We start from the raw sequence: 72,089 nt of genomic DNA, 5'->3' as shown, positions 1-72,089 counted from the left end.
AAAATACATGTTAAAAAGATGCAAATGACCTCAGAGTAAGGCAAAGGTCAGATTAAATTGTGCAGTAAACTGTCATTTCAAAATTGTTTCTTTTCTAATACCTCTAATGACAAAAGTAACAGCACCCCTTACTTCACAAGTGAGTGCATTACATTCCAGTGAGGGTTAATGTAGAGTGCAAACTACAAAATATTGCATAGTTACAGAATGTATTGTGTGGCAGAAGTTGTAAACTTCTGAATATCAGTGCTAGATTGTGGGAAGTCTTGGACTTTTTGCCCTTTTGTTGGCCCTGTAGGGTAATGGATTGGCCACTGTGTTTAACAGAATGTGGGGGAAAATCGACCACTAGTGTGATCTAGAAGAGCATCTGCTCTTGTTCAGGCAGAGGTTTGCCCTTCTGCACATGAAGCAAAATTCTTGGGTAAACCCTGGGGAACTCATTCCTACAGAAACATTGAAAAAGGCCCAACACCAAATTATCTGCTATGCAGATAGTTTCAATTTTTAACTCAGGGTTAATGTCACATAAGATGGAATAAGATGGAAGCAACTCATAATTTAAAAAGGGATTCGATGTAATTGCTGTTGTGTTACTAAAGCATATCATGCTATCTTTATTCATTTATTAATGTTAGATTATTTATAGTTCACCTTTCTCACTGAGACTCAAGGCAGATTTCACAGTGTAAGTCAATATAGGCTGTTTCCACATGTCCTTAAAAGGATGGCCCACTTACCGAATGCTGGTGGCTTTTCTCCTTCACTCTACATATCTCCAATTTCAAAGCAATATCAGGCTGCTTAGCTTCCACTTTTTCGGTGCCTTTTTATGAGAACACAAGTTCCCATACTTTACTGTGTCCCTAAAAAGGCACCGAAAAACAGAAGCCAAACAGCCTGCTACCACTTTGAAATCGGAGACGTATGGAGTGAAGGAGAAAAGCTGCCAGCGTTCAGTGAGTGGGCTGTCCCTTTAAGGATGTATGGAAACGACCACAATCAACAAGATATGGAACATCAAATAAACAATGCCATAGGATTCGGGTTGCAGGAATCTGTAACCAAGCCGATACCTGAACAGAGCTGAAACAAAGCATAAGCGTTAACCATGTTAAAAGATACAAAAATTACATCGTGGGCTCATACTTACAGCAACAGACAGTAGGAACTATAATATAGTCCACAGTCCCTAATTTTTTAGGAAATCATATTTCTGAACCATTATGGTATTGTACAGTCCTATTACTTGTATAAAAAATCCCTCCTGAATAATTCAGTTTTGCTATGAAACGCACCACTCGGTTGAACGTCATTTTCATCATTCCACGGAAGTAGATATATCATTGATGGGATAATGTTTTGTTCAGAATAGTGATGGCTATGGCACAGGAAGACGCTGTAATTAATTCAAGCACAGACGTATGAGGAATAAAGAAATGTGTCATGTCAAAGAATGGTTTGGTTGTGGTGATTGATGTGGGAATACGCCTCATTAGTTTCCCTTTTTACTCACTGTAGGCAGCTTGGCGGAATGTTGGATAAGTGACAGTTGAAAAGTCCATTGGACAGCAGTCAGAGAGTCAAGCTGCAAGACCAGGATGCCTACATTTCCCATCAAAACTTGAGGGAAGCTGACTAGTGTCCAACCTGTGTCAGGTGTCACTTGTGGTCCCGCTCTTAAAGAATGCGAACATCTTGAATTGTAGACTTAGTAACAGCTGTTGTTGTGGAAAGTGCCATCAAGTCATAGCTGACCTATGGCAAACCCTGGTGGGTTTTTCAAGGCAAGAGACTAATAGAGATGGTTTGCCATTGCCTGTCTCTGCAACCATGGCCCTTTTTGGAGGTCTCCTATCCAATTACTAACCAAGGCTGACCCTGCCTAGCTTCCAATATCTGATACTGGGCTTGTCTGGGCTATCCAGATCAGGGCAACATCCATTAGGATGGATCAAAAAATGAACAATTCTTTCTGTGAACAAGTCTATCACTTGTGATTTTTAACCATTTTTTTTAACTTCAGGAAAGTGGGCTGAAAAATAAAGTTTAGCGTATTTTCTCTAGTAAGGGGTAATTTCAGATTTTCTTATGGAGCAGAATTCTGCTATTTGCTGATAAATGGGTGGCCCTTTAGCCGAAGTGGGGCAAAAACTTATCTACACAATGGCAGTCATTAGTGGATTGATGTGCTGAATCCAACCCAATATACTGAAAATATCTTTGGTATGGTTTATTCGATGAAAAGCAGCCTAAATAACCTTGACTAGCTCCAGGTCATTAGATCTTGGAAGCTAAGCAGAGTCAGACATGGTTTGCACCAAGGGTCATTTAGTAGAAAAAGAGCTGGAAGAATTAATTAACACAACTCAATAGCATAACTCATTAGCATATACCACGCCCCTTGCCATCTCCGGAAGTGTGTCATTAGCATGGCTGATTTGATTATGCCACACCCCCTGACATCACCTATCCTGGCTGTTTTGGACCCAATCCTGGCCATTCAGGGCCAAAATTGGGCCCAAAATGGCAAAAAGGGGCTGAAAATGGTCAGGATCAGGCCACTGCTGAGTGGGAGAGTGATCCACCACCCATCAGAGACCTGATCTGGGCCATTTTGGTCCCAATCCAGGCTGAAACAGGCCCAAAATGGCCAAAAGTCAGGTGGGTGGGGCCACCTGACATGTGACCTCTTTGGGGAACTGCCGGAACTCCGTTCCTGCGCATTCCGCTTCAAAATGAGCCCTGGTTAGCACTTAGATGGGAGATCACCATGGAAGTTTAAGGTCGCTACACAGGCAAACCACCTCTGCTTATCTCTTGTCTTGAAAATCCTTTGAGTGATCACCATAATTCAATCGTTACTTACATAAATGTTTAATGAAAGCGTGCCCTTATGATGCTTCAGCTCTATGCTCAACATCATCCACAGGGCAAGAACTCTTTGGTTCTAATCCTTTTTGTGCCTCAGGTGAGCTGGTCCTTTTCAAGCTCTTGCTCTTGCTTTGTAAAAAGGAGAAGGAAAACAATACTTGCAATGTGGGTATAATCTCTTGACCTCCTAGGCTCAACTGGAAGGAAGGAAGGCTTCTTCCATCCTCATTAACTTAGAAGATGGCCTTGACTTGGTTAATCTGGTCATATGGATCCATGTCATGGTGACCTCAAGACTAGACTACTGTAATGCAGTCTACATAGGCTTGCCCTTGAAGTCAAGTGGAAAACTTCATTTGGTACAAAATTCAGCAGCTCTGTTATTATCAGAAGCTATAGATCCAGAGGAGTTAGCCATGTCAGTCTGTAGTTGCAAAATATTAAAGAGTCCAGTAGCACCTTTAAGAATAACCACCTTTATTGTAGCATAAGCTGTTGAGAACCACAGCTCTCTTCCTCAGATGCAGTTGGACTCTTTACCATCAGAAGCTAGGCAGAGTATACATATAGACCCATTCTGCAGTTACGTCGTTGACTACCTGTCAGTTCTTGGATCCACATATCTGCAGAGCTACCTCTCCTGCTGTGCTCTGCCAGATCTCACCCTGCAATTGAACTGCCTGAACTGCCTGAACTGCCTGAACTGCCTGCATACCCATATTCTCTGTTGTGGCCTATTTGAAGAGATCAGGAGAGCTCCCACGTTTCTGTCATTCTCTGCAACCATGGTCTACGTAAACTACGTAAACTACATAGAATTTGTTAAAGAGGAAATAGGAAATAGGAAATAGGAAATAGGGCTACAGTATAACTGAATGGTTCAGGGAGAGCTTTATAAATGGAACAGTACTGTAGTCTTTGCCTCTATGTGTATTTTCTATTTATTGTATTTGTACGTTTTATCCTGCTTTTTTATATTTTATCCTGCTCTTACGGCATTGTTTTCTAGGTTTGTAACAGCATTGCACTTTGACATATTATGTACAATACTTGTTTACATTTTTGCATTGCATATTCGAATTCTCATGCTATTTGACTGCATTAACGTACACTGTGAAATTAGGGTCCCCATATTCCCACTGGCCAGGCAAGCACGATCTTGTCAGATTTCAGAAGCTAAGCAGGGTCAGCCTTGGTTAGTAATTGGATGGGAGACCTCCCGTAAAGACTAGGGTTGCAGGGGCAGGCAATGGCAAACCACCTCAGTTAGTCTCTTGCTTTAAAACCCCCACCAAGGTTTGCAATAAGTCTTGACTGCATTCTCCATTACATATTCCCAGTAGTAGTGGGCAATCTGCCACTATTAGCCCCCACTGTCCGCTATCAGCAGTTGGCCAATGGGGCGGAAATGGTGATGCTATATGATTTTGCCTCTATAGAGTTTCTATGTTTATATTATAGAGCCAATGGAGGCCAATATGGAGCTCCTCTCACCTTAAAGGCAGCTGTGCCTCTTCCCCACCATTCACAGTTGGCACCAAAAGGATTAGGAGGAAGGTTACTCCTCAGCCCAGCTCAAGTGATCCATTTTGAATCCCAGTGAAAAATGATGATAAATAAATTAAATAAAAATCTGCATTCCATATGATCAGATGTTTTTCTGATACAATAGCAAGCAACGTAAGAGGTGATATATTGTGCTGTTTGCTCAGTTGTATCTCTTTGTCCATCCTCCTGGTCATCTAGGGGATGTAAGGCAAGCAAAAGCACATTCTCCAATACCAAGCATTAGCTGTCTGACTGTATTCTGACTCCTACATTCTGTATAGTATTATCCTGAATTGTAATTTGCAATTGGAACCAGACGTCCCAGACATCCTGGCAGGTTCTGTTCATAAAGCCATTAGTGACAGACAGGTCCTGCCCGTCTGAGGCACACTGGTGAGCAGGGGAAGGATAATGCATGAGAAGACGAGGAATGACACGGAAGAGAGGATCATCCCAGTGCATGATTGTAGCAGCATTAGAAGGAAAGGTGCGGTATGCATAGCAAAATGTGCACAATGCCAAATTAGTATTGAAATGTGTCAGAAGTTCAGGCTGCTGGTTTGCCCCTGAATTTGGGTGTCCTCCAATGTCCTTTGTTAGGAGTCTTTAGGGCCTCAGATGGCCAAGGAGGATCTCTCTGCTAGACTGTGGAGAGACCCTGCATGGCAGATAAAGGATATGGAGTGTGTTTCCATATCCTTTAACTGCCATGCTGGGTATCTCCACAGTCTAGCAGAGAGACCTTCCTTGGGCATCTGATGACTCTTCTTTTCAAAAAGTCCAAGTTCTAGGAAAGTCCTGGGAGTGTGAATATTCCCACAATATTTAAGATGAGGGGTTGGCATTAGAGGTGGACACGAACAGGGAAATTTCAAACTGCGTGGTTCATGATTCATCATGTTTCATGAACCACGAACTATGGAATTTCATGAACTTTCTTCAGTTTGTGATCCGGTTTGTTTGGTTCACGGAAATGTCACTTCTGGTCATGAAAATGTCACTTGCAGGGTAGCAGACGGTCTGCAGAAAGCCCCTCCCCTCGTTGCCTAGGAAACTGATTGATCGGCGCCAGGCTTTCTGTGGTAATGAACCAAAAAAATGAACCAAACAAACTGGCCTAAGGTTCATGGCAGTTTGTCAGAAATGGGCTCTGACAAACTACCGGTTCACAAACCATGAACTGGCCTGGTTCATGCCAAACTTTGGTTCATATTTTGGTTTATGCCCACCTCTAGTTGGCATTATCTCTTGCTGCCAAACTCTTTTGGCTATCCTCTGGGATTTCTGGCAACATGCCCGTATATTAGATGTGGCACCTTAAAGGACCACATGGCTTTACTAGCACTGGTGGCATTTTGAGCCCACCAGCTTCTCCTTAGGGCACATTGGAGAAGGAACCATGTAGCTGGGCCCATTGTGTGGTAGGTATTTGTCTTCCCATCCACAGGCCTTGATAAGTAAGAGGGCAGGTTCCTCAACCCCAAACACAAGGGTTAGGGAAAGGAAATGAAACAGAGCACTTGGGCAGATCACATAATTAGAAGGATTAAGCAGAAGGTGGACCTCCCCAACTCTGACATATTCTTCCATAACACCTATATTTCTGGCCAAAAGCAATAAACAATTACATTACTAATTCTATATGTCAAGAATAAAACCAGTCTGCTCTAAAAGTTGGATAAATTATTGACTATATACTGAATATATATATTGGCTATAGTTGTGACTATAACTAAGTTATGCCCCCACAATTGACCCCAAATACCAATTCTTCTAGGGCTAGAGCAACCGTACTTTATTTCCAAGCTAATATAGGTTTACACAATTCTCTTGGAGGCTAAAGAATCCAGCAGAAAAGAAAAAATACAACTCTCTGTAAAATCCATTAAAATGATTTTAGATTAGACTTTTTTTTACTAAGTATATCTATATTAAAATCCCCATTGGCATATTTTTGACATGCTGTAATCATTTCAGACCTTGCACCAGAAATGCTGTCTTTAACATCTGGAGTGGTCCCACCTAAACCTCCCCTTCGGTGACTCTGTTAAGAGTATTTGTAGCTCTCTTGAGGAAACATATAAAAGATTTCTCAGAGCTGAATGATAGTGGAGAGAAAAACACAGCTAGGCTTTTTGATACTCTCAAGGCATTCATGAGATGGCGCTCACGATGGACAGAGGGAGTTCACAGATATGAAAAACATATAAAAAAGGAGGTTTACCCCCTTTTTCATATCTATCTTTGTACCCTGGTAGTCTGGAGAGAATGCCAGAAATGACCAATTATGACCCTTAAAACATTTGGAAGTTGAAGTGAGGAGATTGACTCCTTCACTTGTGGCAGCCAGTTTTGTCAATGGCACTCCCTCTTGTGGCAGCCATTTTGGAAATGTGCCCATCACCCTCTGTCAAAATTCTAAAGATGAAATAAACAAAGTAGAGCTCTACACATGAAGGACAATCAGGGAATGTACACCACCACCAAAACAATGTGGAAATACTCTTTGCCACAACTATGCAATCACAATTTCCCCTTCATCAAACACATTCCAAAAATGAGTCACAACTCAAGAGAATAATCAAAATATACCATCTATTGCGGTTAATTTAACATAACTAGACAAATTCCCTCTATAGTGGTCATAAATATATACAATACATATGTCTTATTGAAATAAGCTGTGCACTCTTTCCCTGCTAGTGTGCACTAAACCTCAGTCATACGATGATTCCAAGTTCATCAAGAAAACCATAATAGGTCTCTCAAGTAAATGTCCAAAACAATAATCTGAGATGTTTTCCTCATAAGTAATCAATGAGTAATTTCTTTTCAGGTATTGAAGAAGGCACTGTAGAACGCCACAGAGGCATCCTTCGCCCAACAATCAGGGCCGGCGTCTGTAGCCTGTTGTTTCGTCCTATAACGTCTTCCGGGGCGATGACTCCAATACAATACTGTGTGTCTTCTGCTCTGATTCTAGTAAACCATATCTTGCATTGGTGCAGTAACAGCTGGGGAATGTCTAAAGATGCCTGCAGACTCAAACAGTTTGGGAACCTGTGGTTGAGAGGTTCCTTGGGCAGTTTAGGGATCACGCTCTGTCTACACAGAACACTTGCATGGTTAATGACTCGAGTCAAGGAAGCCATAAAAAGCAAAAAAGGCTTCTTTTAAAAAGTGAAATGTCTGCCCCAGTGAAGTAAATAGAATGGAGCACAGAGTCTGGCAAAAGAAGAATAAGATAATATTTAGGTGTGCAAAAAGAGAATTTGAGGAGAGAGTTGCTAAAATACTTCAAGAGAAAGAATTAAAAAATAAACCTATCCAGAGCAGGAAAAGAGTCAGAGAAGCAGGTGGGCCTTTGGATGACCAAAGAATAAAAGGATTGCTAAAGGGAGATGAGGAGATGGCAGAGAAGCTCAATGAATTCTTTGTGTCTGTGTTCATAGGACATGTATCCAGACCACACCCATAATTTTCAGGAAGGGAAGCTGAAGAACTGAGTCAAACTGAGATGGTGAGAGTTGAAGTTTTAGACCTTTCGGGGAAACTAAAAACCAATACGTCTCCAGGTCCTGGTGGCATATACATGAGAGTTCTTAAGGAACTCAAATGTGAGATTATTGATCTACTAACCCATACATGTAACTTATCTCTAAAAGCAGCCAGCTACTTTACCAGAAGACTGGAGAATAGCAAATGTTACACTGATTTTTTAAAAGGGGTCCAGAAGGGAAACAAGAAATTACAGGACTGATAAAGCTAACATTTGTTCAAGGCAAATTAATACAAACTCTAATCAAACATAGAATTAACAAAACCTGCGGAGGAAAAATCAACACAGATTCTGCAAAGGCAAGTCCTTCCTTGCCAATCATTTGGAGTCCTTTGAGAATGTGAACAAGAGAAGGACGGCCCAGTAGAAATTATTTGCTTGGACTTGCAAAAGACTTTTGACAAGATTCCACGCCAAAGACTCCTGGGTAAGCTTAGTAGTCATGGGATAAGAGGATGGGTCCTCTTATGGATTAAAAATTGGTTAGACAACAGGAAGCAAAGAATAGGAATAAAAGGACAGTTCTTGCAATAGAGGGTGATACGCAGTGGAATCCCATAGGGATCAGTATTAGAATAGGGGGATGTGTTTATAAACACAAAGCTGAGGGCCTTGGGAATATTTAGTTTGGAGAAGAGGAGATTGAGGGGGGACATGATCGCTCTCTTTAAATATTTGAAAGGCGTCATTTGGCGGAGGGCAAGGAGCTGTTCCAGTTGGCAGCAGAGGATAGAACTCGAAGCAACAGGCTTAAATTACATGCAGAAAGGTACCAGATGGATATAGGAAAAACTTTTCCCCAGTCAGAGTAGTTACTGATTATAGTAAAACTTCCCACCTTTGGGTCCGTTGACATTCTGGCGCGAAAACTCCAAAGTGTTACATGGGAACTGATTAGTTTAGACTACATAGAGTACAGAATGAAATCATCCCAGTCTCTGAGAAGATACATTGCTCGCTGCCCACAGCTTGCATCCAAGGACACTTGCTACAAAAGTGAAAGTAAATATTTTCAACAGATAATAGAGAGCCCCCACTGGCGATCCAGTACATTTCATGTTAGCAGTTTACACACTCTCAGATGATATAACAAAATACAACTTTAGCAAACAGTTATGACCAGCACAAAATGCAAAACACAATATTGGCAGGTATGCTGTCATACATGACAAGTTCAAAGGTGGAAACAGCTGCCTAGGGAGGTGGTGAGCTCCCCTTTATGGGCAGTTTTCAAGAAGAGGCTGGATGAATATTTGTCAGGGATGCTTTAGGCACTTGCTGCATTGGGCAGGGGGTTGGACTAGAAGGTCTGTATGGCCCCTTCCAACTCTGTGATTCTGTGATTTGGAATAGGGGGTGAACAATGTAGTGGCCAAGTTTGCAAATGTCACAAAACTATTCAGGATGGTGAGGAGCTCCAGGAGCATCTCCACAAATTAGGTGAGTTGGCAAATGAAGGTCAGCATAGGATAGTGTAAGGTGATGCACATTGGAGCAGAAAATCCCAACTTCAAGTATATGCTAATGAGGTCTGAACTTGCAGAGAGTTGGGAAGAGATTCTATGATTCTGTGATTAAGACTATTTAATTGACTAGTATCTTGAGATGTGTTGGGATAAGGAGAGGTCATCAGACTGTACATTCGGATTGGCTGATTCAGGGGGCTTGAGTCGGGGCTCTCTCATTGCTGGTCATAAACGCCTGAATTTTAATGGTATGCAACGGAAGGGCAGAAACTTGGTGGGCATAAACTCTCAACTAGACATGGGCATGAACCAAAAAATTTAACGAATCAGCAGTTCATGGTTCGGTGCCGACGATGATCCCAAAGTCGCGAACCTCAATGAACATTTTCTGTTGCCGAAATGGTTTGTGGTTCGTGGTTCATGGGTGCCAGAATGGCCCCCATTGCACTTAGAGAGCCCATATTCACAGGAATTGTGTAGCAGACTCTCCTCTAGCCAGCAGCCAAGTTTGGTCAAGATTGCAATAAGGATCTTGGAGTTATACCCTCTCCAATCTGAGGCCCACAGGAAACTCCCACAAAAATCCAAGCTCTGTCTCTCCCCAAAGGCTAGCAAGCAGTAAGCAACAGCTCTGTCACACTCCACTGCTCGCTGAAAGTGAAACCCAGCCTGGGAGCCCAGTGCTTTTTATAAGCTGAGGTCCCATTGAGCAATGCAGGAGGTCTGTGGTTGGCCATCAGAGCTGCCTCTCAGGGTTTGCAGGGATGAGATTGGAGTGCCCATGGCTACAGAATACCACCCTCCCCCTCCCTCCCCCAGGTGTCTTCTCCCAACTTGTAACCGCTTTTCAGCTCCATGGTTGGAAGGAAGACCTGCCAATCAAGGTAAGCTGGGCTTCCATTCGGATTTCCAGGGCGACAGAAGGAGCGCAGACAGAGTTCAGGCATTCCTCCAGCTCCGTTTCCTGGGGAATTGATTGATGGCACATGACTGTCTGGCTTCCCGGACTTTGGCCAAATGCACTGAACCAGGCTTCTTCCAAACACTGGTTCGTTTGTTGAGAACAATCACAAACTGCCGTATCGTGATCTCGTGATCACCAATTTCATGGGTTTTTGAAGTTCATAATGCAGTTTGTGCTCATATTGCCCTTTTCCAAGGAGAACTCTGGTCTCACAGTGCAGAACTCTAACACACACACCACCCAACCAAAACACCCAGTTTGAAACCCGTGGACATCACTAACTAACATTGTTATTGGGAATAGAATTTCTTTTTCCCAAATTCATCTTTTGGAAAAGATTGATCCTTGATTACTCTTTTTCTGTTCTCCAGAGGAAGAATTTATTTTTCATTCCCATTTGGTTTCTTTTTGTAGTTTTCTGTAACACCTCTATGCCCCCTTTTGTAGCTCCAGCCCTTGAAGAATTCTGTTGATGATGATGTTACACACCACCAGAGGGTAGGAAGGCTTGGGAAGAGATTGCCTGCCTCTGAGCATCTGCAGAATGAAATTCTGTAGAACCTTCCTTCATGACCCTCCTTTCTCCCCATTTCTCTTGTGTTTGAAACAGGATTGACTGGAAACAGATTACCAATTCCTAACAAAGGGAAAAGAAACGGATTGTTGGATTTCAGGGAGAAATTGAATAGAGAGGAATTAAGAGCATTTCTCTTAAAATTCTCATCAACCCTTGTAGAAATCAGGAACTTATTTTGTTTTCGCCACCACGCCATCTCAATCTTAAACGGAGCTGTACCAATACTCTTTCACCAATGAAATCTCTGCCAGCTTCTAGACAGAAATGATTCCCCTTTTTAATGTTTTGTTCTGATCTTTTAACTTAAATATGTTCTCAATCACATGAGATTTATATCTCATACAGATTAAAAATGTGTAAGAAAAGAAGTGAGAAGCACAATAAAAGGGAAAAAAGGCCATTTCCACATGCTGATAAAGAGACGGTCTACTCACGGAGCTCTGATGTGTTTTTTCCCCACTCACTCTGTACGTGTCTGATTTCAAAGCAGAAGCAGGCAATTTGGTTTCCATTTGTTCAGCATCTTTCCTGAGAATGGGATTTCCCACTCTTTCCTGTGCTGGCTAAAAGACGCCAAACAAACGAAAGTCAAACTGCCTGCTTCCACTTTGAAATCGGAGATGTATGGAGTGAGTGAAAGAAAAAAAAAAACGATAGAGCTCAGTGAGTGGGACATCTCTTTAACAGCATGCGGAAATGGCCAAAGTAACAACTTTTGAGTGAAATGTGAATTGTCACATGGGAATTTGAATGGTCTATTGCTCTAACTAAGCAAAATAATTCCCATTTTGATAAAATTTGTGTGTCCTCATGATTCATTTGTTCTGGTGTGACTTCTGTCTGTGAAGGCAATTCATAACAGAACATAATTCAACAATGGAATTGGCTGCCTAAGGATGTGGTGGGTTCCCCCTCATTGGCAGGAGCGGTGGGACGAATACTTGTCAGGGATGCTTTAGGCCTTGCAGACCATCTAGTCCAACCCCCTAAGCAATGCACAAACAGCCCTTTCCAACTCTTTGAGTTTTTGATGAAGAGAGGGCTTTATTTATTTATTTACAAGATATATAATTCCACAGTTTTGAGTTTTAGGTGCCAAATCAAAAACGCTTCTTAATTTACCACACACAAAATAGAAGTTTCAACCAAAAAAGATATAGCTCGCTATAAGGAAGACCAATTTCTATAGGACAAAATGAATATGCATTGGTAAACCTGAACTTGATATCTAAGGGCCAAACTACAAGTGATGCCTGACACTAGTTGGACACTTGTCAGCTTCCCTCAAGTTTTGATGGGAAATGTAGGCATCCTGGTCTTGCAGCTTGGCTCTCTGACTGCAGTCCAATGGACTTTTCAACTGTCACTTGTCCAACATTCCGCCAAGCTGCCTACATTTCCTATCAAAACCTGAGGGAAGCTGACAAGTGTCCAACTAGCGTCAGGAGTCACTTGTAGTTTGGCCCTGAAACTCTAATGTACCTGAAGCTTGTGAGTCCCGTCTATGAGGGCAATAAATAACAGTAAATGAGAGAAACAAGAAACTGAGGCTATGATGAAGGGATGGCTTTATTTTTGCAAGAGAAGAAAAGTAGAATTCCAGAGTTAGAAATGTCAGGTGCCAAATCGAACACATTGCTTAATTTACTGCACGCAAAACAGAAGGGTTCAGTGAAAATATAGCTCATTTTAAAGAAGAGCAATTCCTAGAGGACAAAACAAACATGCATTGATAAGAGTTGAACATGATATCTCAACCTCTTCATTCTTCTGTGGATTGCATTTTCTGGGCTCAGCATCAATAGGAAGAGTGGTAGTCACTCTGGCTTCTCTGTTGTGACTGCTGAGAATAGGTGCTTGCTCCCTTGGCAAAGGAAGTGTAGGACACGTTGCTGATGGCCTGGCGGGATGGAGCACAAGGGTTGCATTGCTCAATGCACAGAGGTTGGTCAGAGCAGTACATGGATGGTCCTGGGATGGTCAGCATGAAGGGTGGTGGCTGGATAGCCACAGTCATGGGAGGGCAGGTTGAGTAGCACTGGCTGCGTGGACAGGACATCTTTCTGCAGTTGGTGTTTGGACCTAAAGGAACACATCAGGTTGGGGGATAAATTTTGCGAAGGTCAACAAAATAGGTGTCTAGGAATACCCTGGGCTGCAGTGAGTGGGATAAGGTGGAGAAGTCATGTATGCTCCATTGACTGAAATTCACAGAACTTTTTAGCAGAATCCAAGCAAGTAACATTTATTTCCAAGAGACCTTAGGCTTGGCCAATTATTGCTCTTCAATATATAAAAAATCCAGTTATGGGTTGCCATTTTACCAACTTTCTCACTTCAGAGGAGGAATGAGGTGTGATTGGCTGGGCTGGAGAGCCTCCAATATATTGTAGGGCTCATTGGGCCACTTGAAAGTGACAATCTCCAATCCACACCCAGGCTTTGCCATGTTCTTTTTATCTGTCCACTCTTCCATAGGAGACATCATGGGCCTAGCCAGTTGCCTTTGTGGCTGAAGTTTTGGCTTTGGTAGGATATCATTTTTGTTTGTTTGTGTGGGGAGTGGTATAAATGGACCTGGGTAGGCTATAACTAAGGATGGTAGGAACAGGGTGGGTTGCTTAATACATCAGGGGTGAATTTGCAAGCATTATGAGATACCCTTGAATGAAGGCCTGGTAAGGAAATAGCCCATCATTCCCTGAATGGTGGGGTGGGGTGGGGTGGGAATGTCCCTGAGTCTGATCAGCTTCAATCAAACTGTTAATCGTGTAAGCTGAATGTAAGGGGAGGGGAGTAAGGACTTGGCATCTCACAGCACAGTTCATCAAGTGGGTAGGGATATGCAGGGCTGATTACTGTTGTTGCCAGTTTGGACAGAAGGGTAGAGTTGCTCAAATTGTTGGGAACTGTTAGGCTCTCAAGCTACAAAAATAAATGCTAATATTTTTTTATTGCAATGAAATCCTGCCCTCAAGTCATAGTTGGCTTATGGCTACCCCTGGTTTGGTTTTCATGGCAAGAGACTATCAACGGTGGTTTGCCATTTCCTGCCACTGCAACTCAGGTCTTAGTTGGAGGCATCCCATCCAATTACTAACCAAGCTTGACCTTGCTTAGCTTCTGAGATCTGACGAGATCAAGCTCTCCTGGGCTATCCAAGTCAGGGGACAATACCTTTTATTAGGGCCAACAAAAATGACACAAAGTGGTGTGTTTTGCGTCACTTTGCTGACCTTAATAAGTGGTCTTACATGGATTTTGTTTTGTTGGGGATTTTTGTAAGTCAATATGACTGCATCCCAACATTAAATAGTTCAGTTATATGGATGGGGATCAGTCAATCAATATGATAATTTAACACAACGATTTGACATTTTGTGTCTTATTGACACAATGAAATCTATTCATCTACTCTAAGCTACTAGAAACATTTCTCTTCCATCTCTGCCTGCTTTCCATTCAGCAATGTTTGCTCTGGAGTCTGCCAACTTCTGCTTGCCTAATGCCACTCATCTTCTGTATTCTGTAACCAAAGTTCCCTCGTTCCTGCAAACGATCCAAATCCTCGTGACTATTTCCCAGCACTTGAGTCACTTTGTAACAGAGACAGATTGCCCGTTTAACTCACGGGAAAATTTCCAGTGGGCTGCTACCCCAATGAACTGCTGTGTTGGCCAGAAGCAGGCAGATCCAAGCCCCAGAATTTCTGCCAGTGCCTCGGGACCACTTTGCTTACACTGATAATCAGGCACAGCAATTGGTGTTGGCAGACTAATTGTTTCCTCTTGCACTGTTTCCAGTTGGAGGGAGGATGCAGTGGGTGAAATAATGTCCACTGTTCGCCCCATTGAGAAGAGAGCTCTCTGCAGCACTGGCTCATAGCATCATAAAGGCCACTCAGCTTGGCTTGCTCCAGGGCCGTTTTCACTTCTCAGTTCACTCCTGATCAGTATGGCAAAAACTAGATTCCACCCCCATTTGAAAAGCCTACCAAGAGCACAAATCACAACTGACTTTGTTTCTACATCCACATTCTGAAGTGAAAGAAGCAAAATTCAATGCTAGGAACTTCTGCTTTGGCTAAATGGCGAGCCAAATTATCAATATTAATTAGCAAACAGCAGTATTGGGGGGGGGGGGAGAATCAATATGAATCCCCAAGTCTTTGCACACCAACAAGACAAATCTATCTCAGCAAAACTTACCTAGCTCTCCAACGAAAAGAACTCGAGAGTGTCTGTATCAGGAGCTGCTGGTGTAGCGGCTCTGTGCTCTGAAGGCTTTTATACAGTTCTGTAAGTCATTTGAGAGTATGATGTGTTTTGTTCTCATCAGTCTTCAAATTAATTGCTGATTTTTTTTTTTGCTTCATGTAACACCCAAACTGCAACTGGTTATTTCACTATTAGTAACACTTCGTCCTAGTTTGGTCATGTTTTACACCACAGGTGGGTTCCTTTTTAAGAATATGCTAGGGGAAGTCTTTAGGAGTGCCCAAATTTAGAATTATTTCCAAAGCTCAGTGATCAGTGCTGACCTATGGTGACCCTTGGTGGAGTTTTCATGGCAAGAGACTAACAGAGGTGGTTTGCCATTGCCTGCCTCTGCAACCCTGGTCTTAGTTGGAGGCATCCCGTCCAATTACGAACCAAAGCTGACCTTGGTCTTTATTGGAGGTCTCTCATCCAGTTACTAATCAAGGCTGACCCTGCTTAGCTTCTGAGGGCCAAGCTACAAGTGACAAATGACACTTGAATGGCAAGTGGATTAAGTGGAGGGCAAGTGAACAGGGAGAAATACACTTGCCCTTCAAGTGTCATTCGTCACTTGTAGCTTGGCCCTCAGATCTGATGAGATCAGGCTCAACTGGGGTATTCAGGTCAGGGCATTTCTAAATCTTTCCGGAATGGAATTACAGGAAGATTTCAAGGTAACGTCTCAGTCCTCTGAGAACCCTCCCCCCAAAATAATGGATAGACTTCTCATATTTCATCACCAAGGGGTGCCACACTTCTCTATCTATCTTGAGAAATATTAGCTATATATACAGGCTTCATGCTGATTGTATTCCCCCTATTTGTATTTTAATAAGCGGTCACAATGACTTTGAAGTTTCTCATAACCCCTCTCATTCTTCTTAACACAGTTTCTTAGCATCTTTTTCCCGTGTTGTGTCCCAGCTTCTTGCATTGGATTGAGGGTATATGTCAGAGTCTGGACTGTAATGATATTAATTGTGTTGGTTCATTTCCAGCATATGATGGACTGAATGGGCCACAAATAGTATGATATAACTCTCCTTGGCCAAGATCAGTCCCTATTTTCTGGTAAGTCATGTTGTGTTTAGAATTTCAGACCAAGTTTCGAATCTACACTCTGTTGTTATGAGAATAAAATGGACTGGTGTCCTGGTGTGCTTGGATTAAGGGCTAGAAAAGAAAGATTCTCCAGGGCCGATTCTGCACACGTTGAATAATGCACATTCAATGCACTTTATCAATCATTTGAGGTGGATTTTTTGTTCCGCACACAAAAAAAATCCATTCCAAATGATCTATAAAGAGGATTGGAAGTGCATTATCCAATGTGTGCGGAATCACTGCAGGTCTGTATGAAAAGACTGGTTTAAATTAATTAAGCATAAGCAAAATTAATCTCTGAGTGGATCAAAGGGCAAATTCTATTTTGAGTAAAGCTTTCATTTCAAAATGGTTTTTTGTGTGTATAAAATCTGTGGTGATAAATATAGTAATATACTTTGCTTGTGAAAGTAGTGCAGTACATTTCAGCAACGGGTGATATAGAGTGTAAACCACAGATTATTACACAATAAATGAATAGATTGCATAGCATGTGAAGAAGCAGTTTAATAACTTGGCCGGAGTGTTAGAAACATTCCATAACAGTTTCCTAATTTTCTGTGACAGAGGAGAAGTTTCAATGGCCCAGCTGTGTTTTCTGACAGTCTTTCTCTCTTAGAGCCAAGCTACAAGTGATGAATGACACTTGAATGGCAAGTGAACAGACTCATGTGTATTCCTCCCTGTTCCTCCCTATTCCTCCTCCTTGATCACTATGTGGTCAAGTGGAGTGCAAGTGAATGGCAAGTGAACAGGGAGGAATACACGTGAGTCTGTTCACTTGCCATTCAAGTGCCATTCATCACTTGTAGCTTGGCTCTTACAGCAAACCCAGGTCTCTTTACAGTTCCAGTGTGTGTGGTAGCAAAATAGTAAATAGTCCAGTAGCACCTTAAAGACTACCCAACTGTATTGTACCATAAGCTTTCGAGAATCACAGTTCTCTTCATCAGATGCATGGAGGGTGTGAAGAAACTGGCCATATATATGTAAGTGGTGAGGGGAGGGGGGGCAAATCAGTTGCAAAAGTCATGAAAGAGGTGGAATGCACCATCCAGACTGGGTATGACCCCTCCCCTCCATAGCTGAATCTGAATAGAATTCCTGAAAGGCAGTTACTTCTGATAATGAGATAACCATTCATAGTCTCTATTCAATCCAAGTCTGACTGAGTCAAATTTACATATGAATTCCGTTTGAAATGTTTCTGTTGAACTATGGTGATCTTTAAGTCCTTGATGGAATGGAGTGTGGGCAGTGAAATCCAGCAATCACCTTTCTTCACCCCATCCTGGTATGGTGTGATGATGTCACTTCTGAGAGTGATGTCATTGTTCAGGGTCCAAGAGCTCTCCCAAGCTTCACACCAAGCAGATTTGGGCCTCAAATTGGCACATTTGGGACCCCAATTGGCCTGGTGCAAAGCATCATGGCACTCTTGGACCCTGGTTATTGTTGTTACTCTTGGGAGTGTGTCATTGTACCTCATTGGGAGCATTCCCAGGATGGCAATTACTCCACTTTTCCCCCTGCCAGATGGGTGAGTAGTGGCAGGAGGCAGAGGGAGGGAGCAGGGGATCCCCCACCCCCACTGGGGGACCTGGCAGCTCTACCTACAGATGGCTTTAATAGTGATTAGAGAGATTCATCAGGGATTGATCCATTAATGACTGCCAGGTAAATAAATGGAACTTCCATATGTAGAATCATAGAGTCGTAGGGTTGGAAGGGACCTCCAGCATCATCTAGTCCAAACCCCTACACAAAACAGGAAATTCACAACTACTTTCCCTTCTCTCTCCCACACACCCAGTGACCATTGCTCCATGCCCAGGAGATGGCAAAACACTGTCAGGATCCCTAGCCAAACTGGTCTGGGGAAAATTGCTACCTGACCTCAAGGTGGCGATTGCCATTACTCTGGACAAGTAAGAAGGGGCCACATGAACTAAGAACTGATGTAAACCTTCCTGCCCTCCCTCTCATGACCTGCCTGGAGACTATAATACTATGTATAACATTACTAAGATGCAACAGAGGAGAAGGCCTTGATTGCTTCGCCCAGTATTTTACCCTAAAGGGATATAAATTTTATTAAATAAATCATAAGCTCTCAAACGGCCCTGTAATAATGTTAACTGGGTAAACTCTCCGCCACACAGTCATGTTCCGTTTTTATCTCTGATTTAGAAACAGTGGACCAGACTGGAAGTTACTCATGATATAAAAAAAAGGCTTTGCTGTAATTGCAGGCTTAATCAGAATGGTCATATTTTGGAGAGGGGGGGAAAAGTGTTCAGAAGCACATTACGTCCTATGCCATGAAATACCATTCCATTAAATATATTCTCTCTCTCTCTCTCTCTCTCTCTCTCTCTCTCTGTGTGTGTGTTTTATATATTTTATTAAGAGAGAAAACTAGAAATAAAGGAGAATAATAGCAATAAACAGTAAACAATACATACAAATGCAATATGTATAAGAATTGTTTGGTCAGTGGTGATTCCCCCCCCCCTTTTTTTTTATTCACTCAGAGCGGGACCACAAGTGACGCCTGACACAGGTTGGACACTTGTCAGCTTCCCTCAAGTTTTGATGGGAAATGTAGGCATCCTGGTCTCGCAGCTTGACTCTCTGACTGCTGTCCAATGGACTTTTCAACTGTCACTTGTCCAACATTCCGCCAAGCTGCCTACATTTCCCGCCAAAACTTGAGGGAAGCTGGCAAGTGTCCAACCTGTGTCAGGCATCACTTGTGGTCCCGCTCTCAGTTAAAAGCTGTAAGCTTTTTGAAATGCAGGCTTAGCTATTGTAGTTAGCAGGGATCCAAAAGGGATCGGGCTATCACTTCCATAAGCTGTGAAAAATGGTGCATATCTTAAGGATGGGTGCTGGAAAATAGTGTTTGCTCCATAAGGGGTTATTTTAGAGCTTCTTGTTTTCCTACATTTATTGTCATGTTGTCTTAGCCAGTTACATAAAATGGCATTGTTTTTTTCTCCCAGTTCTTCAATCCTAGCCCTACTACATTACTGTATTATTTTCTTTTACCAGGAATTTTTGCTGTTAGATTCAAATGTGGTTACCATATTTTGTCATCTGCTTGCTGATGGACTGAATAGTTTTTATCATATTTGTAATGTGCCTTTAATCTCAATAAGAATGGATGACTATAAATGGCAACAACAAGAAATCTTTGGATAGGTTTATTCCTTGAAAGTGCACTGTGTTATGCTACAGCCAGAGGCTCAGCATCAGTTGTGTTCCCCGAACCTCAGTGATCCCTCTGTCATGCCCAAGGTTTTGATTGTTTTAAATGTTTTAATTGTTGTTTTTAATAACAACAACAACATTCGATTTATATATCACCCTTCAGGACAACTTAACACCCACTCAGAGCTGTTTACAAAGTATGCCATTATTATCCCCACAACAAAACACCCTGTGAGGTGGGTGGGGCTGAGAGAGCCCCACAGAACTGTGACTAGCCCAAGGTCACCCAGCTGGCTTCACGTGGAGGAGTGAGGAATCAAACCCAGCTCTCCAGATTAGAGTCCTGCACTCTTAACCACTACACCAAACTGCCTCTCTTTTATGTCGTTGTATGTTTTCAAAGCTCTGGTTTTAACTGTTCTAATGATGTCTTTGAGTTAATTGTAATAATTCCATAATGCAATTTTGTATGTATGCTAATTTGTTAGCTGTCTTGGTGCCCCCCACCCCCGCCCAACTGCTCCCGCCCCTAGGGACAGAATTTGTGCTGCAGTAGAAATTCGGAGGCAAGAAAGTCATGCTCTGCAGGTGGGGCTCATTCTGCCATGGGCATACTCCACTGGATCCAAGTCATTGAGCTGTTTGTTCAATTGTATCTGTCTTTCGGTCCTCCAGAGGATGCAAGACAGAAAGACACACACACTCATACACCAAGCATTAGCAATCTAACTGTATTCTGACTCCTACATTCTGTATATCATTGTCACGAAGTGTGGCAATTGGAACCATATGTCCCAGACGTCCTGGCAGATTCTTGTCACAGACAGGTCCTGCCCATCTGAGGCACTTTGGTGAGTATGTGAAGGATGATGCATGAGTGGACAATAAACGGTGAGGAAGGGAGGATCAGCCCAGTACAGGAATGTAGCAGCATTAGAAGGAAAGGTGCGGTATACATAGCAAAATGTGCACAATACCAAAACACTTCCAAGAAATGTTGCACACGAAGTGCTTGTTGTGCTTAGACTGGAGTAATTGGAGTAGACTGGAGTGCTTAGGATTGCACTATAGACATATCTGATATTGCCATGGGCATAATGCCAATGCTTTCTAGATTTGGCAAATAACTTAAACCGGTACCACTGCATGGGAGGCATTTCAACAAAATATGCAACGAATGGCCAATTGCTACATCATATCTCCAATAATTTTTAGACGAGGAATTCATTTTAGAAACATGTACCAAACTTGTGTATGTTATGTGCCATCAAATAATTTCTGGTTATGGAGATCAACGGTGTGTACCAAGAAAAAAAATCATTACACTTTTGTATCTGAGGTTGTTCGGGGATTATGTTCATGTAGGAGATTGATGGTTCAGGATTCAGATGTGTGTGGCTTGTTTGGGTTCTTGTGCATTGGCACCATCACGTTCAATGGGGAATCTATTGGACAGTCTGGGGCAGATGTTAATAAAGATAATGACACCAAACTTACTCAAAAATAGTCCTCCCTCTAATTTAAAGACCCCCCCTAAGATTCAAGTAGATTGAACAAAGGGGTTTAGTTTTACAGACCCCTGAAGTAGGTGCCTCTCTGCCCAGCCACACACCTCTCTACTGATCTCTAAAATGGCAGTGAAGCAGCAGCCTATCAAGAGAGCTCCAGCCAGCCACCGGCACTGAAGACCGTCTCTGCATTCATTTCATTTCCCTACTCTTACAGGTACTATGTATATCTTCAGTTCAGAAACTTTGTAATGCACACACCTATAGCAACAGCAACAGCAACTTCTGATTTACATACTGCTCTTCAGGACAACTTACAAAGTATGTTATTATTATCCACCCAACAATCACTCTTTGAGGTGGGTAGGGCTGAGAAAGGTCCAAGAGAGCTGTGACTGACCCAAGGTCACCCAGCTGGCTTCAGGCAGAGGAGTGGGAGAATCAAACCCAATTCTCTAGATTAGCGTCCTGCTGCTCTTAACCACTACACCAAACTGGATATCCCTAAAGGTGACCCTATGAAGTAGCACCCTCCAAAACATCCAACCATTGACACCCTTTCTCAGATCTTGCAAAGTAATACCACCCATTGATTAGCATAGTTACATTCTCTCATATACCATATTTAATTTTTTTTTTTTTAAAAAAAATGATGTTGCTCATTCAGCTTGACAGGGATGGCATCACAAAGCCAGTTCTGAGTGTGAGTGCTATTTCCTGCCCTCCTTTTAAATGGGCAAACAGGTTTTTTGCCTATCCTATAAGAAATGCCAGTGAAAGTGTTGGCCAAAGGAACTTCCCTTTTGGCTCGGCCCTACGATGACTTACCCAGTTCAAAGTTCAACATGTTTGGAGCTTTAAGCAGAACAAAGGAAGGAGAAAATCTTAGGCATCTTCCTCAGTATACACCACACACAAACATTATTCCTTTACGTGAGAGTCCTTATGAGAGATGGACACGAACAGAAAAAAAATGAACATGATGTTCATTGTTCGTTACCATCCATGAACAGGGACTCATGAACAACCATGAACACAGCCCAGTTCATGAACATGTTCGTGGTTGGCTGTTCGTGGGGGCCAGCAGGCTCTCCTCCAGGCATCATTCAAGTCAAGATCCCTACCACACCACTCCCAGAAACCTGACCTGGGCAGGCACCAGGAAAGGTACCAATAATAAATAATAGCTTAGCCCAGAGCCTGGCAGCAGCCCTTGAAGTTGAAGGGGTAGATTCCTATCCCACCACACACAAAGAAAATTCAAGCTCCAATGCACTCTCTCTATCAAAATGCCAACAGCAGCTGTGTCTCTCCCTCTCCACTGTCTGCAAAGTCAGAGCTGGGAGCCCCCCTCCCCCATAGTCTTTGCTCCCTTGTAACAAATTTGGAGCTCCACACTTGAAAGAAAGACTTGCCTATCAAGCTAAATTGGGCTTAGATTGGGGTTTCCAAGGCAACAGCAGGTGTTCAGACAGAGTTCAGACAATCCCTGCCTAAGTTGCCAAGGGAATTGATTGCAGGTGACAAACTGTCTGGCGTGATGAACAGCAACGAATGAGGCTTGCAACGACCACCTGTTTGTTTAGAATGGGGCCTCATAAACAGCTTGTTCGCAAACAGCAGATTGGGCTGTTTGTGGCTTTTTTTTGTTCGTATTGCTGTTCATGCCCATCTCTAGTCCTTATCCTTCCATGTCTGAAACAGCTACAGGGACTTCCTATGAAACATGGAACTCATCCCTATAACTGAAGAACCGTATTGTATTGTGACATTATAGCCTCCATTTTGTTTCACTATCATGTAATTTTGTGCATGTTCAATGTCTACACCAGATGTTTCTAGAGCTGAAACCTTCAGGGGATGAGGTAGTCTATCTGAATGCACAAATTAAACACAAAGTAAAATGGGATTTAGGTATTTCAGTCATGAACGACTGAACTCTGTTCAATATAAAAGTTTAAAGTTCAATATAAAAGTTTAAAGTTCATATTGTGGGATCACCAACCCTGATTTACAAGGGGCAATCTGCTCTTTCTTAAGTGCTCCAAGAGGAAGCACTGATATTGTCAAAGTATGAGGTTTTACACTTCAGAACACATGTTTTCCCCATTCACTGTTAACATTTCAAAGGAGTTTTGATGTATAAACGTAAAACAAATATATTCCTTTAATACTCTCAGGAAAACAGGGTATCTTGTCCAATTGGAAAGGCTTTACCCATCCATTTGTCAACCACTGGTGTTATTAAAGGTGTCAGATAGGGGATTCTGGCACCCATGGCTAGCTCCACATGTGTGTACATGCGGCGCGCGCGCGCGCACGCCCTGGACTGTGTGATGATGTCATCACATTATCACATTATGACATCATCACATGACAAAGCCAGGCCCATTGACCGGTGGGTAGCTGAGGCGGCGCATGGAGGCTGTCCGTGCTCCACACGCTGCCCCAGCTGCCTGCTGTGCCTGATGCATGGCTGCTGTGCCTGGCCGGGGGTGTGTGGCGGTGGCGGTGGTGCAGGGCTGGCTGGCTTGAAGCAGCTGCGGGGCAGGCATGCCATCTCCGTGGCATGTGCCCCCGCTCCTGGCACCCCCTACGGCACCCTCTACGGCGCCCCAGCACCCACAGCGGCCGCCTCACCGCCTCAATGGTGGCACCGGCCCTGTTTCAATCACCCATACTGGAAGCTATCAGACTTCTTGATGCTATCTTACTGGAGGGGGATGTAAATCAAAGCTGCCCCCACAACTCCTTCCAATTTCCCACTGCAAATTACATTGTGGTTCACACCAATTATGACCTGAATTAAACTCTCTGACCCAATTGGCATTGAGCCATGTATAAGATGTCCATGTTATTTAACCACATTTACATGAAGCATGTAACTAAACATGTGTAACTTAACCCCCTAAAGGAACTATAGTTGAAGTGCTTTTTCCATAAAGAAGTCGGAGGTTCTTTTCTCCTAAGGAAGTGCTTGCCTCACCAAGATTATTTCTCCTCTGGAATCTTTTTCTTTGTCCTAGATTTCTCTTTCTTACAACATGGCTTCACTTTTGTTCCATTGCAAACTTTTTAGACTACATCAGCTAATTTCTTGCCTTGCTTGTTACTAAGCCACTCGTTTCTCTCCATCCTCTTTTCCTCTGTCTGGTTTCTCCACATCTTCAAGATCATCTTTTGCACGCTAAGCTCCAATTTCTCTTGCCACCCCAGCCGGAAGGAAGAGACAGACACAGGCTTGGAATTAAAGGGCCGTTTATTAAATGACCATAACATAAACAAGGCAAGGGCCAACTAAGCGGTACAGGTCAAGCCCTGGGGTCAACTCCGGACCTCCGCCTTGACCTGTCTGGGCGAGCCCCACGCCCCCGGGTGTAGGCCATCCTTTGAATGGCTGCAACCCGGGCTGCCAGGCCATGGATCCCCATTGAAGCACCTATTACGCCCCAGCCGCAAAGCATGAGGGTAGGCCTTGTATTGAGGATCCCCGCAGGTTTCTGCCAGCGTACGGTAGCCGCAACCAGGCATACCGCCCTTAATGGCAGCCCTGTCCCCACTCACGGGGAAGTGCCACAGGGTGCTCACCAGCCCGCACCCTATTCCCAAAATCTCCTGCCAATGACAGAACAAACCCCTACGGCACCACCGCAAATACCTCACACACTGCCATTAGTGCAAGGTAGGCGAAAAAACCTTCCTTTCCCGTGGCCAATCTGGGAAAAAAGGTAAAAATTCCTACCCGGCTCTGGAACAGCAGCCAGCTAGTCCTGCACTAAAACAGGGAGAGGTGGGTGGGCTGAGCTCTTGCAAAGCTGTGGCCAGGGGAAGACGGAGCCGCCGAAAAACGGCCCTTGGCTCCGCCCCCTGGCCAATGCCCGGATGCCCGGGAAGGAAGGGAGCCTGCCTCCTTTCCTCCGGGCGGGGAGGCAAACGGAGACTCCCTGTCGAGGCTGTGAGCAGCCGCAGGGTGAGTCTTCTTCTCAGTATAACTAATTTCCTACTTTTCTCCAAACTTTAGATTTCTCATCTAACTCTTAATCTATTTTTCTATGGTGACCTTAGCTGCTACTTTAAGTCATTTTATCTATTTGAATCTTTGTGTGTGTTCGCTTCTTTCAAAGTGTCTGAAGCAATTTCCCTATCTCGAACCAGGAATGCTAAACTTTCCTTGCTGTTCTATGTTTTTAATGACAGGGATTGTTCAAATGAAGCTTATACCTTGGAAATATTGTTGGTCTTTAAGATGCTACGAAGCTCCAATCTTGACAAGCATATTAAGAACATCTCAAAACTGAATTATTCAAAAGGTTTTTTTACTCAGATAGGGCTGTGTTGTAGGGTGGTGGTCTCAAAGAGATACTTCATTAACTTGTAGAGACCGTAGACTTTTGTTGCTTTAAGTATGTGCTCCTATGTACTAATAAATAATAACAGACTGCTTCGATCAGCAGACAAATGTTTACTGGTGGTCCCTGGCCCTAAGGAAGCCCGTCTCACTTGAACCAGGGCCAGGGCCTTTTCAGCCCTGGCCCTAGCCTGGTGGGACGCTCTGTCAATGGACATCCAGGCCCAGCGGGACATATTATCGTTCCACTGGGGAGCTGTTCTGCCAGGCGTTCTGACAGAGCTGTTCTGCCAGGCGTTCGGTGGTTGAAGAGGGCGGTGCCATGTTGGCCTCCCACTTTTGGGGTGGGGATGGGGTTCTCCCTACCATTGCACCTTAATGTATTTGGTTAATTTGTTTTATTATTGTTTATTGTACGTTGATTTTAAATTTATTGTTTCTTGTTTTTATTGATTTTACCTGTTGTTCACTGCCCAGAGCCCTTGAGGATGGGTGGTTTATAAATTGAAATAACAATAACAACAACAACAACAACAACTGTACTTATATACTACTCTTCTAGACAGATTAGTGCCTTACCCAGAGCAATGAACAATTTAGTGTTATTATTATCCCCACAATACACCTGGGGAGAGGGGGCTGAGAGGAGTAGCTTACCCAAGGCCACCTACTGAGGTAATGGCAATAGTGGGTTTCGAACCGGTAGAGTGCTGATTCACAGCTGAACCACTTAATCATTGTACCTACTGCTTTAAGTACTGGGTAGTTCTATGTTGTCTAATGTCAGAGCTTATGCTCTGTTTCAGCATTTCTTCTACTCTGTATTGGTTTTTTGCTAACATTATGTCTTTGTAAACTTGCATCATTTACCCTATTGCATTGGGTATTGAAATGTCCTTGATATTGACTGTACTAAGCTCACACTGGCTGCTTCCACACACTTTCAATACTCTTTAGTGAACATTTGAAACTGATTTTTCATGTGTGGAACAAAAAATCCACTTCAAAAGGATTGTGAAAGTGCATTATTCAACGTGTGTGGAAATGGCCACTATGTAATCTGCCTGGAGTGTCAGTGAGAAAGGAGGACTGTAAATAACAAAATAAAATAATATTTAACCTTGTAAGAATGACAGCAAGTTTATCGCCACATCTTAATTTTTTTAAGCAAAATGATTTTTATTCCTGGCATATATACTTGGTATTGCATGTATTTATAGCTCTTAGCCAGAGTATTAATCAGAAGGATTAGTTTAGGGCAGGACGGTTTCCCCTTCTGTTGTAATCCTTCCAGCTGCGATCAGGTAACTGTTCTGCTTCACTTCATGTGCTAATCCTTACAGCATTTTTAAAAGCATTTTGTCATTATGCACATTTTGCTATGCATGCTACTCTCTTCCTTCTAACGCTACTGAAGTCCTGAGCTGCCGCTGCCTCTGCAATGTGAAGAGGCTTAGCAGAGCCTCCTACAACTGCTCCTCCCTTCCTCACCTTTTGCTCTCCACCCATGCATCATACTTTCCATGCTTACCTGTGCGTCTCCGATGGGCAGGAACCGTCTCTTTTTATGGGTTTGTGAACAGAAGATGCCAGGCGGTCTGGAATGTCTGGTGACAGAGTTAAGGAATCAGTCAGGTTGCTACTGCTTGGTGCTGGAGAGTGCATGTTGCATTCTCAGGATTTCCAAGAGTACCAACAGACAGAAACAACTGAGCAAGCGCCATGCTGTATTTCCTCTATGTTGCTTAGCGTGGAAGAATATCTTTCATGAGATAGAGGAAGAATCTGAATGTATAGAATGGAAATGATGTTGAACCTGCTCATGAAGCAACTCAACACATTTTTCATGAATAAATACCAATACCAAATCTATGATAGGACGTTAGGAAGGTCTTTCATTCATAGGGTCACCATAGGCTGGAGGTGACTTGACGGCACATAACACACACACGTTGGGTTTGATCCCAAAAATCTCATGCACTAGCAAAGGTGTTTTCAAGGGGGTGTATGCTAAGGAAAAAATCATTATCATTTTGGATCTGGGATTCAGGAGGGGGAGCGTTTACCATGAATCATTGTTTTGGGGGGTTCAAATCCATATTTATTTTTCAGGTCCCAGATTTTCAGAACCATTATTTTCAATGGGGACAGTTGTTTAGGAAGATAATGACACCCAAATTGCATAGCGTTCTCCCTCTCACCTAAAGCCCTCCCCTACAGTAGATACCTTTCAGTACACTCCACTGAGTCCTATCAGGGGAAAATGTCTCTGGCCACTGGATCATTTACAAAACCCCTGTCTTACAATTCCAGTTACTCCCCTTTCCTATCTCCCCCGAAGTATTAACTGATCCATCCATCTTAGTATCCTCCACAAACTTGACAGGCTCATTCTGTACTCCTTCATCTAAGTCATTTATAAACATGTTAAGCAGCAGTGGGCCCAAATCAGAACCTTGAGGTGCCCCACTTCTTACCACCCTCCAGGCTGATGGAGAACCATGAACTATCACCCTTTAGGTATGGTCTACCAACTAGATCTTAAGCCACCTAACAGGAAAGTGTATGTGTGTGTGTGTGATTGCACGTAATGAACCAATGAGACACATGTCTTCACAATGGGTATCCACTGCAGGGGTACCTTAATTAATAATTAGTACTACACAGTGATTTTTTCCCTTTAAAAAGAGGCGCCAGTTTTCATTATGTTCTAGGGTTTCTGGGTCCCTTTACCCTCCCAGTGGGAGGGGGGATTTAGCACTCACTTTTTTGATGTCTTTGCATGTGTGTGGCTGCCAGGGTGGTGTGATGACATCACTTCCATGTAGTGACATCAATAGCAAGGGGCCAGGAGTAGATGTGGGCATGACCAGAAAAAAACCCAACATAGTGTTTGTTGTTCGTTGCCATCCATGAACAACGAACAATGAACACTGATGAACATGATCCTGTCATGAATATGTTAGTTGTTCATTGTTCATGGGGGCCAGCAGGCTCTCCTCCAGCCATCCAGATCCCTACTGCACCACTCCCAGAAGCCCTACCTGAGCAGGCAACAGGAAATGTACCAATAATAAATAATAGCTTGGCCCCAGAACCTGGCAGCAGCCCTGGAACTTGAAGGGGTAGTTCCCTAGTGCACCACTCCCAGAAACCCTACCTGAGCAGGCAGCAGGAAAGGTACCAATAATAAATAATAGCTTGGCCCCAGAACCTGGAAGCAGCCCTGGAACTTGAAGGGGTAGATCCCTATCCCACCACACAACAAAAATTCAAGCTCCAATGCACTCACCCTGCCTCTCTAACAGCAGCTGTCTCTCCCTGAAAGTCAGAGCTGGGAGCCCCCCTCCCCCCTGGTCTTTTCCTCTTGTAACAAATTTTAAGCTCCATTCCACACTTGGAAGGAAAACCTGCCTATCAAGCTAAATTGGTCTTAGATTGGGGTTTCCAGGGTAACAGCAAGAGTTCAGAGAGAGTTCAGACAATCCCTACCTGAGTTGCCATGGGAATTGATTGCAGGTGCCATACTGTCTGGCTTGACAAACAGCAACAAACAGCAACGAATGAGGCTTGCAATGACCACCTCTTCATTTACAATGGGGCCTCACAAACAGCTTGTTCATGAACAGCAGTTTGGGCTGTTTGTGGATTTTTTTTAGTTTGTATTGCTGTTCATGCCCATCTCTAGCCAGGAGTGTTCCCATACTTTGCAATGGGACAATTTGGACCCTAAATATACCACCAGAAAAAAGCCCTGGTACTGCAAGCAGGAACCTGCAAGGCCTATCTTTTTTCTGCCTCCTTCTGTCCTTCTCACCCACCAGCCAACCTACCCAGGTTCCCTCCTTCCCTACCCTGGCAGCCTCTACCCAGGAAAAGTATGGCCCCATAGTGCAGTACAGGTTGCCAGACTGGGCTCAGTTACACAGAGGGGAACATACAAGGACTTGTGAAGGGTACTTCATTTTCTCCCATATTCCCCCTCCACACATGATTTCCTCTTTTCCTACTACTGGCAACCCACATAAGCTCACCTTTCCGTGCTTCATTCTCACCTTCTCATGCATCGATCTACCTTTTATCTGTCCCCATCTTAAGCTTAATTTATTCATTATTTACTTCATTTATACCCCACCTTTATCCATGATGAGGGCCCAAAGTACCTTGTATCATTCTCATCTACCACTATTTAACCTCAGAACAAACCCCATGAGGAGGGGCAGACTGGGAATAAAAAACTTAGGAAAGAGCCCCTCGTCCAACCTGCCCTGTCCTCACCCCCAAGGGAGGGAGGAAGAGAGGGTCTGCCTGACCCTGACCCACCCTCCCAAAGGGTGGGTATAAAGAAAGAGGCAGCCTGCATAACCATTTAACTGAGTACTATTTTTTTTTTGCCTCAAATGGGGCTTGGATGAGCCGAGCACAGCCTTCCCCACCTCAATCCATGCAGGAATTGGATGGGCCACCTTCCACACCTTGCATAAGTATCAGTTATGCTGACCGTATGTATGTATGTATGTATGTATGTATGTATGTATGTATGTATGTATGTATTTCAACCTTTCCTGCCTTACAAGGTTTTTGTGAGGATAAAGATGGAGACAGCATGGTGTAGTGGTTAGGATGTTGAATTGGGTTGTCTTCCACCTCCGCCACAGAATTTGGGACCAATCACACACTTTTAGCTTGTCATGAGACAAAATTGTCATGAGAATAAAATTGAGAATGATATAAACTGCTAGGGGAAAGGCAGCCGTGAGAAGCAGATTGGAAAATATCCCTTCTTTTATATAACTGGGGTGGAGAAGAGTTAGTTTCTTCCCATAGCTATCACAGACAGTATTGTGTAGAAGTTAGAATACGTGCCTTCTTTGAGATCTAATCCAATCTTCCTCTTCAGAAAAGAAGAATTGATTGGAAATGGACTCAAATTCCTGAAAAGAGGAATAGGAACTGATGACTGAATTTCAGGGAGAAATTCAGCAAAGAATTAAGCGAATTCCACTTAAAACCTCAATCTTAAGAGCAGTTAGTAACTCTGCAGTTTACAGCATTTAACTGAATGAGTAAAAAAGAAAAATTATTAGGTGTATTCCACATAAATCACTGCTGGCCAAACCATTATTTTAAATGATATATTTCTTGACTCCTCATATGTCTGTGCTTGAATTAATTGCAATTTCTTCTCATACTGTTGGGTACTCGTTCCCAGACTGAGCAACCTATTTTCCCTACCAAATCTATTTCCACTTTAATGGAGTGATGAAGACAATGGTTAGTGAAGTAACATTTCACAGCACAAAAGTGGACATGATGTGCTTTATTTCCCCCCAAAATGTGACCGTTCTGTACAAGATAGCAATTACACTAAATCCCTGTTTAGGCCATGAGTAACTTTCCACCTATTCCGGCAGCACTACCAAGGTTGCATTACATCAAAGATATTGATACTGTTTGTTGTGCAGGGGTGTTTTGGAGCTTACTGTGAAGATGAGCATGATCGGTCTGTCCCATGTGCAAACAACTGAACTAGATCTGCTCCCAGAACTTTTTTCCTATCACAAATATAAAACCACTGGACTACCTCTTCAAGACAGATGTAGTATATTTTTCTTGCCTCCTGTTTGACTTCCCTTCCTTGTTTCAGGCCGGCGTATCCCCAGTGGAGATACCCCAAGATACTCTGGCCTTTAGATCTCTGGGCCTTCAGGTACTTTATTCAAAGGGAGAAACATTTATTACCTGAGTTCTCTGGGGAAAAAATATCAATAAAGCATCAGAGCTCTTCACATCTTTTTGCCACAAACTCAGAATTTCAGGATCATAAACACATCTCTTCACATTACCTTCCCAAACATGTTTCCCAGATGATGCAACCATAAATAACAACAACAACAACATTCAATTTATATACCACCCTTCAGGACAACTTAATGCCCACTCAGAGCAGTTTACATAGTATGCCATTATTATCCCCACAACTAAACACCCTGTGAGGTGGGTGGGGCTGAGGGCCAAGCTACAAGTGACGAATGACACTTGAACAGCAAGTGGATTGAGTGGAGGGCAAGTGAACAGGGAGAAATACACTTGCTGTTCAAGTGTCATTCGTCACTTGTAGCTTGGCCCTAAGAGAGCTCTGATAGAGCTGTGACTGACCCAAGGTCATCCAGCTGGCTTCAAGCGAAGGAGTGGAGAATCAAATCCGGTTCTCCAGATTAGAGTCTAGAAAGACCTCTACACCAAACTAAAGCCAGAAAGGATTATTTGCCCGTCTCCTGGCTATCACTAGATGTGTCAAGAACGACGCCTTGTCTAAACCAATCATTTCCCATCAAAAACATCATTTGGTGAATTGATTAAGAGTGGCAGGACTCTAATCTGGAGAACCGGATTTGATTCTCCACTCCTCCACTTGAAGCCAGCTGGATGACCTTGGGTCAGTCACAGCTCTATCAGAGCTCTCTCAGCTCCACCCACCTCACAGGGTGTTTAGTTGTGGGGATAATAACGGCATACTTTGTAAACCACTCTGAGTGGGCATTAAGTTGTCCTGAAGGGTGGTATATAAATCGAATGTTGTTGTTGTTACCATCTCTCATTGGGTTGGTTACTCTGAGGTAGCTATGTGAAAGGAACACAGGATGGACTAAAAGTAACTTTAATTAAAACAATACATTAGGTTTGTGTTAAAATGAATAGTTTTCATTGGATTGCTTTACGAACTTTGTTGCTGAAATCACCAGTAAATGCCTTGGTCTTGTTCTATTTCACTACCACTTCCCCCCTTCCTTATTCTGTATATTTGATAGAGCAGGGTTTTTTTTCTGGGAAAAGAGGTGGTGGAACTCAGTGGTGGAACTCAGGACTGCACAATGACATCACTTTGGGTCAGCTGGAACAAGTGGGGTGTTTTTTAAAGTTTAAATTGCCCTAGTTGAAAATGGTCACATGGCCAGTGGCCATTTTCTAGAGGTGCTGGAACTCCATTCCATCACGTTCCAGCTGAAAAAAAGCCCTGGGTTAGAGTAATAAAGTTACTTGCCAGTTGAGTACTTGTCTCCTTTCCATCTTTCCTTCCTGAGGAAATTTATCTCACCAGGATGGGCACTGTATATACAAGAGACTCAAATGTCCTCTTTTTACCTAAGGAACTCATGTTCTAAGAGTGTACTGAGTCTACTCTTTACCTGACAGTTCTGATACAAGGACCTATGTGGATATAGTAGAAATGCTGAGACTTTTTTCCAATGCTGCCTCCTAGCACTGGAGTTAAGACATCAACAGCTTCAATATAGGAAATCTCTCTTTATTCACGATTGATGGATCTCTCGTCCCTGAACCTGTTAAAGACGACCAGATAGTTACACTGAGAGAGTGAGAGAGAGAGAGAGTCAGAAAAAATGGTATGCATTGAAACTTCTGTGCCTTTCATTTTTTCACAGATGAAAACAAGGTCACTGTTATGAACGGGTTCTAAAATGCTCAACGCAACTTCTCCACCTGCTATACAATGTAATCATTTAATGTTCTGTATTCTGTGGTTTACCCTCAACATTAACTCTCCCTGGAATGTACTGCACTCCTTTCTGAAGCAAGGTGTGCTATTATATTCACCGTAAGAGGTTTTTTTAATGACACAAACTATTTGAACCGAATACTTACTTCACAACAGAACCTGCCCTTTTCCTCACTCAGAAATGACTTTTATCCATTCCACTAATTTAAAACTGCCTTTCTCCTCGTGGACTTGTTTCCTACAGACCTGGGTAAACTACCCACCTGTCACTTTTATATCAAGCACTTTCTCGAAGAATTTCATAGCTACACACACTGTTCATTCCTCTCCATTTAATTCTCTATGGGGAAGGAAAGGTTGCGAGAATGACTGCCCAGAGTAACATAATGAGCTTCCTGGGAGAGTGTACAGGGCCGGTGCCAGTTTCTGGTGCCTGAGGCTGGGGGGCAGCTTCAGGGCTGTTGCCGCCCCATGTGCATGCATGAAACGTGAAGCGCAAAGTGCATGCGCACCCAGACTGTGTGATGATGTCATTGCGTATGATGTCATCACTCAGGATGCTGCTGCGAGCCGCCCCTATTTGTGCAGAAGGCAGCTGGGACGGCATGTGGGTGGCCTCTCAGCCCTCCCGCTCAGTTGCCCCAGGCTGCCCCACCTTCCCGCTTTGTCTGGCCCAGAGCTGTGTGCATGTGATGGTGGCAGCAGAACGGGACAACTGAGCGGGAGGTCTGGGAGGCTGCCCGCTCAGACTGCCCCGTGCTGCCGCCGCCAGCATACACTCCTGGCCAGGTGCAGCAGCTGTGGGCCAGGCACAGCAGGGGGCCGGGGCAGCATGCGGGTGGCTTCCCAGCCCTCCTGCTCAGCTGCCGGTGCTGCTGCTGCCAGCTCCGCGGTGCACCCCCAGCACCCCCTGTGGCGCCTCAGCACTCGAGGCGGCTGCCGGACCCAACTCCATGGACACGCTGGCCCTGAGAGTGTATATCTGAGCCCTGGTCCAAAATTCTAACTACAGTATGATTTAGGGTTGCCAGGTCACCTGGGGTCGAAACTGGGGGACTAGGGTGGGCGGCATGCCATGGATATCTTACCTCTGGCAAGCTCCTGCATTGTGATAGGAATAACAATTCCCAGCATGACATAGAAGTGATGGGTGCCAATTCAGTAAACATTGGATTGTTGGAGGATGAGAGAGGGGGAATGAGAAACCTAAAACTCATTGTGACCCCCTTTTTAAATATCTATTGGGAAAACAGACTTCTTTAGAGAGAGACAATCAGCATAAATGTTTCTCTTAGTGTAAATCTAGTTATGGTATCGATACATGGTTAGAGAAATGTTATAACACTCAGTGACCAGTTTGAAAAGCATACTTCTTCTTCTCCTTCTGCTGCTACTTCATCTATTTTGTTGTCTTCATTGTGATCTTTATTTTCTTCATTGTCCTCTTCTTTTTCTTCTTCTTTCTTTGAAATTCCTCGGATGCGTGAAAAGGAAGCTCTAATTCTACTTCAAAGTTCAGTTCAGCCCAGGTTTGGAAAAAGTTCTAAGAGTGGAAACCCCAATACACTTTCCACAAAAGACATCCCAAGGAAAGGAAACCCCCTGTGGGGTGAAACATGAGCAATCACAGACAAAGAGTTACTAACAGTGAAATCATGGTTTGCAAAATGGGTGTTATGTGAGACAAAATAATATTTTTAATTATATAGGAGACTTATGAAAACAAAACACATCATACGACCTAAAGAACTGTATAAAAGCCTGCAGGTCACAACCACTATACCAGCAGCTCCTCCTGATACAGAAGCTCTTCCTTTGAGTTCTTTCCATTGGAGAACCAGGTAAGGTTTACTGAGTTAGATTTTGACTTGCTGGTTTGCAAAGACTTGGAAATTGTTCTTGACTATCATTCCACAGAAATATTGTTGCTGATTTTTGAAAAAAACTATTAGGCTTACCAAGTTCTCAGCACCAGCATTTATTTCATTCGCTTGAGAATGTAGGTCTAGAAGAAAAGCTAAGCAATTTTTGTGCCCTTCTTATGTGTTTCAAATGTGGATGAAATCTAGTTTCTGCCCTACTGAGTGCTATGAATTGGCTAAAGTGATGTGGAATATCCATGAAGTTAACATGCTAACCTCTCTGGGGGAAGGTTTAGTTACAGAATATAGATGACAAGTGCCATAAAGCTATCAGAGAGAGGTGAACTGTCTAGGCACAAGAATCATTATGTTCTGTTGCATGGAAATAGGCAGAGATACAAGAGATTAGCTTCAGGTAGTTTAAGACAGGTGAGGCGGATGGGATGGATTGTGCCGGACCAACCCCGAATGAGGACAGAAGACAACAAATCATTGATTAAATTAATTTATTGAATGGCTGATGCACATTAATATAAAAGCTTATAAGTGTGGGCTGTAGATCAAAAGCTCAGTAGCTCCCAACAATTTGGACATCATTGCCCTGTCTCCAAACCTAGCTAGTGTATTATTGCTTGTACTTGAACTGCAGAGAGAGGTGCCAGGCCACCTCTCAGTTGCCATGCTCCAAAAAAAAACTAAGGGCTTATTTTATGCTGATCATCTCCAAAGACTTTCCCATCCCACCCCACCCCACAACTGCATGCATGACAGGCTAATTCAGGACCAAGTTTTCATCTTAGGTTGGCTCAGAATGCTTATCAATTCACCCTACCTATATTAACCAACTACTCTATTCCTGTCACCCTAACCGGTTTCAACATAAGGACTATTTAATTCTCTTTCCTGGCAAACAACATGAATTAAGAGGGGAAAAAACACTTTCAAAAGCTGTCAGAAAATCCAAAAGTTCTTGCTCAGATGCCAGAAGAGTTGCTCAGTGTCCACTATGGGAGAGCAAGCAAGCAGGCAGTCAGGGACAATTGTGTGGGAGAAGATTTCTAGAGCTTTCTAGAAGACTAGGAGTGACCTTCCTCTTTTTGGTGCTTTCCCGCCAAAAACATCACATGACCAGGAGAATGAACACTATTCCCTCAGTTCTCTCTCCATGCTGCTGCCCAAGACCCCAGAAACTAAGGTTCCAGAGAGTTCACAGCGGGGTATGAGGGAGGGATGTGTGCCTGCACAGAAGACCACTCAATTAATAATTACAAGTGCAACCCTGTTTTTATCTTTGTGGCTTCTGGACAGTCCCACATTGGGAGATTGGCAAGCTCACTGAAGAAGGCAGTTGTGAGGATCTTAAAGTAAGACTATAGGACCACTTTCCCAACAGATGCTTAGTGTCTCATGGACATTCACCAAGAGATGCTTTTAAAGAACCAGGGAGTTCTCTAAAATGTTGACATTTTTATCAGTGGCCCAGTGAGCCCTACCATACCTTGGAGAACCTCCAGCCCAGTCAACCATGTCTCATGCCTCCTTTGAGGTGAAGGACACAGCAAAACAGCCATTGATCCAACAATCATAATTCAAAATTTTACATTTTGAATAGGAATAGGTAGTCAGGTTAAGATCTCTTGAAAATGCATCTTTTCCCAAAGCATTGTTCCTGGCTTAGATCCTGCCAAACAATACTCCTGCTAGAAGGGTTTCATTCAATGAAAGATGACTTCCTTACCTCCCTTCCTCTGCTGCAGCCCAGTTCTTTGAGATTCTTATCCAGTTTGATGTAGTGGTTAAGGGTGTGGGACTCTAATCTGGAGAGCCGGGTTTGATTCTCCACTCCTCCACTTGAAGCCAGCTGGGTGACCACGGGCCTTTCTGGAGCTCTCTCAGCCCTACACACCTCATAGGGTGTTTTGTTGTGGGGATAATAATGACATACTTTGTAAACCACTCTAAGTGGGCATTAAGTTGTCCTGAAGGGCGGTATATAAATCAAATGTTGTTGTTGTTGTTATATTGACTTTTTTGAACTCTGTCTCCTACCCTGCTATGTTCCTTCAGGTCCAACCACCAGCAGAAGAAAGATGTCTTTTCTGCAGAACCAGTGCTCCTCCACCTGCCCTCCCATGACCGTTTCTATTCAGCCACCACCTTTCATGGTGACCGTCCCAGGGCCCTCCATGTACTGCTCTGACCGCCCCCTGTGCATTGAGCAGTACAACCCTTGTGCTCCATACTGCCCAGCAATCAGCAATGTGTCCTACTCTTCCATTTCCAAAGGAGCAAGCAGCTATTATCAGCAGTCTCCGCAAAAAGGCCAACGTGACTGCCGCTCTTGCCAGTGATGCGGAGACCAGGAGAAGCAATCCACAGGAAGAAGAAGAGTTTTAGCAATCAAGTTCAGTTCTAGAAATACATGCTCAATATTTCCCATGGGAATTGGTCCTCCATGTACCAAGCTTTATAAAGATGGAAGAGGTTTTTTTGGTTGAACCTTCTGTTTAATATATCTTAAAATACGCAATGTATTTGATTTGGTACCCAAAACTACATACTATGGAGTTGTGCTTCCTTTCTCTTGGAAAAAAAAAATAAAGCCCCATTTGCATCAAATTTTCAGGACTCCTGGTTATGTCATTTCCTGTTATCACTTGTCTTCCTGGGCAAATGTGGAGAACACATTTAATTCTGCCACTTAATTAGAGAAATGGACCATGCTTGAAGTTCATTTCTGTCACACAGCTGATATAGACATAGGGTTTCCAATCTCCAGGTAGTGGCTGGAGATCTTCTGGAATTACAATTGATCTCCAAGTGATAGCGATCTGTTCCCCTGGAGAAAATGGCTGCTTTGGAAGGTGGACTCTATGGCATTATTCATAGCTGAGGTCTCCCCTCCCCAAGATTCCACACACACACAATTTCCAGGAATTTCTCAACCTGGAGCTGGCAACCATAGGACACAGAGTTTATATTGACAGATGCAGCTTCCATTAACATGGCAATGGTGTGATGAGGGGGGGGGTTGATTTCTGCAGGGATGGGGGGATTTCCATAGATTTCAAGCTCAGAGTTCTGCGTTGGGTAAAACAGTGGTTAGCATTATGGTCAAGTATTTGGGAAACCTGAGATAAAAGCCTACACCACTCTGGAGCTCGCTATCAGTGCAACCCTAAGCAGAGTTACTCCAGTCTAAGTTCATTGAAATCAATGGGTTTAGTCTGACATAACATGGCTTAGGATTGTACTATAACTTGTTTAATTGCACTTGCCCAGCCTAACTGGGGTTGTTGAGAAGATAAAACAGGGAAAAAAGAGCCAGGCACATCAACCTGAGCACTGTGGAGGAAGGTTAGGGTAAAAACATATTGGATAGACAGATTGCATCTAATAAAGAGAGCTGTGGCTCTTCAAAGCTTATGCGACAACAAAGTTGGTGAGTCTTAAAGGTGCTTCTAGACTTTTTACAGATTCCAGAGAAACTGTTAAAAGCCACTTTTTATCAAATTATGTTGTAATCAAATGGTAGGTTTGCATGTGTAGTTGGGATTCAGGGGGTGTTATAATAATATTTTAAGAGCATAAGAAGAGCCCTGCCAGATCAGACCAGTAGTCCAACCAGTCTAGCATCCTCTCTCACATAGCAGCCAGCCAGTTATTCTGGAGGATGGCCAACAAAAGGGCATAGAGGCTGAGGCCTTCCTGTGACGTCGCCTCCTGGCCCCATTTTTCAGAAGGTGACTGCCTCTGAATGTGGAGGTTCCCTTTAACCACTGATACACCTCCATGACTCTGCCTAATTCCCTTTTAACCTTCCCTCCATCCTCTGTCAATGAATTCCACAGCTCATTCCCCCCCAAGTAAAGAAGTATTTGTTTTTATCATTCCTGAATCTATTGCCCATTAGCTTCCCAATGCCTACTACCTTGAACAACATGTGTTATCACCGTGATTTTTTACTCACAACAAAGACAGTAGTGCATTTAATATTAAATAACAGTTTCTTGAATTTATCAATGTTGAACTTAAAAAAGGAGAAGAGAGAGCTCCTTAAAAAAGGAGGATAGCTGAAATGCTAATGTGCAGCTTGAAAAGCATCATAATACTCCTCTGGATGCCTGTAGAGGTCAAGGATTTGATAATGGCTCTAATTAAAGGTGTTCAGGCCTGCATTACATCCCAAAATGAACTTGCTGTATACTCTTCTTGTGGTTCCCATTCACTCATTGTTGTAGGGATTAGTGCTGCTGCAGCCTGTAATTAAATATTAACATTTTTTAGTTTTGTTCAGCAGCCCTTTTGTGTTTTTCAGTGCAAGTCTTGTGAAGTGGAAGATTAGAGCAGATAGGATTCACTGCTCACTCTACTCTCCGTAAGACACATGCTGGCATGAGCATGAACTGCTATCTGTCCAATGACAATGTATCCTAGAGGCATTCGTATAATTCGGCCCTCCTGGCACGCAGTACAAGCTGCTTGGGCGGGGGGCCGCCTTTGCCGGCCCGGAGAATATCAGGCAGCCCGCCTTTTCTTCATCCGGGCATCTGGGGGGCGGAGCCAGGTCGGCGTTCCTAGCTCCACTCTCCCTGCCCTCTCAGTCGTCGTTCTGAGCTCGGCCCTCCCACCGCTCCCTAGAGGCAGTGCAGGATTAGCCGGTTGCCGTTTATTGGGGCCAGGTAGGAATTTTTTCTTCTCCCCTAATTGGCCATGTGGGGAGTTGTTTTTTGCCTACCTTGCACTGTGGGGGATTAATTTTAGAGGTGGTGGGCTTGTAAATAGTTTGGCCACTGGTAGGATAGGATCAAGGGTGCGGGCCGGTGACCCCCTTTGGCACATTCCCACTAGGTGGGAAGTGGGGTCTGTCTTGAGCAGTTGGTGAGGCTGTAGGGCTGCCAGCTGTGAGGGCAGACTGCCTGGTGGGGACCCTGGACAAGGCCACCCCCAGGCTCCATGGCTGTGGGGGTTGGAGCTTTTCAGGTAGAACCACTTGCCTGGCTGCCGGGTCCCAGCCATCCATAGGATGGAACACCCCCACAGCAGTGGGGGTTCGCCCAGACAGGTCAAGGCAGAGGTCCTTTGGGACTCCAGGGCTTGACCTGTACCGCAGTTAGATCCCTTGCCGCAATGACAGGTTTATTGTTATGGTTAAATTAATAAAGTGGCCCTTATTTTATACCCAAACCTTGTGTCTGCCTGTTATTTCGACTGGGTGGGCAAAGGTTATGCCTATAGTTGAATCTACTAAGCAAAAATTTTTCACCCTACTTTGAACTTTAAAGATCTGCAGAGATGGCAAAAACTAAACATTTCATGGTTAGGAAGAATTGCAGCTATTAAAATGAATATTCTGATCCCAATTCACATTGAACAAAAGATTTTCAACAAGTGGCAAAAAGTAATAAATGATTTTATATGGAAAGGAAAGAAACCAAGGGTAAGACTCAAAGTATTGCAAGATGTTAAAAACCAAAGAGGATTGGCTGTACCGAACTTCAGATTGTATCGTCAAGCAGTGGTGTTAGTTTGGATAACAGATTGGATCATGAATCCAAGCAGCAGGCATATTAAATTGGAGACAGCAGATGCTAAAGAAGGTATGCACAATTATTTATGGACAAAGAAATCATGCAAATCCATCCATAAATAAGATGGGACTCGTATTATAAGGGATGGATAGCTTAAAATATGGTTCCAGTGCAGAAATAGATTGAGACCACCAATTTCCCCATTGATGTCACCAATTAATGCCTACTATGATGCAGCAGTGAGAAATAGAATTGATCAATTCAGTTATGAATCAATGATAGACAAAGAAGGAAACATGAAAACCTGGCAAGAAATCCAGGCTCAAGGCAAAAACGTTCCATGGCTGACTTATCACCAAATAGTATCAAGATTGAAGGGTCAAATTATCAAAGAAGGTGGCAGGCTAAGAGCAAAAACATAATTTGAATTATTAATATCTGGAGACTTGTCGCATCTTTTGGGGAAGATTTATAAATGCTACTGCAATACCATACAGGAATGGAACGAGTCAAGACTTGTACGATAAAATGGATTCAAAGTTTTGGGGAAACTATTCCGATGGACTTAAGGGGAAATTTATGGACTAAGGACATACAATTTACAGACTGTCAGCTATTGAGAGAAAATTGGTATAAAAAGTTCTTTAGATGATACATTATTCCCAAAGACATTGCGAAAATCAGTAAGTGTTACAGTGGATATTATTGCAAAGGAGTTAGCCGTGTTAGTCTGTAGTAGCAAAATCAAGAAGAGTCCAGTAGCACCTTTAAGACTAACCGACTTTATTGTAGCATAAGCTTTCGAGAATCACAGTTCTCTTCATCAGATGCATGTGGATACTATTGGATATTATTAGTGGATATTATTGGAAATGTCAGAATATGGATGCAACATTTTACCATATGTGGTGGACTTGTAAGGAATCATGAAAATTTTAGATGAAGATACATGAAGAAATGCAAAAGATTCACAAACTCAGATTTGAACTAAATCTGAAAAGTACGTTCTTAAATGTTTTACCAAATAGTGTGAGAAAAGAACAAGGAGATCTCTTCCATTATATGGTGATGGCAGTGAGAGTACTATTTGCAGCCAAATGGAAAACTGATGCCTGTCCAGGTCTTCCAGAGTGGAGCATAGACATTGGCACGAACAGACCCCGCCCCCCAACATGGTGTTCATTGTTCGTTGCCATCCACGAACAATGAACATTGACAAACACGATCCTGTCACAAACATGTTCATTGTTCTTTGTTCATGGGGGCCAGCAGGCTCTCCTCCAGCCATCAAGATCCCTACTGCACCACTCCCAGAAACCCTACTGGAGCAGGCACCAGGAAAGGTACCAATAATAAATAATAGCTTTGCCCCAGAGCCTGGCAGCAGCCCTGGAACCTGAAGGGGTAGATCCCTATCCCACCACACACAAAGAAAATTCAAGCTCCAATGCACTCACCCTGTCTCTCGAACAACAGCTGTCTCTCTCTGTCTCTGAAAGCCAGAGCTGGGAGCCCCCCTCTCCCTTGGTCTTTTCCTCTTGTAACAAATTTGGAGGTCCAGTTCACACTTGGAAGGAAGACTGAACAGCAGGAGTTCAGACAGAGTTCAGACAATCCCTGCCTGAGTTGCCATGGGAATTGATTGCAGGTGCCAGACTGTCTGGCTTGACAAACAGCAACAAACAGCAAGGAACGAGGCTTGCAACGACCACCTGTTCATGGGCTTTTTTGCATTCATAATGCTGTTCGTGCCCATGTCTAGTGGAGACATAAGATTCATGAATACATTTCAATGGCTAAATTGACTACCTATTTACATAATAGACAGTTAAATGAATTCTGGAAAAAATGGAAGGATCTTTTTGATTATTTAGGTATAATTAATTGATACATAAGCTCAGAGGGAGAAAGGGAAGGAGAGGGAAGGGAAGTCAAATATTCAATGTTCTTTATTAGATCAAAGAAGCTTAAGTGTATTGTCTAACTCCCAAAACTATTACAGATGTATTGCTTCCATACTTGTTGTTTGTATAAGATTGTATAAATTTCAATTTTAATGTCTAATCTAGAATCTGTATAATTTTTTTACTATGGACTTACTTTACTATACTTTTTTTCTTTTAAATAAAATTCTTTATTTTTTTTTAAAACCTGAAAGTAAACTGGCCCATTTTCACCCTGTTAATTTTATGGCGGTGCAGGGATTGAAAGCAAGGTCTTCCCCACCTTAATCTGATATGTGAACTGCTACACCGCACGGCCTCTCAGCTTTCCAATCACACAGAAAAAGAAGAAGGAAACTGTACGTTGTCTGGGCTTTTCGGCTTCTTTTAAAGCTGCAAAGAACCATGAGGTGACAAGTGGATAGACTGATAGAAAAAAAGGATCCAGAGGCGCGAGCCGTGTTAGTCTGTAGTCGCAAAATCAAAAAGAGTCCAGTAGCACCTTTAAGACTAACCAATTTTATTGTAGCATAAGCTTTCGAGAACCACAGTTCTCTTCGTCAGATGCATGGAGGGCAGAAAGAAACTGGTCAAATATAGAGGAGGAGAGGGGAGGGGAGGAGGGGAGGAGGGATGTAAACAACTCCTTTGATATGGAGATGCAAACAGCTCCTTTTGATGTGGGGATCAGAAAAAAAGGAGTCTCTCTTTAAGAAAAAACAATATTTAACAAATGTTCTTTTGTTCCATCTTTTTTCTACGGATACTGCACCCTCTCAAAAACCTGGCTTTTCTCTCCCTTCTGATGCAAGAAACCAGAAATCAGCTTGCATGCCCTAAAGGAACCAGAGAAAGCACTTTTCTTTGATCTCTTTGGCTGCAGCACACACTAGCTGGCAGCAGGAAGTAAGAAAAGGTGATGTTCTTGGCTAAAGCACTTTAGAGAGAAAAGTGAAGCAAAGGCGAGCCCAAAGTTAATACATAGAAGTCTTCTTCTGGGCTGAGCTTCAAATACCCGCAAGACACAATGAGGTTCAAAGGCTTTCCTTGGTTAGGTGGCAACATGACCCAGCAGCCTACTGGAGTCTTAAGCATGCTAAGTGGGAAGTTGTTTCATTGAATTCAGTGGTGCCTGTACCTAAATAAATCTGTATAATCAGGCATTCATTCATTTCTTTGTTCCCCATCATTCTCCCAATTGGAACCCAAAGTGGTTTCTATTGTTCTCCTATTTTTTTCCCTCACAACAACCATGTGAGATAGGTTAGGCTGAAAGAGCATGACTGGTCTAAGGTCATCCAGCAAACCTCAGAGTCTCTTTATATGAGGCATCTTATTCAAGGCCAGTCAAGTGTAGGGAGATGCAATGTTAGCCAGGTCATGTAGTTTAAAAAGACAGAGCCAAAGGCTCTGTCAATTTCACCTCTCTACATAGAGCTGGCAGAGATCATTCCTCAGAGGGTTTGTTAATTTCAACTTTGCCTCCCAAAAGGGGAGGTGAAATTGAAAAAGGCTTTGGAGAGGTGAAGATGAAATTAACAAACCCTCTGAGAAGCGATCGCCTGCTCTGTGTAGAAAGGTGAAATTGACAGAGCCCTTGGCTCTGTCTTTTTAAACTACACTTTCCGGCTAACATTGCGTCTTCCTACTCTTGAGCGTCCTCGGCTGATTCCAGATGGCCCTCCCCATTCTGAAACGTCATGCTTCGTCGCACGTCATCGCACGGAAAATGTGAAATATTGCGTTTTCTCGCGCGAGTTTTGCGCGACGTCGTGCAAAACTTGCGCGAGAAAACATGATATTTTGTGTTTTCCGCGCGATGACGCACGACGTTTCGGAATGGGGAGGGCTGTCTGGAATCGGCCCTCATGTAAGATGTCTCACGTAGAGAGATTCTGAATGAGGATTTGAACCTGAGTTTTCCCAGATGCTTTTCTAACACTCTATCCCCTATACCATACTGGCTATCTGACAAAATGGCTCACAATTTTATTAGCTTTTCTGGTTCTTTCCCCTGCCCCCAAAGAGACAAGAATTAAAGTTCAGCAATAATTCTTCTGAGGAATTCACAGGGATTCTTCAGCAATTACAGGTTTTAGCCAACGAGGGAGACACTTATTATAAAAGTGAATGGTGTCTTTACTTTTCTTGCCTGCATTTAAATTTTACATAATTACAGTTCATCCCACACTCCCTTCATGACACATTGGCCTTGCTGTTCTTTTCTTCGTAGCTTCAATATGAGGCTCCACCTCACATACCTGATGAAGTGGGCTCAGTCTACAAAAGCATTTAGCATAACGCTTTTTTTTTAAAAAAAGTCTTTAACATGACACACAGCATTTTATTTTGGATTCCACAAACTAAAATTCTGCTGGAATGAGGGAAGAGAGAGAGAGGTTTCTCTCCAGTTTCTTCACAACATGCAGCCAAGCCATTAGGTCCAGAGTTGGGAAATTCCTGGAGATTTGAGGTTGAAAGCTGGAGTGAGAAGGTTATGGGAGCAGAGATCTAATGCCATACAGGACACCTTCCAAAGCAGCCATTTTCTCTGGGGGTTCTGATCTCTATAATCTAGAGATCAGTTGAGATCTTGGGAGATCCTCAGGCCCCACCTGGAGGTTGGCATCTCTATGTATGGATCCCATTCCCTCAGTGGGGACAGAGGATCCCCCCAATCTCAGCCTCTGCTCCCTGCCACCTCTCACCTGGCTGATGGGGGGGAAGGCATGAGAACAGTTTAAGCCCCCCCCCCCCCGAGCATGTGCCAGGTCATTTCTGTGTCACAACAGGAATGACGTCACTCCTGGCAAGACACAGAAGCAATTGGGAGTGTACACGTGCTGTGCACATGTGCAAGATAGGTTCTTCCATCACATCCCCCCACAGCAATGTCCCCTATCCCCTGGTTTGAGCCCCAGGGGAACTGAAAATCCTACAAAGCTATAGACACTTTCTAGAGTCTCATTTTTGTTTGGGGGAATTGCAGCCTGGATGGGCAGAAGTTATCAGTCTTCTGCTCAATTTTCTAGCCCACCTTAACTCACCTCAACTTTGTAGCCTGCAACTGCACACTGGAGAAAGGGTAGATGATATTTAAAGCAGATTTTGGATAACAACCTAAAATGGTATTTTCTGTGACTCTTAGGCAGAAATATATGGAACCCCCAAACATTCCTTCTGAGAATTAAAAAACAGACAAGCGGCCATTTTCCCCATTACTCCATCTCTAAGCTGAGAAACATGTCATCTGCTACTTTTTTTTGTCTTTTGTGGAACTACTACAGAGATCTGAAGTGAGCTGTGGCTTATGAAAGCTCATACACTACCCCAAATTTTATTCGTCTTATAGATGCTACTGGACACTTGCTCTTTTCTGCTGCTACAGACAGACTAACACGGCTACCCATCTTGATCTACTACAGGGACAGAGAGTCTTTTCATAACAGAAGTTTAATAAGTCATGTAGCCAGTAGCTGCTGCTTCTTGAATGTTGGACTATTGGGGACTTCATTTTTATTAAAGGAGGGCATTCTAATTTCCTTAAAAATTCCTTAAAACTTGAGGCTTCCTGTCCCCCCCCCCCCCGGAAAAATACTCCATGTTGAAAGCAAATTAAAAACAAGAAATGTCTATGACAGGAAAGTGAGGCTTTGATAAAGTGTCGGTTTTTATTCTGCAGCTGAAGAGATGCACAATTCCACAGTTTCAGCAAAGAACAATATCAAGTAAGTACAATGCATAATCTGTTTTTGCATGCCATAATCTACAACAGTGGTTTTCAAATTCTGTCCAATGAAACTTGGGATCCTTCAAAAATTTAGCAAAGGTTCTTCCATGATAATGGCACAAATGCTTTACCAAAGGACAACTTGCTTAAAGACTTAACCACTTCAGATCATACTCCCAGATCACATGGGGAATCAGTGAGGCACAGCAAGACTGGACAGAGCATTCCTCCATGAACTGAATTTGAGAGCCAGTTTGGTGTAATGGTTACGAGTGCGGGACTCTAATCTGGAGAACCGGGTTTGATTCCCCACTCCTCCACTTGAAGCCAGCTGGGTGACCTTGAGCTAGTCACAGTTCTCTGGAGCTCTCTCAGCCCCACCCACCTCACAGGGTGTTTTGTTGTGGGGATAATAATGGCATACTTTGTAAACCGCTCTGAGTGAGCATTAAGTTGTCCTGAAGGGCGGTATATAAATGGGATGTTATTATTATTATTAAGTTGTCCTGAAGGGCGGTATATAAATGAATGTTATTATTATTATTATTATATGTGTCTCAGGACATGCCCCAGAATCATTGAAGATGTACTAGAGGTCAATGGGAGATGTGCAAGTTTCCATTAACAGCTGGAAGGGCTCATAGGAGAAATATGATAAGCAACAAGATCAATAAATAACAAATAAAAGTCCTTCCTAAAAATTAGCTGAAGGAAGAAAGCTTTTTAATTTTTAAAAAAACTGGCCTAAAACGGAAAAAGTGGACACATCAAGAACAGATTCCGAGAATTGATATTGATTTCTCATTTTCAGCTCTCAGCTTTTCTGTGGATTGCGACTTCCGGGCTCAGCATCAGTAGAAAGAACGGCAGCCCCCTTGACTTCTTTGCATCGACTTCTGAGAATAAATGCTGGTGATCTTGGAACTGGAGACTCCCCCTGCAGAGATGGTCCCAAATCCACCGCTACTGATTGCCTGGCAGGCTGGTGCACATGGGTTGTACTGCTCAATGCAAAGTGGTTGATCAGGGCAGTAGATTGAGGGACCAGGGATGGAAAGAACAAAGGGTGGGGGCTGGATCGTAACGGTCATGGGAGGGCAGGTTGCATAGCACTGGTTCCGTTCGCAAGACATCTTTCTTCAGCTGTTGTGTATCTGAAGGAACATATCAGGATGAGGATAGATATAGTGCAAAAAGGTCAATTAAAATATGAATCTCATAGCACCCAGGATCCATTTTCCAGTAGCCATTCAAGACCTAATCAGGAGGTCTATAGAAAGTGGCCAGTAGGGATTTGGACATTTTGCTGGCACACAAAAAGCTATTTATAGTTTGCTACCTGGATAGCCCAGGTGAGCTATCCAGTCAGATCTCAGAAGGTAAGCAGGGTCGGCCTTGGTTAGTAACTGGATGGCAGACCAGCAACGAAGACAAGGGTTGCAGAGGGAGACAATGGCTAACCACCTCTGTTAGTCTGGCCATGAAAACCCCACCAGGGGTCGCCATAAATCAGCTATGGCTTGAAGGCACTCTCCACCACCAATTATCCTACTTACCTTGTCTTTAGTTTTGAAGATGGGTTTTATTATATAGCATATTGTATGGGTTTTATATGCATTTTGTATTTATAGCGTACGTCATTGAATATATAATACTGATTTATTGATGTACCAATAATATAATTTCTAGGGCGGATTCTATGCAAGGAAACAAACAGTGCAAAGACTAAGAACCACCGGTTCAACTCAAACAAGGAAAGAACAAAATGAAAACAGGGATATGAGAATTCAAAACAGAAGGGAAAAGAAGTTAAAAACCATCCCTGCTAAATATATACAAATTCTCCTATTGCCTCAGCCACTGCATACAACTTTGTTTACTGTCTAGTCAGCGTCACAAATGTCTCCTATTGCTATTAAGTGCTTTGAGATAAAGTTTCAGTGCTGAGAACTTCATGTCTGGCTCGTTGATTAGCCCAAGACTCCCAAGGAAACAAATCACCAAGGGCCACGCTACACATGACGAATGACACTTGAACGGCAAGTGGATTGAGTGGAGGGCAAATGAACAGGGAGAAATACACTTGCCATTCAAGTGTCATTCGTCATGTGTAGCTTGGCCCCAAGTAAAGTATGCTGCCAAGTTGCAACCAACTCATGTCAACCTCCCACTTTATGGGGTTTTCAAGGGAAGAGATGAGCAAAGGTGGTTTGCCATTGCCTTCTTCTTCCATAGCAGCCCCAAACTTCCTTGGTGGACCTCCCATCTAAGTATCGACCCTGCTTAGCTTCCAAGCTCTGACAAGATCTGGCTAGTCTGGGGTACTGGGGCTGCTACCAATTCTTTGTAAACCACCAATATTAACATACATCTCAAAAAACTTACCTGCTTATCCAATGAAAAGAACTCCGGTGAAGATTCTCTGTGGCAAAAGGAGATTGTGCTGCACCATTGTGTCTTGCAAGTTTTTATACATGTTCTTAAGGCGTCTCAGAGTATGACACCCTTTGTTTTCACAAGATTCTAATTAACTCATAACAACATTTCCCCTTCTGTAACACCCAAATTCCTTCTATGAGTGAGTTAACTATTAGTAATCCTACTTCCCTATTTGCTCATATTTCGCCCCACTGGTAGTTTCCTTTGTTTGGAAATAATTCTGAGGAAAATGTTTCGGGGTGTTCACTTTTAGAGATCTAGAAGAACACCTGAAACAAAATTCAAAGGCCATTTAGGAGTTCCGTTCAACCGAAATAATATCCGAGTAAAGAACTGAAGGAGATTTGTGGAATGTATAGTTTGGGAATGATGGGTTACACATCTCCACCCACTTTTGGGATATTGTGAATGGATCTACTATACATCAAGAGTTGGGGCTAAAAGTATCAGCAAAAATCCAATGCAGTGTTGAAGAAATGCTGAAATGGAGCCTTTATGCCCTAAGTAACACATACTTAAAGCAACAGATAGGACATAGTGGGGAAGTCTATGGTTTCTATCTAGTGAAAGATCTCTTTGATACCACCTCCCTACAATGCAGCCCTGAGTATAAAAACTCTCCTGAATAATTCAGTTTTGCATCATTTGTGGAAAGCCAGGAGAGTGGGGGCTCTCCTGACCTCCTCAAGGAGGCCATTCCATAGGGTAGTGGCCACCACAGAGAATGCTTGTATGAGCTGGTCCCTTCCCCCTTGGTCACTTCTGTTTGCCCAAACATCCTTTTTACGTGGATCATGTTCTGTGTAAATTTAGGGTTGGGTCAAAACGTTTTGATTTTGTGAGCAAAGCTTGGGTTGGGGGGCTGGAAACAAAAACATTTCTTCATAAAACCATACTCACTTTATTTACTGGTTACTTTTTGCCCAATGAGCGCAACTCCCTCAACTTAAGAACCATTCCCCCTGGAAAGCATATCTAACCAGTCAACTATGATCAGAATGTACAAGAATCATGTATATATCTGTTACATGTTTCACTGAAATGTCTTTCATATTGATTGTATTGCTCCACACTGTGTAATCCACCTCAAGTATCAGTGAGAAAAGCGGACTATAAATAATGTAAAAAATAATAAATAAATTCTGGGGATATAGTAGTGAGGCGAATTGGGCAAGAACGAATGAAAAAGCTGGCTGGATCCAGCTCGACATGCATATTGTTTCAAATTCTATTTTTTATTTAACCTACACTTTACAAAACCTTACAATGACCCTGTACAAACATTCCTTGCTTTAGAAACCAGTCTGGAACAGCCCACCCTAATAAGTAGGATATCAAGAGCTGATTCTGCACATGTTGGATAATGCACTTTCAATGCACTTTATCAATTGTTTGAAGTGAATTTTTTGTTCTGCACACAAAAAAATCCATTCCAAATGATCTATAAAGAGGCTTGGAAGTGCAATATCCAACGTAAGTGGAATCACTCAATGTTAGAATAAATAAATATCACAGAAGTCAAATCAAAACAACCAGAACAAGTAGAAAATATGTTTAATTGGTAGGAATGTGGGGTTATTAGTGAGTGCCCTGATTGTAATTTTTGGGATTCTGGGGTGGACTGGAAGAGGTTGCTGAGACTTGAGTAAATTCCCAGAACCACAGAAACACTTATGGCTGCACAGTCTATGTTGTGTGTCTTTTGCAATCCAAACCTCTAGGGAACTTGCTGTCAGTTATTGGGCAGCACGTGTTTGCCACATGGAGCAAGACTCATGAATCACTCTCCACAGAAACTTTTAAAACAACCCCTTACTGCAGAAACTCAGGTCTGTGCACTGGCAATGCAATCCTAAGAAGATTTAAAAGGTAAAGGTAGTCCCCTGTGCAAGCACCGAGTCATTACCGACCCATGGGGGGACATCGCATCACGACGTTTTCTTGGCAGACTTTTAACGGGGTGGTTTGCCATGGCCTTCCCCAGTCCTCTACACTTTACCCCCAGGAAACTGGGTATTCATTTTACCAACCTTTGAAGGATGGAAGGCTGAGTCAACCTTGAGCTGGCTACCAGAATCCAGCTTCCGCCGGGATCGAACTCAGGTCGTGAGCAGAGCTTGCGCTGCAGTACTGCAGCTTACCACTCTGTGCCATGGGCCTTTTACACCCTTCAAAACTCATGGACTTCTATGGGCCAGTAGGATTTAACTCTTTTTTGGATTGCCCAGTGGGTGAATCACTATTTTCTAGATGATAACTGGTCACATTACCCACTCCACAGGCACCTCCCTCTCTCCCTCTCTCTCTCCCTGGATCGCAGCCAATAGCCTTGCAATTCATTGAAAGTTACTCATGAACTTAGTTGGGTCTGCCGATTGTCATATTGCCCGAATCTTTCATCTCTTGGTTGTGAGGGGCAGGGGGACTTACGGTCATGAAGTTTCCAATTAAATTTCTAGCTTATGCCATGAAATATCCCAGTCACCAGGGGTCATTTTGTAGAAAAAGAGATGGAGGAACTCATTAGCATAACTCATTAGCATATGCCACACACCTTGTCAGCACCGGAAGTGTGTCATTGGCATACTTGATTTGCATATGCCACACCTCCTGACATCACCTATCCTTGCTGTTTTGGACCCCATCCTGGCCATTCAGGGCTGAAATTGGGCCCAAAATGGCAAAAAGGGGCTGAAAATGTCCAAAAAGGGGCCCCAAATGGTCAGGATCGGGCCGCTGCTGAGTGGGAGAGTGATCCACCACCTGTCAGAGGCCCAATCCAGGCTGAAATTGGCCCAAAATGGCTGAGAGTCAGGTGGGTGGGGCCACCTGACATGTGACCTCTTTGGGGAACTGCCGGAACTGCATTCCTGTGCATTCCCCCTCGAAATGAGCCCTGCCTGTCACTATGTTTAAGTGAACAGATAATTGATGGGAGCTAGGGACAACAATCATGATGAAGAATATCCTTATCCGGGATACAAATGAATAAGGAACCACATGGGAAGTGCCTATAGTATTTTCAAATGAAGAAATTGAAAAATCACAGGACGCTCTTGTTATGTTAGACGAGACACCGACGTTTTTTCTTGCTGACACAATTTTTAGAGCTCTAATCGTGTTGAATTGCAGAGTTTGCTCTTTATATTAGGAGTGAACCCAAAGACTGAGTACTTTTCATTTGCTTTTTGTCAGAGGCAAAAAGCAACCTTCCCGCAGTTTGGTAATTTTTAAGAAGTTGCTATGTACAACATTCACCCATTCAGAAAGAGGGCAAGAATTATCATTCAAATTGAGGTATTTGACAACATTATATCATTATGTTTGCTATGTGGTACCTGCTTGGCTATACTTCTGGGGAGGTGTGAGTTTACCAACCTCCAGGTGGGACCTGCAGATCTCCTGGATTTACAACCAATCTCCAGGCTTCAGAGATCAATTCTCCTGGAAAAAACGGATGCTTTGGAGGGTGGAGTCCAGGGCATTATACCCTGCTGAGGTCCTTCTCCCCAAACCCTGTCTTCCACAGACTCCACACTCATATCTTCAGAACGTTCCCAACCCGTAGCTGGCAACCCTAGGAAGGAAGGTAAGATCGCCAGCTCTGGCATGGGAAATTCCTCGAGATTTGGAGGTGGTGTTTGGGGAGGGCATAGTTTGGGGAGATGAAGGAGCTCGATGGGGATGTAATACACTGGAGTCTACCTTCTGAAGCTGATATTTCCTTCAGGGAAATCGGTCTCTGCAATCTGGAGATCCCATGTAATTTTGAAGAACTTTAGCTCCTAACTCATGTTGGCAATTCCATGGGGGAGCAGAACTAGTTTGAGCTGATTGGACAATGAAGAAGTAATAAGAGAAAGTTAGCAAGGCATTTTTGCAGGAGCGTTTGACCATCCATAAAACATGATTTCCCTCACAACACAGTTTCACACCATCCTAATGTTACCCACGTTTGGAGAGGGGCTATGGATCAATTGGTAGAGCCTCCGCTTTGCATATGGAAGGTCCCAAGTTCGATCCCTAGCATTTCCAGTTTAAAAAGGAACAGGAAGTGAACATTGTGAAAAATTGCTGACCAAGACCCTCAAGAGCCGCTGCATATCTTAGACAATACTAATCTTGATGGACCAAGAAACTGATTTGGTATAATGCAGTTTCATGTGTCAATGTGTCCCAACGAAGTATACCTTAAAACAAAGAAGGCTGTTGCTCACTCCCTTTATTGTCTTCATCCCTTGCACACCCTCTTATACATATTTTCAACTGTCTCCCCAGGAACATGCATTCCAATAACTCATATCCTGGATATCCATTATGATAGAAACTCTTTTACTCATGGTGTGACACCCCAAAGAAAGCCAAAAAAGAAAAGAAAAGGCAGATGACTAAGCAAGACAAAATTCTTTCAGTGGTACCCAGCCCTTCAAAATTTCACTTGGACCTGCCCAGCCAGGTGGATGTGCTTAAAATGACTGTCATGAATAAAGCAATCCTCTAAGCCTTCTTGGAGGAATACTGGAAATGACACATGTGTGTCTGCTGTCCAGTTTTCATTGAGAGTTCTGCACACCAAGTTTGGACACTTTGCAACACTTCTTGACTCAAGCCTATAGAAAAAACAGAGGGTGGAAATATATGTTTCTAAGTACCTAAGGACACTCAAATGCAGGATTTTATGCGTGGCTTTCAATTCACATGCAGGCTGTTCTTGCTCAGCTCAAGCGAATGCTGCTTTCATGGGAGCTCCTTTTGTGTGATCACATCTGCAAGTGATTTTGGAGGGCAAATCACCAATTCTGTTTTCACTGTGAGAACAAGTACTGTAGCCTCCTTTGACTTTCCAGTTTGCATTTGGTGTACCCAATTTGAGAGTCAGTTTGATGTAGGGGTTAAGAGCGGCAGGACTCTAATAGGGAGAACCGTGTTTGATTCCCCACTCCTCCGCTTGAAGCCAGCTGGGTGACCTTGGGTCAGTCACAGCTCTTCCAGAGCTCTCTCAGCCCCACCCACCTCACAGATGATTGTTGCAAAGATAATAACAACACACTTTGTAAGCTGCTCTGAGTGGGCATTAAGTTGCCCTGAAGGGTGGTATGTCAGACTGTGGCTTATTAAAAGTTGCAATCCAGACTATCTCTTGCAATTAGACATGAGTCCATTGGTTCCAAAAGATTTTACTGAATATAAACAACCATTATAGTCCACTGGCCAAGATTCAATATCCTGGCTGGTACACGTGTATTGTTACGAATGAAGGTAAAGGTTAAGATACAAAATAGTATAGCCCAGCAATTCCCATCCTCCCCCCACAGTTCTCAAAACATGAGGCTTGAAGCTGAGAGAATGAAACTTTCCCAAGGCTGGAAAGGCTGTAGTCAAAACAGTGCTCTTTGTTGAGATAAGTGTTGCTGGACTGCTTGGCATCTGCAAAAGAAGAGCTTAAAACACTGACAGCATTAAAATGGATTCTCTCTGGTTAGAATACACAAGGAACATATGTCAGACCTGACACAGTATATATATCAAATGTTGTTGTTGTTGTTATTATTTATTTAAAGTGTGAGAAAGTGTCAAGAACTACATTTCAATGAATGGATGTGGGGGAAACTAGGATACTTTTAGCAGTTGAGAAGGAACTGATATAGTACACATGAATGTATTTATGTGCAAATCGGAGTGTGACTGTGTGAGCAAGTGCATGGAAAGTTGGAGGGGCGACGTGAAAAGAGGTTCACTTGAGCGTTCCTAGGTACTTGGTAACGTGTATTTTCACCCAGAGGCTGACTGAAAAGGAAATGATCCCTTGGGATATAACGTTCTTTGAACATCAACCGGAAAGTGATTGTTACCAAGAACACCGTGAAATGTTCATTTTAGTTTCAGGGATGGTAAACTACCATTCTGATGCTGTTCATTAATTAAAGCTTCTCACACAAATATTTTGCCGCACCCTCAAGGCTGACAAAGAAAGAACATCCAAGAAGTCTTCTACTATATACTGTTGACTTGACACCAATAGGATTGGCATATTATTCATTAGTTGTTCACATTTTTATCCCATCCTTTCTCTAAGAAGCTCAGGTTATACACGGATGGAGCAATCCCCCCTTTTGCAAGGTAGATTAGATTAAGAGGGGACAATTGTCCCGAGGTAAACTGCATGTTTTAATTAGCATCGAAGTCTAAAATTCTCATCAGTATCAAGTGAAACTTGATTTCATTTCATTCAAAAGAGTTCAATCATTATTGTCCTTTCATTGTAAGACTTCCAGACCAGTTTTGCATCTTTAGGAAAAGGTTGTGCTATGTATTGCGGCAAACGATCTTGCTCAATATCCGTAAGACCAGAATCAGAGATGTTTGATCATCCTTTGTCTGTTGTTCAGGACATCACATATACCAGGACTGGGGTGGGGTGGGGGGGTGGAATGAAAAAAAAAAAGAATGGAAAATCACTGGTTTTTTTTTCCATAGCCAAACAATATTCTGATGCTAGGCAGAGTGTTTAAAAGGTGGTAAAGTATATTGGTTAGAGTATTGGGCTGGGACATGGGAGAGTGAAGTAATTCTTATCTGTATCACAAAATGGTATCACTCCATCCTCCTGTCCTCAGAGGAGGGGTATGACGTAAAAAATGAGGAATTAATATGAAATTAATGGTATTAATTGTTAGCGTGTTTTTTTTAAGTTTGCAGGCTTTCATTTACAATTAACATCTCCTTTAAGACCCCGAAAAATCCACTCTGAATCTTTCCTGACCAGAGATGGAGTAAATTAGGTGGATGGAGTTTTGGAACGTTGCTGCAGACCTCCCTTATTATTTCTGTTACCTGTAAAAGAAATCTCTTTTCTCAAACCTGCCTCTCATCCTTTACATTGATGACATAAAAACAAAATAAGGAGGCCTGGCCCAGTTTCCCAGACTGGGGGAGGGGTGTTTACTGAGTAACCCCATAGATCCAGAGGAGTTAGCCGTGTTAGTCTGTAGTTGCAAAATCGAAAAGAATCCAATAGCACCTTTAAGACTAACCAACTTTATTGTAGCATAAGCTTTCGAGAATCACAGTTTTCTTCGTCAGATGCATGGAGGGCAAGAAGAAACTGGTCAGATATATAGGTGGAGAGGGGAGGGAGGAGTAGATGCAAACAGTAGCTTCTGATATGGAGATCAGTTTGCTTTTGTTAAGCAATGAGATAATGAGATAACCATTCATAGTCTCTATTCAATCCCAGCTTGACTGAGTCAAATTTACATATGAATTCCAATTCAGCAGCTTCCTGTTGGATTTTATTTTTGAAAGGTTTCTGTTGAACTACAGTGACTTTTAAGTCCTTGATGGAATGTCCTAGTAGATTGAAGTGTTCTCCCACTGGATTCTGGATGTTGCCATTTTTAATGTCAGATTTGTGTCCATTTTTTCTTTTGCGCAGAGATTGGCTGGTTTGTCCAATGTACAGAGCAGATGGACATTGTTGGCACATGAGGGCATATCTCACGTTGGAGGATGAGCAGCTGTAAGAGCCAGAGACAGTGTAGTCGACACCATTGGGTCCTGTAATCATATTTGCTGGTTAGATATGAAGGCAGAGCTGGCATCTGGGTCTGTTGCAGGGTCTGGTTCCTGTGCTGCTAGCCGATTCATGGTTGTAAGTGAGAAGTTGTTTAAGGTTGGGGGCTGTCTGTAGACAAGGAGAGATCTTCCACCCAGGGTTACCCCAGTTTGGCTATAGCCCTGGCCAAAATTACATATTATTTGTAAGCTTAATATATTATTGTATGCCAGGGGTGTAGGATCCCCTGGTCTCACCCCCTGCCCCCTGCCACCACTCACCTGGCTGGTAGGGGGGGAAGGCGGGGGAACAAGCTTCCCAGGCACACTCCCAGGGCAGCTCAACAATGTCACTTCTGCAAGTGATGTCATTTCATCACCTTGAGAGAGTGCTTTGAAGACAGACAGCCTAAGCCACAACCTCATTAGTGTCAATCATAATGCTTAATCCAGCTCCATGGGAGATAATTAAGAGACAGTTGGAAGGATTAATATACTGTAGCACCAGACAAGGTTCATTTAAGGGACAGAGAAAATGGAGGACTGAAGTTGCAGTTCCATATTGTTGGAAGAGGAGGATTCAGCGCTGTCCCTTTCCTCAGGTTTCCGAGGGGGACAAACCAAAGAGCCAGTTTGGTGTAGTGGTTAAGAGGGTGGGACTCTAATCTGGAGAACCGGGTTTGATTCCCCACTCCTCCACTTGAAGCCAGCTGGGTGACCTTGGGTCAGTCACAGCTCTCTCAGAGCTCTCTCAGCCCCACCCACCTCACAGGGTGATTGTTGTTGTGGGGATAATAATGGCATACCTTGTAAACTGCTCTGAGTGGGCATTAAGTTGTCCTGAAGGGTGGTATATAACTTGAATGTTGTTTTTGTTGTTGTTACAAAGAGTTAGAAAGATAGAGAGGTCAGGCACTCTGTTTACTGCTCTGACTGTCTTTTGATATGAAGTTTGCTATTCTCAGGATTTCCTCCTCCTGACTTCCTCTCTCTCACTTTTTCTCTTCCTGGCTTTGTTCCAGGCAACACCTCTCTCCTTCTTGTCCCTCCATCTTGGCAGCATGGATGCAGGCCTTGCCCTGCCATCCATGTCCATTGTTAGACTACGGGCCAAGCTACAAGTGACAAATGACACTTGAACGGCAAGTGGATTGAGTGGAGGGCAAGTGAACAGGGAGAAATACACTTGCCGTTCAAGTGTCATTCGTCACTTGTAGCTTGGCCCTACATAGGTAGTTAGGATCTGTCTCTCCTACTTTCCTAACAGAGTATGGAAATGAGAACTCTCATTTCCTTTCTAAATACAAAGCATGTGTATGATTTATTCTTTTCTCTCCTGCACACACACACAAGCCAGCAGAATGAGCTCACAAACACCTATAATCACGCATCCTATGCCAAATGATAGACTCTACTAATGGCCTAAACATGGAATTCTTTAGTTCGGTTTCTGGAGCCTACATTACAATTTATCACATATATCAGCCTCCTTTCCCAGTACCTAGCCCTATAAATTTCAAAAATTGATGTTGTCACATAGTTAATTTACTGAGCTCCCACTCTGTTTTATTATCTTCCACTTGAGGAGAAGGGAGAACTCTGATTGTGGCAGCAACAGAAACCAAAGAAATGGATGCCAATTATGAAATTCCTTGGAGAGATCCACCTGTTGCTTTTATCATTGTCTTACACCAGTGGGTGAAGACTGATGTTTCATTTGGCATTCCTTCACTGACCCTTCTTCCTCTGTATGTGTTTTAGTTAAGTATGTGTTTTTAATTGTGTGTGTGTGTGTTTTATTTAAAAAAACTGTTTTTAAATTATGTATTCCAAAAGCTGGTTTTAACCTTGCCACTTTAGGTCCTTAGCCTGTGTGGTAATATGGCAAGGAAATGTTGTAAAATAAATAAATTGATAAAGATTCTCCAAGCAATATACATGATCAAGCAAAATGCATGCGGTGGCTGGATTAGGCTAGCTACATTCACTACAGTGCTATTCCAGGGCCCAGCAACTGCATTAACTGACTCTTCATAACCTAGAATGAATAGTTACTTCAATATAATCTCCATCAGCCAATTTTTATGTCCTGCAGTCCTTGTGGAAATGATCACCAAACTTAAGCATGTCGGGAAACTCCCTTTGATCTATCCTATTTATTATGTTTTGCCCATGACTAGAGATGGGCACGATCCGCATTACGATCGAAAAAAACCCACGATAATGGTGATTGCGCGATTGTGACCCGGTGGATCGTGATTGTCCACAGCCAACGATCCAGCGATCGGGAGGGGCCCAGATCGGGGCGATCGGGCTCGGATCAGGAAGCCAGACATTCAGGCATGAGCAATCTATTCCCCTGGCAATGGAGTCAGGGGAATGCCTGAGCTGTGTTTGCCCTCCTTCTGTCGCCCTGGAAACCCAAATGGAAGCCCAGCTTTCCTTGATCAGCAGGGCTTCCTTCCAACCATGGAGCAGCAAAGCAGGCACCAGTTGGGAGAAGACACCCAGGGGAGGGAGGGGGAAGGGGGTGTTCTATAGCTATGGGTACTCCAATCTCATCCCTGCAAACCCTGATAGGCAGCTCTGATGGCCAAACACAGACCTCCTGTGTTGCCGCCGTCATCACCCACCGTTCTTTTCTCGCCAGTGCATTCCTCTTTGGCCTGGTGAGTGGGCACATGGGGGGTGCCACCATTGAGCAGCCAGACCCCCCGTCCCCTGAAGGGAGGCGGCTCGTCTCTGTCTCCCCGGGCCCACTGGGCCCGGCGGCCACTGTCATCACCCACCATTCTTTTCTTGCCAGCGCACTCCTCTTCGGCCTGGTGGGTGGGCACATGGGGGGTGCCACCGTCGAGTGGCCAGACCCCCCACCCCCTGAGGGGAGATGGCTCATCGCCATCTCCCTGTGCCCACCGGGCCCGGCGGCCGCCGCCACCACCCACCTTCCCACATAGCTGGGAATAGCAGCGCACCCCGCTTTGGCCTCCACAATCCACGGATCGGGAACGGGAGATGATCGGTGTGGATCGTTAATTCAGGATCGTCGCTGGCGCCAATCCACAATCAGCTTGACCGTTAATTTTTTTTGGATCATGCCCATCTCTAACTATGACATTTATAGCCAAAGTCTGGGGAGAAGTAGTCGTCCTTGAGATTGTTCTTGGTTCATTCAAGTAAAATATAAAGTAATGGATGTACTTAAAGCACATTTCCTGAACGTTTCTTGTGAGTCATGCAATTGAGAGGGGCATTCGCCCACCAACTTGATTTCGGTGATACATTGCTGAAACATATTTCCTCCAACAAGAACGCTCTGGACGGATTTAGTGACAGGTGGCCCAGGTGATTGCCTGGGTCGCTGGACTTGGGGAGAGGCACCTACACTAACACTTTTAAAATATTGGTTTACTCACCGTAGGCAAGGGTAGATTTTACCATAATCCTGCCATTGGCTAGGTTCAAGGGATGGACCAGATGAACTCTGAGGTTACCCTTAACCTAAGCCTAAACCAATCCTTAAAACTGGGTAGAAGTAGGTGTGGGAGGTGACCTCAGGTGCAAGCCGTACCTTTCACCTCCTCCCTTTCTGTTGACAGTACCATCATGTCATTGCCTTCATCAGAGTGTTGACTTGACCTTGAATGCGGAAGAAAACTTTATTTCTGTGTCATTGTTCTTCATAATCATAGAATCATAGGGTTGGATGGGATCTCCAGGGTCATCTAGTCCAACCCCTGCACAATGCAGGAAATTCACAACTACCTCCACACCCCCAGTGACCCCTGCTCCATGCCCAGAAGATGACAAAACACAAAATATTTCTGCAATCTTGAAGGAAACACTAAACAAATGTACCTTAGATGGGATAAAATTCTCATTTGTGGATTAGGTACCAAGTTTTTTGGGGGGAGACAGCTTTTTGAGTCGGTCTTATTTTTTTAAAGAGGATGATGCTGTAGCTAAAAAAAAACCCAAACATCTTCTGTTCATTACATCTTAGCATTGTGATGGGGAGGGGAATTTCTTTTTCCAAAATTCACTTTTTTAGATATAGCCATTGATTTTTTTCCCTTTTAAAATAGGGTTTTCTCTTCCATTTCATGCTTTGTTGAAGAAACAATGCACCATTTTGCAAATTCGGCCCTTGCAGCTGTTTTATGTTACTCAGCCCAGGTGGGTGCTCTAGCAGGATTATAGGAAGGTTTGGGAAGACACTGTCTGCCTCAAAGCATGTACAGAGTGGGATTCTGAAATTTTGTAGAACTTCCCTTCCTTGCCTTTGTCTCTTCAAAACATTTTTTTATCAAAATGGAATGGATTAGAAACTGACTCCAAATTAGAGATGGGCATGGACAGGGAAAAAACCCCGAACACGATGTTCGTTGTTCGTTGCCACCCACGAACAGGGGATCATGAACAACCACGGACACGACCCTGTTCCTGGGCATGTTCGTGGTTGGCTGTTCATGGGAGGGGGGGGAGAGACTTGGAAGGGAAGAAAGTTCCCTGTGCCATTTGCAAAAGGCACGGGGAACATCCTTCCCGTCAAAGTCTCCCTCCTTCCAGCTGTTTAGAAGGAGGGAGGGGAGACTCTGAAGGGAAGAAGGTTCCCCATGATCGAAGGTGACAATTTTGAATAATGATAATTCTGGATAATAACTGCGATGGGAAGCCAACAAATCGATCCATTTTAAATCTTCATCCTGGCAGTTATTATAGTGAAACTTGATCAAATACAAGTACAATCAAACATTTCATTTCTCTCCAACGCCATCAGCAGCCATCCTTCATTATAGGCAGTTATTATCCAGAATTATCATTATTCAAAATTGTCACCTTGGATCATTAATATACAGAAGATTTGTATCATTGTGTTTATTCAATTGGGCTTATTCCCAGGAAATTGTTCTTAGGCTTGCAGCCTTGCTCTTGCTCTTGCTCTTGCTCTTATTCTTGCTCCTGCTCCTGCTCTTGCACTTGCACTTGCTCTTATTCTTCCTCTTGTTCTTGCTCTTATTCCTGCTCTTACTCTTCTTCTTCCTCTTGCTCTTGCTCCTGCTCCTGCTCTTGCTCTTATTCTTCAAGTCTTAGTCTTGCTCTTGCTCTTATTATTCCTCTTGCTCCTGCTCCTGTTCCTGCTCTTGCTCTTCTTCTTGCTCTTGCTCTTCTTCTTCTTCCTCTTGCTCTTCTTCTTCCTCTTGCTCCTGCTTTTGCTCTTACTCTTGCTCTTGATACTTGCTCTTTATTCTTACTCTTGCTCTTATTATTCCTCTTGCTCTTGCTCTTGCTCTTGCTCTTGCTCTTGCTCCTGCTCTTGCTCTTCTTGCTCTTGCTCTTATTCTTCCTCTTGCTCTTACTCCTGCTCCTGCTCTTGCTCTTATTCTTCCTCTTGCTCTTGCTCTTATTATTCCTTTTGCTCCTGCTCCTGCTCCTGCTCCTGCTCCTGCTCCTGCTCTGCTCCTGCTCCTGCTCTTGCTCTTGATACTTGCTCTTGATTCTTGTTCTTGCTCTTATCCAGAATTATCATTATTCAAAATTGTTACCTTGGATCATTTTACAGAAGATTTGAATCATTGTATTTATCTGTACCATCAATAACTAGACTGACTCTGTACAGTACTATGGTTACTTGTTAGACAATATTGTTGTCAGTTTCAAGCACAGGCACATTGTTATCTATATAGGAAACGTGTGATGTTTACTTTTGCACTTGGCACTTCGTAGTTGCCATTGTTAAAGTGACTTTGAATCTTTATAGGATGCTCTACCTTCCCTATGTAACCATATTCTAATATATGTACTATTTGTTTGATGGTATTTCTATATTTAGAGACCTCTTGAAAAGTGATATACAAACCTTTAACTGGAATACTAAATATTTTTCTAGTAAATTTATCACGGCTTAGTTTCTTTGTTGGTTGGGTACGGTACCGTGATACTCTCTTTTTCTCAGTGGTCACAATAAAGTCCCACAAAACTTACTGTGTACTTGAAACATTTCCATCTGCATATGTATGTCTTGTTATGCCAATAAAGGTATTCGATGCGATACATTTCCATACCAAGGATTACTTTCTGATATCCTACCAGCCCTTACACACTGTTGAAGCCTGTCCTTCACATTCTGTATGTTGTATCCATTTGCTATGGAGTGTTTATTCAATTGGGCTTATTCCCAGGAAATTGTTCTTAGGCTTGCAGTCTTATTCTTGCTCTTGCTCTTGCTCTTGCTCTTTGCTCTTGCTCTTATTCTTGCTCCTGCTCCTGCTCCTGCTCTTGCTCTTATTCTTCTTGCTCTTGCTCTTATTCTTCCTCTTGCTCTTGCTCCTGCTCCTACTTTTGCTCTTATTCTTCAAGTCTTGCTCTTGCTCTTGCTCTTATTCTTCCTCTTCCTCTTTGCTCTTGCTCTTATTCTCGCTCCTGCTCCTGCTCTTGCTCTTATTCTTGCTCTTGCTCTTATTCTTCCTCTTGCTCTTGCTCCTGCTCCTACTTTTGATCTTATTCTTCAAGTCTTAGTCTTGATCTTGCTCTTGCTGTTATTATTCCTCTTGCTTCTGCTCCTGCTCCTGGTCTTCTTCTTGCTCTTGCTCTTCTTCTTGCTCTTGCTCTTATTATTCCTCTTGATCCTGCTCCTGCTCCTGCTCCTCTTTTTGCTCCTGCTCCTGCTCTTGCTCTTGCTCTTGATATTTGATCTTGATTCTTGCTCTGGCTCTTCTTCTTGCTCTTATTCTTCCTCTTGCTCCTGCTCCTGCTTTTGCTCTACTCTTGCTCCTGCTCCTGCTCCTGCTCCTGCTTTTGCTCTTGCTCTTGCTCTTGCTCTTGCTCTTGCTCTTGCTCTTCTTCTTGCTCTTGCTCTTGTTCTTGCTCTTCTACTTGCTCTTGCTCTTTTTCTTCCTCTTGCTCTTGCTCCTGCTCCTGGCCTTGCTCTTATTATTGCTCCTGCTCCTGCTTCTGCTCTTGCTCTTGCTCTTAATCCTTGCTCTTAATTCTCGCTCTTACTCTTGCTATTCTGAAAATAAAAAAATAGAATGCTACATCTAAAAAAAATCTGTCAAAGATTTAATATCTGCAAACCTGAGAATAGAGATTAGAGCTTTAGTGCAGATCACATTTAAAAGGCATCACTTAAAAACATTAATAAAATAAAAAATAGGGATTTTCCTTCTGCAGTTGGGACAGTTATATGCACCAAAATCAGTCCAAGGGAAATGACTTTATACCACTGATATCAGTGTGTGGATGTTTTGGCATATGCTCAGAACCCCACTAACAGAATGTCAAGAGACCTTGGAGAAGAGAGCAGTTGTGGGAGAATGAGAGGGCCACGGGAGAGATTTCCAAGGCCCATTCAATTACTGGTGTGTGGAAACAATGAGAAGCAACTCCTGAGGGAAACACAATCAGCACAAAGTCCTAGCCCTACTTACCAAAGCAGATAGAGATATGGCAACTCCCCCCATTATATTTTTACCCACATCTTTTCAGCTTCCTTCAAGATTCCTCAAGCATCTGAGAAAAAGCCTCTAATTTTTTTTTTCACGTTTCAACCCGGGTGAGGTGAGATTTGGGAAGGAACTCTGAAAGAGAGCATCTCAGAAGACTTTTGAAACTCTCAACCAACAGCAATTTCTAAGCAAACTAACCCACCTATGAGGTGAAACATGAGGAAATGAGGACAAAAAAATTACTAACTATGAGATCACTCATTCGGATGTGGGCGTTTCATAAGGGGGGATCATTAGCAATTAATTAGAATGTAATTTTCATGATGTGCATCGTAGTGTCATACTTAAGAAACGGTATAAAAAGCTCCAAGACACAGAGAAACTGTACCAGCAGCTCCTGATAGAGACACTCTCCCTTGGAGTTCTTTTCACTCGAGAACCAGGTAAGTCTTACTGAGATAGATTTAAAACAGGTGACCTGTTAAGACCTAGAAATTGTTCTCTTTCCAATATGATTTTTTTTTAAAAAAAGAACCACAGTCAACAAATACAAATGGTGGGAGCTGATATAAGTGACCATCATATGATTGTGTCAGGTGGGTAACCATGTTGGTATGTCATAGAACAAAAAGATTTGAGTTCAGCTGCTCTTTAGAGACCAACTAGATTTCCAGGGCAAGTGCTTTCAAGAGTCCTTTAAAGAGAGCTTTGAATCCCTAAAGCTCATAACCTGGAAATTTAGTTGGTCTTTAAGGTACTACAGGACACAAATCATGCTCATCATATGATTGTATCTCACATGTGTCTGTAAAGTGCTATCAAGTCACAGCCAACTTATGGAGCCTGCTTAGGGTTTTCAAGGCAAGAGGCAAACAGGGATGCCTCTGCATAGTGATCCTGAACTTCCTTGGTGGTGGTCTCCCATCCAGGGCCTTTTTTCAGCTGGAATGCAGTGGAATGGAGTTCTGGAACGTCTGGAAAATGGTCACATGGCTGGTGGCCCTGCCCTCTGATCTCCAGACACCACTGATCTCACTTAGCGGTGGCGGAGGGCAATCTAAACTCCCCTCTTTCTGGAGATCAGGGGGCAGGGCCACCAGCCATGTGACCATTTTCTCCAAGGGCAACCCACTGAGTTCCACCACCTCTTTTCCCAGGAAAAAAGCCCTGCATCCAAGTACTAATCAGGGCCAACCCTGTTTAGCTTCCATGATCTGATAAGATCAGGCTAGCCGGTCCATCCAGGTCAGGACATACCTTATACAGAACTTAATTAATAAAAGTAAAGATGAACATTATGGTGTATGCAACCATCTGTGGATTTTACAGGACAGGCCTTTCTGTCTTCCAGTTCTGTTGCAGCCTCCTGAGCTCCCTCTTCCCAAATACTTTCCTTGGGATCACTGGGCTATCAGGCACAGCACAGGGGACGAAGCGGAAGTCTGCAGTGAGAGGAGGGAATTGATGGCAATTGCGTTCCTTTCTCTGCAAATGGAAAAGCTGTTCCGCTAGAGGAAGTAAATCGTTGGGCAAAACCTATTATTTATTCATAAATATTTCCAGAGCTAAAGGAGAGGTTTTTTGCTGCAAAATATAAGGAATGTCAAAACATTAGGGTGGTAGATGGTGGCGTGTCCTACACAGGGTCTAAGGACAGCTAAAAATTGGGGCTGTTGATTGAAAGAGTTGGTTCACAGAGCATAGGAAGGGACATCTGTTTTCCATGTTGCTTACCCAATAATTGACCACATCTTAGGTCTGCTTTATGCAGGGGTCATTTCGTAGAAAAAGAGCTGGAGGAACTCATTAGCATAACTCATTAGCATATGCCATGCCCCTTGACATCACCGGAAGTGTGTCATTAGCATAACTGATTTGCGTATGCCACACCCCCTGACATCACCTATCCTGGAGTTTTGGACCCAATCCTGGCCATTCAGGGCCGAAATTGGGCCCAAAATGGCAAAAAGGGGCTGAAAAGGGATCCAAAATGGTCAGGATCGGGCTGCTGCTGAGTGGGAGAGTGATCCACCACCTGTCAGAGGCCCGATCCGGGCCATTTCAGCCTCAATCCAGGCTGAAATGGGACCAAAATGGCCAAGAGTCAGGTGGGCGGGCCACCTGACATGTGACCACTTTGAGGAACTGCCGGAACTGCGTTCCTGTGCATTCCTCCTCAAAATAAGTGCTGGCTTTAAGTATGATGTATAACAAATTATTACAAGTGTTCAGTGTTTTATTTTCTGCTTCAGGTAGGTAGCCATATTGGTCTGCAGTAGATCAGCAGGATTTGAGTCCTGCAGCATTGCTGAGTGCAACAAGATTTTCAGGGTATAAGCTTTTGAGAGCCAAAGCATCTGAAGAAGGAAGCTTTGACTCTGGAAAGTTTATTTCCTGAAAATCTTGTTGGTCTCTTAAGGTACTGCTGGACTCAAATCTTGCTGCTATTTTGTGCTATGAATGTGCTGAGGGCTGTAGTATCATATGAAATGCCTTATACAAGTTGGGTCATTCAGCTGAGTATTGTCAAGATGGACAGCATCTCAGGAAGTGAAGGTCTTCCGTTATCTGAGGTCTTTTAATTTTGGGTCCCCAACCTTTTTGAGCCTGCAGGGGCATTTGGAATTCTTACACAGTGTGATCGGCTCAGCTACAAAATGGCTGCCACAAAATGGCTGCTGCAAGATGCGGAGCCAGCCACAAAATGGCTGCCACAGCTTCCCTTCAATCACACAGTGAAAATCTTTGTGCTGTAGAAGCAGCAATGTTTTTAAAACACTGGACAGCCAATCAAATCTCCAATGGCAAATTAGAAACCACACTTGGCAAAAACCCTACTTGGCTCCACCCACTTTCTAAAAACACTTGGTGCTCATTAAGAAAGAAGAAATAGTGCCCACAGGCACCATATTGGGGACCCCTGCTTTAACTGGAGACATTCAGGATTGAAAATGGGACTGTCTGAATGAGCCACAGCTTTCCCAACTCCAGAGATCACACAGGCACTTTTGCAGGTGATCATTGCTTATTCACGTGTGAGTATGTGTCGTCAGCTTATGGTGACCCCAGCCAGGGGCTTTCAAGGCAAGTCAGAAGAAGAGGTGGTTTGCCAATGCCTTCCCCTGCAGAGTCTTCCTTTGTGACTCTCCCACCCCAGTACTGACCCTGCCTAGTTTACAAAATGCAATGAGATCGGGCTATACCATGCCACTCCTCTCCCCATAGCTTCTGCAGCGAGTCCAAATTCATTCAAATATCTTATTTGTATCATATAACAAAATACTAATGCTTCTCGGGGAAAAAAAGATTTAGGGTATTGTGAGATCCATATTTTACTGACACTTATTCGCTCTTTCTCTCTGATATCTAAATATAGCTCTACACACCCATTGAAAGGAAGATGTCTTGTCAACAGAACCGGTGCTATGCCAGCTGTCCTTCCATGACCGTGACAATCCAGCCACCACCTTTTATGCTTTCCATCCCGGGGCCATCAATCTACTGCCCTGACCAACCACTTTGCATTGAGCAGTACAACCCATGTGCACCAGCCTTCCAGGCAATAGGCAGTGGTGGTTACGGGTCCCTCGCTACAGGGGGCGCCTCCAGTTCTCAGGTGACAAGTATTTATTCCCAGAAGTCGCTGCAAAGAAGCAAGGGTGACTGCCGCTCTTGCCAGTGATGCTCAGTCTCAATGTCACAACCCACAGAAGAATGAAGAAATCAAGATATTTAATTTCCTATGTAAAAAACCTTTCAACCTTCACTTTGGGGGAATCGGTTTATCAAGTTGCAAACAATACAAAGATGGAAGTTTCTCAGTAAGCCTTTCACTGCTGTCTGAGTTGAATTAACAGGAGTTCAATCCCCCCCCCCCCCGAAATGTCCAAATGTGGAATTGTGCATCTATTGCAAAATAAAGTTCTCAACTTACCGAATCCCGCATTTCCTGTTACTTGCATTGTTTCCAAGCAATCTTCCTCCAATACAGATGTTCTTGGGCAAATAAGGACGGCACAAGGACATTAGAATAATGCCCTTTGTTGAAACAGAAACCCAGATAGTCTGACACACAACAGTGGCTATTGGGTACAAACACTATGTACGGGTTTTCCGTACCAGTGGTAACTGTGCACAAGAATGAAATCAGCAGGTGAAACTTTCCTCATCCTGGAGATGCAGGGAGCAACAGTTTTTGATTTGTCAGAAAGAGTTCAAGGGGTTTCCTATAGATCTCTGCAAAATATTCACAGAAAATACTACCTTATCCAAACTTTAGACTTCATCTCTTCCTCTTCAGTACTACATGTCTGTTGCAAGGGCAAGATTAATGGGAAAATTCCATGCACTGGGAAAGCTTGATAATATCTGAGACTTAGAGCCAAGCTACAAGCGACGGCTGACACAGGTTGGACACTTGTCAGCTTCCCTCAAGTTTTGATGGGAAATGTAGGCATCCTGGTCTTGCAGCTGCAATGGAGAGCCAAGCTGTAAAACCAAGACGCCTACATTTCCCATCAAAACTTGTGGTAAGCTGACAAGTGTCCAACCTGTGTAAGGCATCACTTGTAGCTTGGCTCTAAAACTTCTAGTGGCATATGTGGCCAAACAATCACCCACCTTCATTATTGTGTATTTGCAAAGAGGAGACCCAAAATTCCTCCCTTCCCTTTGTGAAGCCAGCAAGGGAGCCCCCTCTTTGCCTCTTCTCATTCCAGGGGCCAGAAATTTGGCCACCTTTTGTTGCCCAATGAGATTCCTGAAGAGGTTGGATGAAGTGTTCTGATTTCTGTGGATGACCAGCCACAAAGCGAAGCAGAAAGACAGAGAAGTTAGTGAGGAACTGCTGTCCATTTGGTCTGTATTATGGTATATCCACATCTTTCCATAGAAAACAGGTCAAACCCAATGTTCTATGGAAGCACAGGGATATGCAATAACACAACCCCGATGGACTTAAGACCGCCACTGTCTTCTCTATCTTTCTTGGATGAGTATACAGAGAGATTTTTTCCCCTCTGCCATAATACAAGAATTCAGAGTCATCCTGTGAAACTGACTAGCAATAGGCACACTGAGGAATTCATCACATACTTGAGAAATACCTTTGTTACACATGAGGAAAGTGAAGGATCAGGTCACCTTCCCATTCCACCTTCCCATTCCAAATCTGTCACAATGATCTACAGAGAGAGAACTGAGAGACGGCTGAGGCACTTGGTTCTCCACCAAGGCAGGACTGGGGTGATAAATGGGCTCTCTGAACATGCCTTACACCCCAGCCGCTGCCAAACAATGCCAATACCTGAGTTAGCCCCCACTCTCTTTCAGCCTCATTGCTCTCTCTGCAATATGTCATTACATTGACCTACCTTACAGGGATGTGTTGCGCTACAGAGCTGAGGCATGTAAAATGCTCTGAACACTCAAAGTAAAGGTATAAGGTCACTCAGAGAAGCAATTCCAAGAATTTTATCTGTAATAATGAAAGAATCTATCAATAAATGGCCAAACAGAGCATGCCAGGGCTGTGCCCCTATCAAACAATATTGTGAACGCACGGAGCTGTAAGGTTGGTGAGCAGGTGCAGTCAGTAAATAAAAGTGTGAAGTATTATTATTAGATTAAGTACCCTTGCAAGCAGGAGTTTTGGAAAGAGATATGGATGACATCTCAATGAAGAACCACCAGAGGGCAGCACTGTGTAAGGAAGCAGAACTGGGGCAGCCGTATGAGGCAGAAACATCTGAGAGCCAAGCTACAAGTGACGCCTGACACAGGTTGGACGCTTGTCAGCTTCCCTCAAGTTTTGATGGGAATTGTAGGTGTCCTGGTCTTACAGCTTGGCTCTCCATTTAATTAAAGTTTACAGAAACCCCCACACACACACCGAGTGGAGGGGAAGGTGGGCTCCCGGCAAGAGCCTGATGCCTGCAATCCCCTCCCGACCGCATGTTCTCCCTCTGATAGACTGCCGCTCTGTAAACTTCAATTAAATGAAGAGCCCAGCTGCAAGACCAGACACCTACATTTCCCATCAAAACTCAAGTTTTGTCCAACCTGTGTCAGGCGTCACTTGTAGCTTGGCTCTGAGCTTTCATTTTTCTGGGTTTGCTCTTTGAAAAACAATGGAAAGAATGAAGACAAGTTTTTATTCCTTGCTAAAAATAATAGGGATGTTTCCAAATCTAACCCCCCCACCCTCCCCGGTGGAAATTCTCCCTAGAACCATGTATCCCAATCTGATGAATCCTGGAATTGCGGAACACATTGAATGGGATGTATATGAGTGGGGATTTAGCATCAGGAACATGCATTATTTTTAGGCAAATTTTATTTAATTAAGTTAATTTATTTAAAAAGTATATTAGCAGCCTTTCTACCTTGCAGAATTCAATGCAGCTTCCAGCTTCCCAGAGCCTTTGGGAGGCGAAGAGGAAACAAACAAACCCTCTGAGAAGCAATCTTTGCTGGCTTTCTAAAGAGGGGAAATTGACAAACCCTTCCGGTCTGTCTCTTAAAACTCAGCTTCCCGGCTAACATAGAGACTCCCTTCAGGTGAGCATCCTTGTGTAATTCGCCTCTTGTAGTTTAGCTCTGAGAATTGCTCATTTCATTCAAAGGAGGCCCATTCAGCCCATCTGATGGCTAAAGTGCAGATTGTTCAATGGTTGCTCTCTGTCCCTTGGATACTCACTAGATATGTTTAAAGAGAAAGCACTCCACACCCTGCCTGTCTTTCACTAGATGGTGTATGTAGCACTTTTAAAAGTTCTGAGCAAGCATTCACTCACGACAGGTCCTTATCTCCTTATCTGGTATACTCCACGGTACCCTTGTGTTTGTGTCTTTCACTAGAAGCATTGCAGAGGAGGAGGGGGGAAGGCTTCCTTCATCATTGCAGAACCTGGGCTGTCAACTCTGGGTTGGAAAATTCCTGGAGATTTGGGAGAGGAGCCTGGGGAGGGTGAGGTTTGGAGAGAGGAGGGACCTCAGCAGGGTATAATGCTATAGAGTCCACCCTCCAAAGCAGCTATTTTCTCCAGGGGAACTGATCTGTATCATCTAGAGATCAGTTGCAATTCTGGAAAAACTCCAGGGTCCACCTGGAGGTTGGCAACCCTAACAGATCTGCTGATTTTTCCCTAGGAAGATATACATCTACAGACATATGATGCTTGAGCAGCAGGATTGGGATCAGTTGCTTCACATATGCTCAGATATCTCCCTCCAGTGCTACAAGCACAAAAATGGTGCAATCCACTGGGCAACTGCAGCAGCTGGCTCTTGCCCATCGGCGCTCTTGATCATGTGGGGAATGCCACACACATGCATATACACCCTCGAAGGGCAAGCATTAACCATCTAACTGATTGCTGACTCCTACACTCTACCTATTCGCACCAGGAAACCACATTTGCAAAAGAAACCAGCTGTTCCAGACAGCTTGGCGGCTCGCTTTGAAAAAAAAAGTCCATTAAGGAAAGGTTGTTCCTTCCTAACTGGGCCCATCCCTGAGTAGAGAGGATTATGCATGGGTGGAGAGTGAACGGTGAGGAAGTAAAAAAAAAAACCTGATTGAAGAGGATCCACTCATTCGCATTCTGGAGAGAGCAACAGCTCAGGATTCCAGTCCCATTTGCATGAATGGAATGGTATGCATAACAAAATGTGCGTGACATGGAAAATTGCAAAGAAACACAACGAAGATCAAGAGGAGGCGGTACAAGAAAATGCTTGGCAGATCACATGTCAGATTACAGCAGAAAGGCAAATCTGCCTAATCCGAAATATAGAACGCCTGTCTTTCAGGCCAACTCTGTGTTTCAGCATTCCAAGTGATTATTAAACAGTTACAAGACTAGAAACTCGTGCCAAGAGTAATAATTGTTTTACTGTAAAAAGAAGGGCAAGTGTTTGACATGTGATAATAACATTGCTGTAATTCTCACGGAGCTTAGCAAAGTAACTACAAGTGATTTTCTTGATATTGTTTGGTTTGATGTGGTTCCCCCCCCATCCAAGATCGTGTCCCCCCCTCAGCATTTCTTCAATAAGTGCTGCTGCTGTTTCTCAGAGCCAAGCTACAAGTGACACCTGACACAGGTTGGACACTTGTCAGCTTCCCTCAAGTTTTGATGGGAAATGTAGGCATCCTGGTCTTGCAGCTGTAATGGAGAGCCAAGCTGTAAAACCAGGATGCCTACATTTCCCATCAAAACTTGAGGTAAGCTGACAAGTGTCCAACCTGTGTCAGGCGTCACTTGTAGCTTGGCTCTCACACTCTAGTTGCTGGCAAATGGAGTTTTCAGCCTGCTGAATCAGTTCTGAAAAATGGGAGTTGTCCCATTGGCATAAGGCATGTTGTTGACCCATTCATGACACTTTAAGGAGGTCTCAAATAAAGAGTTCAGGCTCCAGTGCCCTGCCCTAGAACGCAGCTATGCAGAGATTAAAAGAAAGCTGACTCTTTATTCCGCCTGCACTTTATTATTGTTGTTGTTGTTGCTGCCACTGTTGTTTATTTATAGTCTGCCTTTCTCACTGAGACACAAGGCACATTGCATACTGCAAGTGAACAAACACAATATAATCAAGAGCTAGGACATTCACAGAGCAAAAAATAAAATTTGATCAACAGTT

The 72,089-nt window shown here is 43.4% G+C and overlaps 2 long non-coding RNA genes across 2 annotated transcripts; both read right to left on the bottom strand.

Annotated features, from left to right (window-relative positions):
* Positions 1-12,539: 12,539 nt before the first annotated feature.
* LOC129344142 (uncharacterized) lies at positions 12,540-15,255 on the bottom strand. The gene is made up of 2 exons (XR_008598369.1): positions 15,197-15,255; positions 12,540-13,070 (listed from the first exon to the last, which is right to left on the bottom strand). It is a non-coding gene; the product is annotated as an uncharacterized LOC129344142 (long non-coding RNA).
* Positions 15,256-45,921: 30,666 nt separating this feature from the next.
* Positions 45,922-48,430, bottom strand: LOC129340905 (uncharacterized). Its single transcript, XR_008598076.1, has 2 exons — positions 48,391-48,430; positions 45,922-47,159 (listed from the first exon to the last, which is right to left on the bottom strand). It is a non-coding gene; the product is annotated as an uncharacterized LOC129340905 (long non-coding RNA).
* Positions 48,431-72,089: the final 23,659 nt, after the last annotated feature.

Source organism: Eublepharis macularius, chromosome 1, assembly GCF_028583425.1.
Source record: "Eublepharis macularius isolate TG4126 chromosome 1, MPM_Emac_v1.0, whole genome shotgun sequence".
Lineage (NCBI taxonomy): Eukaryota > Metazoa > Chordata > Lepidosauria > Squamata > Eublepharidae > Eublepharis > Eublepharis macularius.
This window is presented reverse-complemented; position numbering and strand designations above follow the sequence as displayed.